Below are 70,450 nucleotides of genomic sequence, written 5' to 3'. Positions count from 1 at the left end.
TACACATAAGATACTCATAAACTACACATAACACATAAGATACTCATAAACTACACATAAGATACTCATAAACTACACATAACACATAAGATACTCATAAGATACTCATAACACATAAGATACTCATAAACTACACATAACACATAAGATACTCATAAACTATACACAACACATAAGATACTCATAAACTACACACAACACATAAGATACTCATAAACTACACATAACACATAAGATACTCATAAACTACACATAAGATACTCATAAACTACACATAACACATAAGATACTCATAAGATACTCATAACACATAAGATACTCATAAACTACACATAACACATAAGATACTCATAAACTATACACAACACATAAGATACTCATAAACTACACACAACACATAAGATACTCATAAACTACACATAACACATAAGATACACTTAACACAAGATACTAGTAAACTACACATAACACATAAGATACTCATAAACTATACACAACACATAAGATACTCCTAAACTACACACAACACATAAGATACTCATAAACTACACATAAGATACTCATAAACTACACACAACACATAAGATACTCATAAACTACACATAACACATAAGATACTCATAAACTACACTTAACACATAAGATACTTATAAGCTGCACATTACACATAAGATACTCATAAACTACACTTAACACATAAGATACTCATAAACTACACATAACACACAAGATACTCATAAACTACACTTAACACATAAGATACTCATAAACTACACATAACAGATAAGATACTCATAAACTACACATAACACACAAGATACTCATAAACAACACATAACACATAAGATACTCATAAAATACACACAACACATAAGATACTCATAAACTACACATAACTCATAAGATACTCATAAACTACACACAACACATAAGATACTCATAAACTACACATAACACATAAGATACTCATAATCTACACATAACACATAAGATACACTTAACACAAGATACTAGTAAACTACACATTACACATAAGATACTCATAAACTACACACAACACATAAGATACTCATAAACTACACATTACACATAAGATACTCATAAACTACACACAACACATAAGATACTCATAAACTACACACAACACATAAGATCCTCATAAACTACACATAACACATAAGATACTCATAAACTACACATTACACATAAGATACTCATAAACTACACATAACACAAGATACTCATAAACTACACATAACACATAAGATACTCATAAACTACACATAACACATAAGATACTCATAAACTACACATAACACATAAGATACACTTAACACAAGATACTAGTAAACTACACATTACACATAAGATCCTCATAAACTACACATAACACATAAGATACTCATAAACTACACATAACACATAAGATACACTTAACACAAGATACTAGTAAACTACACATTACACATAAGATACTCATAAACTACACATAACACATAAGATACACTTAACACAAGATACTAGTAAACTACACATTACACATAAGATACTCATAAACTACACACAACACTTAAGATACTCATAAACTAAACACAACACATAAGATACTCATAAACTACACATTACACATAAGATACTCATAAACTACACATTACACATAAGATACTCATAAACTACACACAACACATAAGATACTCATAAACTACACACAACACATAAGATACTCATAAACTACACATAACACAAGATACTCATAAACTACACACAACACATAAGATACTCATAAACTACACATAACACAAGATACTCATAAACTACACATTACACATAAGATACTCATAAACTACACTTAACACATAAGATACTCATAAACTACACACAACACATAAGATACTCATAAACTACACATTACACATAAGATACTCATAAACTACACATTACACATAAGATACTCATAAACTACACACAACACATAAGATACTCATAAACTACACATAACACATAAGATCCTCATAAACTACACATAACACAAGATACTCATAAACTACACATAACACATAAGATACTAGTAAACTACACATTACACATAAGATACTCATAAACTACACATAACACATAAGATACTCATAAACTACACATAACACATAAGATACTCATAAACTACACACAACACAAGATACTAGTAAACTACACATAACACATAAGATACTCATAAACTACACATAACACATAAGATACTCATAAACTACACATAACACAAGATACTCATAAACTACACATAACACATAAGATACTAGTAAACTACACATTACACATAAGATACTCATAAACTACACATAACACATAAGATACTCATAAACTACACATAACACATAAGATACTCATAAACTACACACAACACAAGATACTAGTAAACTACACATAACACATAAGATACACTTAACACAAGATATTCATACACTTTTTGAGTCTAAACAGATGCATACCTTGATAACATAATTTCAGTAGTACACCCAAATGACAATAGTCATATCATACTGTACATGTGTTGTATTTGCTAAAATGTACTTTTATGTTTCTTCATCTAACAGCAATGTCAAATGTAAATCAAGTCAATCACTGAGACAACACCAGTAACAAATAGCAGGTATAATATGTATGTGTACATGCATATGGGATACTGATAATTCACCATTGTTAAAAATTCATTGGTGCAAAGAAAATCAGCGTGATTTTTTTTGTGCGCGTGTGTACTTGCGTGTGTGTGTGCGTGCGTGCGTGTGTGTGTCCACTACATAAAAGAGAGATTTAGTAATACTAGGTACAGAGGTACAGGGTGTGATAATATACAGTGTTACTTTAAATCAGTTGATCCTTAAGTTTGTTTTTAGTATTTACTTTATATATTTAGTGTTTAATATTTTTTATCAGTTAACAGTTAAATCCAGTTTAAACATTTTCATTTGAATTTGATAAGGTACTTCGATAAGTAGTATTTATTAAAATACAGTTTATGTCAGAGCAAAAAATAAACAAAACATAAATAAAAAAATAAAACAAAAAATAAAAGACTTATATTAATAATACATTTATATAAATGTTTTATTAAAATGTATTATTAAAAATATTAAGAACATGATTACAATATTAATAAAAGTAATTTCTGCACCATTATGGAGGGCCAAAATACTCAAAATTAAATCATTAAATGAATTATTAAATCACTAAATAAGTTAGTAAATGTCCCTTGTATTTCATTTCAGCATTAGTTTGTGTCCATTTTCATTTTGCCTTTATCTTTGGGCTGATTCTTCATTTAAGCACAAGCTTTGTGTCCTTTCATTTTCAGGGTTACAGAAAGAGGACGTCTTATTTTAAAAGATGACGCTCACTGTCGGAGTGACCTCCCAATAACTGTAATCCTGAAAATGATATGAAAAGACACAAAGCTCGTGCTTCAATGAAAAATCGACCCAAAGATACTAGTGTGTTTTTATTGCAAAGGACATTTATTGGGATATATATATTTAGTGATTTAATTATTAATGTAATTAATTTATACAGTTTTTTAGGATCTCAGTATGTATTTAATGATTTATTTTTAATATTTCATACCTTGAGAAGGCTGATAGCTGAAACATTGGTAAATAAATGAACCTGTATTTTGAGTTGTGCAGGTACTGTGTATATATATATTATTTTTTTTTCCTTATTTAAATATTTAAACATTTATTTTATTTTGAGTAATTTAAAGGGGCATTTTTCTACAATTAGCTGATTTATTTTGGATCTGCAAGTGTTGTGGTTGTAGAGGTGCATCCCACAGAGGACATCCTACATTAGTTTTAAAAGGTTCAACAGGACGCTTGACAAACAAGGATCTTGTCAAGCTACATTTGGTTGTCGATGGGTTTGAAAAAACATGAGGTTGTTTATTTTTGGGTGAACTATCCCTTTAGGAATTCTCCTCATCTAGTGCATAACAAGGATCCAAAGACTGAAGTCTGAAATCAACACATTATCTCACTCTCAAACTTATCTTTCAGCAGATCTCGAATCAGTTGAACTTGGGCGATTGATGGCAACAGCATCAGGTCCACTGATCTCAGATCAGTTTGTTTAAAGACGCTGCAGGTTTAGCCAAGCTGGCCTATTTGGTTAGGATCCATTTGATGGGTGTCTTACAGGGTCACAGAGGGTAAGTGGGATGGAGATTATTCTAGATAAGTAAAGACGATAAAAAATGATGATACTAATTATAGGCCTGAAAGGTTATGTGGATAGATGTGATTGATAACTGTTATTTGTCAGGTGATTTTCCGCTTCCATTGATGCACTCAAATGGGTCGTGTTCAGTCTGTAATCGGTCATTGAACACACTGAACTGAGATGTTATAGTGCTAATTGAGCATTATATCTTGGTAACATTTCACTTTAAGCATGTATATTTGAATGTATTTGAGGTTAATTGGAAGTGACACCCAATTAAAATCTTAAAGTGATAATTCGATTTTTCTTTGATTTCTTCTTACATCATTTGTACACAAGTACACCAAATATATATATATATACAGTATATATCCAAATTTTTGGGTGTGTTGGAAATGACGTTACAACTGTGGGACAATGTTTTTAAAGTTGAAAGAAACAATTTTTACACAACAAATATTGAAATGCTTTGTTTATTTCACACTTTATTTAGAGTATCATAGTTTCAAACATTTATGTGGCAGGGCGGAGGGCGGGGCCGGGTCGTGATTCTGCACACCCGGCCCCTAATCAGGCTATTCAATCCTCAGAGAGGGATAAAGGCCAATTTGAGACTGCAGTGGGACAGAGAGAGAGATTTACGGCCAGCTGTCCAACACATGTGTGTTTGTCTTTTTGTTTAAGTTTCGTATTAAAATATTATTTATTTTCTTAGGCCGGTTCTTGCCACCTCCTTTCCTTTAATCCCTTTACACTGGTGCCGAAACAAGGGAAGGAGGAGGGATGCGCCGTAGTAGAGTCCACGCCACTACCATCCACCCCAAAGGAGCAGCCGCGGCCATCCGCCAGAGGACGGAGGAGCCCGTGGCCTGGGAATGGAGGAATGGCCGCCGACCGCGAGGGGAAGGGTTACTGCTGCCAGGGGTGGGGGAGACCCCTACCATCCACCAAAAACGCGACGGGGTGTTCAGAGGACTGCCTCCTATCCATTCGGGGATGTGCAGCTGTCGTCCATTAGAGAGTGGACGAGTGGCCGAGGACTCAACTATGGCGCATTCCTCCTCCTTCCCGGGTTTCTGCACCAGTGTAAAGGGATTAATGGAAAGGAGGAGGCGAGAGCCGGCTTGAGAATATAAATAGGATTTTAATTCGAAACTTAAACAAAAAGACAAACACACAAATGTGTCGGACAGCTGTCCGTAAATCTCTCTCTCTGTCGCACTGCACTGATTAGCCTGATTAGGGGCCGGGTGTGTGGAATCACGACGGATTTCGGATTGGCAGAATGACTGATGAGCTAGCAAGTGAGATTTACAGCAACGACAACAACTGAACTACTGCCAAAGGAGGATAGGAAATAATCCAGACACTGTGTTCATGAAGACATCGATTTCAAGTTCGTTTTATAACACACTGCTATAAATCATGCAGCTGAATATTAAAGAATAATAAGTGATTTCTTTGATTTGAACCATTTAAAGTGCCGTGCTTAAATGGCACCGATTATGCCCCTTTTCACAAGATGTAATTTAAATCTTTGGTGTCCCCACAATGTCCGTGAAGTTTCAGCTCAAAATACCCCACAGATCTTTTATTACCATGTTGAAAATTCAAATGTTTTGGTGGGATTAAAAACGAGCTCTGTGTGTGTGTGTGTGTATGTGTGTGTGTGTGCGTGTCTTAAAATGCAAATGAGCTGATGCTCCCCGCCTCGTATCCGGAATAGGGTTTTGACATCTCTGCTTCGGATAACTAGACATCATAAGCAATATGACTGACAGCGAAAATAGTGGTATAGTGTTGTTCAGCCCTACATGTTTGAACCGGAGTCAGACACTGATGAGGGAGAGACTCATGAACCAGGAAGTTTCTGAATGGTTATTTAATAAATGTATTTATTTTTTGTAGAGATTTTTCAGCAGTTTTGCAACGATGGATGAGCAACACACACACACAAATACTGTTACAACGTTCGCTATGCGCTATAATGAAACAACACACACAAACAAGCATGTCCGTTGGCAGTGTCCATCAACAGTCGTGGGCGGGGCCTGTACAAAGTGATGTCACTTTGTACAGAATCTGCGAACGGCTTGTTCTGAGACAGTGCTTCTGATTCATGGGGATTAAAAACAATATTACTAACTACACTCTTAACCAGCACAAAAAAGGTATTGAAGCTGTGCTTTACAATGCATGTAGGCTTTATGACCAAATCTGAACAAGTGCTTTGAAAAGTGTTCTGTTTTGATAATTTATTATATACATTTGAACTGTACATATTATTGTAATCGGTAAAAACATCAAACTGATCAAATAGCCACTGACCAGGAAAATAAAAATGGCACTCCATGTCAAAAACGTTGACGACCCCTGATCTATATCATACAAAATATTTGAAACGTTTAAATGATGGCAAAAATGTACCCTCTTATTTTTTTCTTATTGTCGAGTTATAAGCCTTTAATTTTGGGCATTCCACTGAAAGAGTTGTGAAACTCTTTCAGTGGAATTTTATAAAAGCATTATTTATTTATAAATTTTATAAAAGCATTCATTCTTCTGTTAAAACACGTGTGTTATGTGAGCTTTTCGGTTGATTAAATCATCGTTTTATAGTTGTTCAGGGGTTTTCGGTGGTCCATCGTCATGGCAACGAAGTTGTAAAATTGGATGTAACTTTGCATGGAAAAAAGTAAGCAATTTGCATATTGTTTACATCTTATGGCTATCCTTTTGAACCAGTGAGTATTGTTCATATTTTTCAATTCATTTATTCTGTACAGGCCAGGGTGTGAAATATTTTTTAAGAGTGATTCACATCCTGTGTGAGTCCCTCTTGCATGGAAACGTGTTTCATATCTCCTCATCCGAATTCCCATTAACGCAAGTCAGCCTCCCTGAAATAGAACTATCTAGAGATCTTCATATCCGTTTATCTGCCTTGCATCCTTCTCCCTCCATGGCAACACGGTACACAGACCGTTTTATTGAGACAACTGTCTCATCCAGGTTCCTCTGCCTCCCAGGATGCATAAGACAACATCTTGAGAGTAAGACAGACTTCCACTTGTGTTCCTGGAATTGAAGCGCCTCTCCACTGCCTAGAGTTTTTCACCGGCAATGCCTTCATATTTTATTAAGCAGCACAGAGCACTCGTCAATAAAAGACATCAACAGAAAGGTAAGTCATGCTAATGAGACTTCTAACTTACAGTATTTGCTTCTGTTTATGCATAATCATACAATCTACACTAGCAGTCGAACGTTTGGACCCTTATGATCGAATAGGTTCCTTTTGGTATTTAAAGCTTTTTGGTTTATACGCTTGTGCTTAAATGCTTGACATTTAGGTTTATAGACGTGTACAAATTGTACCCAAGTTCTTTTGTTTTTGTATTTTTTCTCTAAATGGATGAATTGGAGTGGATAACAGCTACGAAGAGTCCAGTACACATGGCAACTCCTTTAGTACTGTTTGAAATGTTGGCGACACTGTGCTAATCTGTGCATCAGATTGTGTGATGATCCAGTGTGGCTCAACAGGTTGAATGTTATAATCTCACCCTTGAACTTGAGTTAAACTGCAAAATACGGGAGTAGAGAACTCTGATGCGACTAACCAGAAGAGTTTTTTTGTTTGTTTAGTTTTTTTAGATCTTTCTAGTTTTTACTGTACAAACCATCAAGTCTTTTCCATGTTTATACATTGAATGCATGTTAAAAGATACAATGAGCATTTCCTAAAGCTTTCAGTAATCTCATAAGCTCACTCTAATGACTCGGTCAGGTGCATGAACTGTCTCAATACTCTTCCTTCGGTCAATCGTTGCCATGCAGAAATCATGATTGTCACCTGTACAAAGAAACTTTTGCTACATACTGTGAACGTTGCAGTTGACAGTGTAGGCAGGCTTTTTAAAATTGAATACAAGTATTACCACAGAAATTGTCTTTCGACTCGTCCCTCCTTTTCTTTAAGAAATGCAAAAATCTGTGTTCCAGTGAGACTCTTACAAAGGAAGTCAATGAGTAAATCCGTAAACATTAAAATACTCACTATTTCAAAAGTATAGCCACAAGATGTCAACAATATGCATGTTAACATGATTTAAGTGTGATAAAATTGCTTACTAACCTTATCTGTGTAAATTAATATTGAACTTTACACATTTTTGCATTATGATGTAATGTCAACAAAACCTAAAACCCTAAAAAGACATTAAACTATTTAACCCTTCAAAAATGGGCCCATTCACTTCCATTGAAAGCTCCTAATTGTAACCTCGATTTTTGCTTTTTTAAAGATATATATATATATATATATATATATATATATATATATATTAGGGCTGTCAATTGATTAAAATATTTAATCAAATTAATCACACGGTGTCCTGATTAAAAACACATTTAATCGCATATACAAATATTTGCTGAGAAAGCCCCTCAGATAGCAATAATTCAAGATATAATGATTAAATAATTACACATAGTTATCTTTAAATATTTAAAAAATTACATTTTATAAATATATATATATTTAAGCAATATCACATGAGCGAGTGGGCGATATGTCCCTACATCAGCACTGCTGTGATTAGAGTGCCGTGGGTAATTACAGCAGTGCTGATGTAGGGCTATATAGCACTCTTGCTTGTGTGATATTGCTTATATACAACAGTTCAATGAACAATTACATTTTAAAAAATTTGGAAAAACTGAGTACAGTCATAAAAACACATTTGTGCATGAAACTACTTTATTACGCTCCAGATCAGAATCTGCCGTTGCTGGTTCAAAACAAATGATGCGTCCAAACCTCCGTTAGCAATTCAAAAAGTTCACTTCAGGAATAGTATCACGGCTTGTGCTGTTTCTAACAAGTCATTGGATAAACAAGGATAGACGGATGGATGTGTGTGTCTATGTGTGTGTGTGTTTGAGAGAGAGAGAGAGAGAGAGCGAGAGAGATCACCTGTTGCCACACCCAATCAGAGATGCTGTCAGCTTTCTTAAGGTCAGTTTTCTCAGTGGAATATAGACATCCAAGCGGGGTATTCCTCTCTATTTCGGTTTAGCCGGTGCGCAAATGTCATTCACAGCGATGTCCTCCGCCATTTTAAACAGTGTGTATCCAATGTGGAAACTCACAGAGCGTAGTTCTATGTAAAGAATGACTAACGGATTCTTCACCAACTGGCTCATATTACACACAAAAATGATCTTTTGCCACCACCTGCTGGCTAACATAAGTCATTTAAAAAAATTTAATAAAGACAGTAACCCCTAACACATCTGCACTACAATTACACTTTAGTTTAGAACAGCACGAACACAAGCGGAGTGACACACACACAGTGAAACATCCGAGTGCTGATGCTGTCACACCTTCATTACTCATGGAACATCTCTCGTCCAATCAGATTCGAGGACCGGAACTAACTGTGGTGTATATGTACCTGTATATATACATAAAATATTCAGATAATTAAAATGCTTTACATTCTTGTAGCAGAAGAGTTAATCATTGATAAGACGATACAAAATGTGTCTTTAGAATACAATGTATTGTTTACTACCATATTATTGATCATAAGTCAATCATTGGCACACAGTTCACAGCAATCCATTACACAAGTGGAGATTAGTTAGTGAACGACACTAAAATAAACTGAAATTGCTTGCTAAGGAAAGCACAAGTGTTACTTTTGCATACTGAATACTTCCAAATTTCAAATTTTTTTATTTTTTCCGCTGAAAATCGTTCTGCGCTTACTGGAATTGGAACATATGGGCAAGTCTGAGGTGAAATTTCCACAGGGTGGCGCCAAAAGCGAGTTAGTTAATTATTAGTAAATAATGTTATACTGTCAACAGAAATGCATATTTTATACCCTAATTCCCTAATTCAAACCCCAACCCTAAACCTTGTTGTCAGTGGAGTAAAAATGTAATCTTGGAGGGAAAATGCATCCTTCGAACTGCACTCATCTTGCGTGATAATTTTCTGGCTTCCGTAGGATCAGAAATCGTGTCTCTGAGGCTGCTCACGCAACATGATATCAGTAACGCCACAGGAAAAGACAAACACATTTGAATTGAAAATCGAAAATGTCTTTTGGGAGATGGCACTCGTCAGTAACTGGTCAGAACTGGGACATGAGTGATACATCCAAATCATGTGGCTTTTCAAGGAGGGGTGTGCTATTACTTTTCTATGCCACCAAAAAAACAAATTTTGCCAAAACTGTAAAGAAAAAAGACTTATCCAATAGAGCCATATCCAGGGACCAGAATACCTTAGAGACTTTGGGGTGAGTACTTTTGACTTGGGCCAATAAGTAACCACCTAACAACACCCTAGCAACTGCATTGCAAGGCACTGAAAATCACTCACCTTACTGTAGCTACAACATAGCATCACCCTGGCAACCACCTACAACCTACTGTTGCTTAGTAGTGGCAAGTTTTTGCATTGGAAATCACCGCTTACATTTTCTTGAATTATAAAAAAAAACTTGCACTGTCATATTTTAAAGGCTGGGAAGCGCATTGACATGGATATAAAGGAAAAGTGCCTGGGGTTCAGTATAAGAAACCTTGAGGATGTGTCTTGCCACCCACCCCTCCTTCCTCCTTGACAGCATGTGTAATCTCCAACCTGTTGGTTATTTCTGCACCAGTCACCAAGCTTAATCTGTCCAGACTGCAGCAGGCTTTTGGCAGGAGAGTCAGAGCGGAGCCTTTGTTTTGCACTTGCCTCAAGGTAAGTCAAAGGACAGGACACTGGCCCGAGTAAAGACGATTGCTATCGCATTCACAAGAGAACAAGACTGCTGCTATAGAACAGGTTGCGCTTTACATTTACAGTGTTCATGTTACTGAGCTATTACAATGTAGCTGCATATTAATTACAATGTAATTAATGTGTATATATTTGTATTGATCATAACTGCTATTGAATTGAATTGTGTTTGCATGCATTGGCAACATGTAACATGGGCATTGTAATATTAAGTGTTATAGATTTTAAGAGAATAGGATGTTTTGTTTTCATTTAATTGCTTGAATGTGCGCAACAAATGATACAAATCACCTGTAAGTATTTGGCCATTTAAATATTCGTTTTAAAGCCTGTGGTCATTAACATGAGGGTGCATATGAAAGAAATTTCCATACCGGCGATATTGCAACTATTGCAGTGCTTTCACAGGAATGTGCATCAATGCATTTCGGACGCATGTCTTTATCCTTGAGATCTGCGCGCCGTACTCTCTCCTCGCATGTCATTCTCCGTCAATGCTGTCCTTGTTTGCGCTTCGATAGTTTCTGCAAGAGGCAAAAATCGTGCTGGAGTTGTTACAGACCGGAAGGTAAGTTAAAAAACTGGGTCTCTATAAAATAATCACCCCTGCGTATACATGCATCGGAATGCATATTGTTCAGAAAGATGATGAATGCATGCAATTAGGCAGCATCACCTGTGAGGGTTTAAGTTGCACGCGGGATTTGTGTTTGGATGTATAAACCCTTTCAATGACGCGATGCATTAGCGATAATCGTCGAGTTGCATGTTCGTTTTCTCTGGTCTCGTGAGGACTCGCAGGGTGAATATGAGTGGTTAGTTCAGACTCTTGTGCATTAAAGAGGCTGCAGAGGACTGACAAAGCAAGGCAAGTACAGAATGTTCCTCTTTTGTGAGCGAAGGGAAATTGCAAGTGGAATTCAAAATATGGGCATTGATTATTACGCAATGTTTGTTTTTGAAAAGGTGCTTTGCATTACATGTATTTGTATATAGCGATGGGCTTTCAAACGGGGGATCGCAAAACTGGATCGCGCAACCTTAGAGCCCAGTAATATGCTTTGTTTTTTATCATATGTTTAATATTTTTGAAATATTTATTTATTTAAAATAAAATAGAGAAAATATGTACAAATACACATTGCTAAAATTAATAAATATGATTAATAATATTTTATTGCATCAATTATAAATAGAATGATTATGAAAATATAATATTAATAAAATAAAAATAATGTGTTATTCTAATTCTTAATTAAAATATTAAATTTTATTCTGAATTAAAGAATGCATCTAAAGTAATATAAAATAATTCTTAATTTTTTTTATAAGATATTGTACGTTTTTTTTATTTTATACATTTAATTAATATTTGTAGAAATATTTTTGTTATTTAATTTAAAATAAAATAGTACAAATATTTCAAAATAAAAAATAATACAATTATAAGTAATAACATATTATGTCATTAATTATAAATAAAATATTTAACAAAATGTCATATGAATAAAAATAATAATGTTAATTTTATTATATTTCATTTTTATCAGAATGTTTATAAATTTCTAATATGCATCTAGTTTAAATTTAAAATAATTCTGTAATTTGTTTTTACAAAATGTTTTATTTTATATTTGTATAAATAAATAAAATGTAATAAAATGAATAAAGTACAAATATTTTAAAAATTATACAATTATAAGTAATAATATATTATGGCATTAATTATAAATGAAACAACAAACTGTAATATTAAATAAAATAATGTTACTTTTTAATAAGAATTACGATTAATTTTATTCTAATCAGAATTTGTATTTATTTCTAATCAAAGAATGCATCCTTAATTATTTTATGTTTTTAGTTGAATCTGAGAGGGCATAATTCATTATGATAATAAAGAGGATGACACAAAGTTCAGAGGAGGTCTGCCATTCTTTGGCATGAAGCCTGTGGTCCTTTCATTTCTATTATATTATATTATATATTATATATAAGTATATTAGTGGTTGCATTACTATTAGACATCAAAATACTCCAATACATTCTATTGCACTTTTTCTCACCCCATTGTATCCAGTCACTGACAAATTGGCAATACCTTTGGCTTTGCATTTATAAAATGCAAGTGACCTCATGAACTTTGGTGGTAAACTCAAAAGATCAAATGTTTTTAACCTGTCATGTAAGTGCAATGAGAGCAAGATTTACTGTATGAACTTAACAGAACCAAAAGTACTACTAATCCCAGACAGACCAACATTTTTATGTTGGTAAATGCAATTTTACAGCCTCGTCTAGCATTTGAAGAACCCCTTTTATGAAGAAACCTTGGAATAAACAGAAATAGACAGGGTGCATAATGGCCGATCACTACAGATTTTGTGCGCAGTTGATGGGTTTGATTCAAACATGTTACTTTTTTCAGTTTTCTGGGTCTATTTTGTTGAAGTTGATGACAAATACATTCAAGGCAGTTTAAATACAAACCTTAAAATGCTTTTGTCTGTTAAACCGAAGATCCCCTTTTTGAATACATTTGATCAAGCCAAAGTGTTATTTATAAAGTTATTTATTGATGTTGCTTTTGAAATTGTTGATTTTAATAGAAAACTTTTGAAACCCAAACTCCAAGTATTAAGATGCACATGCCTTGGCTGTCTGTAACAGTCTTAAAGCCATATAGGACAGCCAATGAAAAAAGCCACACAGGACAGCCCATGGGAAACACTCAAGTGTTTGTCAAGTGTGGGTCAGGGTAACTGATAATGGGGTTCAAAGGATGCAAAGGAGTTCTGAATTTTGATTGGATTTATACACTAAAGCAGGCCTCATGGCTCCAGGAATATTAGGGATTATTTTGGCTGGCAATAAAGGTATATTCGGCTATTTTAAAACAGATCTGCATCTGTTTTTTTTCTCCTCTAGAAATCCCTGTTGAAGCTCACGCCGAAATGGGCCGAAAGGAGGGTGAACATGACTGGAAAAAGAGCACGGATAACATCCAGGATGTGTTCGAATTCATGGAGGTGCTCGGATCGTAAGTACACGTCTTCTTCATAATTACAGCCCCCCCACACACACACACACACTCACTAACATGCACTACTGTCGTCACCAACAACTACACACATAACCCAGAGTGTTTGCCCAATTGTACCGGATTTAACAGATCATTTCAGAGGTTGGCATGCTAAGCAAGACTTTGGGATGTTCAGACATTTGGGAGTTTAGTGGTTCATTCAGAAAAAGCTCAGGAGCTTTCCAATAGCTTTAAAAGTCACCCATAAATTAAAATTCTGTCATCACTGACTCTGTTTACATGGACACCAGAAAGCAGGTTATTGCGAGAAAACAGCATTCTGGTTTACATGCTTCTGCCATATACATGACGTTTCAGCATGCCACTTTCTGCACAAACCCTGGAATGTGCTTGCTTAAGTGCATGTAAATGTGGTCATTTACTCAACCTCATGTTGTTCCAAACCCATATGATTTCCGTCAAACCATGGACTATAGGGGGAGTGTTTTAGAAAACCTTTTGTCATTATTTTTGCAATTTGTTTTGGTGATGCTTGATGCAGGAATTACACACTATAAAGAATCTCAAAAGATTAATCTTTCAAACATTTCAAATGTGTAGGCCCAAATGTGTGATTTTACACACCTGGTCCCTTATCAGGCTAATTAAGCCTCCGAGAGGGATAAAGGCCGACTGTGGATGGTGGTGCGAGAGAGAGAGATCGTTTACGGTCAGCTGACCGTCATGTGTGTGTTTGTGTCTTTTGTTTATATCTTCATTTAACTATTATTTATATCATCAAGCTGGTTCTCGCATCCTCCTTTCCCTTATATTCCCTTTACATACATTTTTTAAAACTATTGGCCTATTTATCGGTTATTGGTCTTTACCACCAACTTAGTTATCGGCATCTGCAAAATCCACTATCGGTCGACCTCTAGCATTGACCCATCTAAACTACTTAACCGGTCTCAGACTATAAACCAGATGCCAATCCTCTGGCCCTGTTGTCCTGGACGTGTTGTGATCTCATTGCCAACACAGAAAGCTGACCAGACTATGAGCTCATCAATACATTGTCTTTGCTGACTGTACTACCTTCATTAAGCAGAATAATCTTTTGTTATGACTGTTAGGAAACATAGATTGCACAGTTAAGCGGCCGTTTATACAGTGTTGCCATCGGCAGCGGGCAGTTTTCAGAAATATTTGATTCAAGTTCATATTATAATATTTGATTTGAATGCTGTAATTGACCAATCAGAATCAAATATTCCAGAAAGACGTGGAGTCATTTTATTTATTTAAATTATATTATTTTGTTCACTCTTAGGTTATGTATGCAGCTTCTTTAAACTCATGTTCATGAGAGACAACATGGAATATTTGTACTTTTATGCCTTCATTTGTCACGCCGCAGGACCACTTAAAATGAACTAATTAAGGCAAAAAACTTCTGTTACAATTTTTACAACTTTTTTCATAAATGTATTTAATAAAATAAATGTAATAAATTTCCTTAATTTTATATAAAATAAATGATATAAAGATATTTATATTTTCCAGTTATTATATTCAAAGTATTACAATTATAAAATTATATATATATATATATATATATATATATATATATATACTATGATATATATATATACTATATATATATAGTATAATAAATTAAAATAATTATATATATAATATATATATATAATATATAAATATATATATATATATATATATATATATATATATATATATATATATATATATATAATTATTTTAATTTCTTAACTTTATTATAAATATATTTATGAATTAAATATAAATAATAATAAATTGTTTTTAAAATAAATGCTTAAAATAAGTGGAAATGTCTTCCTATGTAACTAGAATGAAATACACGATAAATATATATATATATTTGTATTAACTTTATTATAAATATATTTAATTCATAATATATAAATTATAATGTTTATTCTTTACTTATGCATACAATTTTTGACCTCTCATTAATGACTAAATGGAATATTTGTACTCTTTAAGCATTAATTTGCCACTGCAGGACCATTTCAAATAAACAAATTAAGGTGAAAAGCTCAAAAGTAATAGTGACCAGTTACAGGATCTAAAATGATACATTTAAGCCATTTTAAAGTTGCAAAGCCCATGCCATTGACTTTGTTTATTGTTATGAGTGTGAGTCATGAGCATTCAGGTTACCCTCTATAGACATCCTGGCTGTAGGTGAATCAAGGGTAAAGCTCAGGTTAAGACTCTTTCAGATGCGGACACAGAGTGTGTTAATCACTTTGGCAGACAAGAACAGGGATCACACATTCAGGGAACAGCTAACAGGATGCAGGCAGCTTTTGCGGTAATCTACCGGGCATGGCCTGTAATGTGCCGTCTTTATACTGTTTATACTGTTGGTGGCACTTTTCATGAATAGCCTTTCTTTTTGAACAAATGGAGAGTAAAAGGAGGTGTTGAACCCTCAGAATATGTTGATTGTCAATCTCAGGAGGTCAAACTAAATATTACATGAGCTGTTCTATTTCAGTGAACGATGCACTTATTGAAACCTAAAATTTAGGACATGTCTAAATACATTTTTAAAACACTGATTTGTGTGATTTTTGTCAGGTTTTTTTGTTGCATTAAATAAACATTAAAAATAAATAGACAAAATGTATAATATTATATTTTAAAAATGCTGTATATAACATGAGTAACTGGTTAACAGGGTTGCAGCAATAATCGTTGTGTATAGGGGCTGGCTAGTTTAGCAACAAATGTTGGTTTGTAGTCATTGATAATCTTATATTTGCGATAAATTAAAGAAAATATTTATTTGATCATTACTTTGTTAACAGGGTTGAATGACTGAGCTTGACAAACACAATCAACACTACAATGTTTGTAAAAATGAAAAAACTTGAGAGTCAATTTATTTTATTGACTCGTATAATCCTGTGATAACAGGGATGCACACAATATATGGGACAAAGCTAAATATTAAATTTCTAGTATTTGAAAGAATTTTCTAGGGTGAATACAAGTTAAGCTCAATTGACCGCATTTGTGCAATGTGCAAAAAGAAAGTATCCTTTTCCCCCATACATTTAAAAAAAAGCAAAAACTTACAGTAAGTAAGCAAGGACGGATTATGATTCCTTTTCATTGTTGATGGGTTTTCAAATGGGGATTGCAAAACTGGATTGCGCAACCTTAGAGCCCAGGGCCCCCCGCCCAGTCAAGGGCCCCTGGGCACTGGCCCCGCTGGCCCGGTCGGTAATCCATCCCTGTAAGTAAGTTACAGTAATCCTAAGGCACTTAGAATGGCAGTGAAATGGGCTTGTCCATAAATATTTAACCTCCATGAGACCCGACCGTGACTGCTGTGTGCATTTTTTATTCCCTTTTTTCATTTGCAACTAGTAGCCCCTATAAACATACAAAAAAATGTGTTTAGACCAAACAGTTCTCCTAAAAATGTATGTCCACATATGTGGACAGTGGGACTGAGCTTTGACGTTTGAAGTAACACCAAGCTATAGAAAGTCTGATTTGTATTATTATTCAATCAAATTGTCTATTATGTTTCCAGGAGTGTTAGTTATTCATGTTCAGACATTACAAAAGAAATTAAAATCACAAATAATTCTGATTCAAATGGCCAGCATAATCCAATCACTGCCAACCATGCTCAAATAACATTTAGCATGAAAATGAAATCTAAGTACTAATTACGGTCGCCATTTCTCCCAAAGACAAACTCAGCTGAGATTGGCGCCATGTTGTTATGTCACATGGGTCGGAAGTTTAACCCTTTAATAACAGCCTAGAGTCTCCTGAACTGAGATCAGTCGGTTTAAATTAAATTAAATTACGCATAGCCTAAAGCAAAGCCAAAATATAATGTCCACACATGTGGAGGCGGGGTCTCAGGAGGCACACAGTGTTTCAAAGGTATCGCCACAAGATTATACGATTATACAAATTATACGAGTTTAACAAATGTAGGTGTAACTTGGTGCCGGTAAACCCTGTAAGCAATTTCCATCACATTAAAATCGTTTAACAGAGATTTTATCACACTGAAATCATGTTTACATGTACAATGTTTACATCTTGTGGCTGTACTTTAAAATGGCCCCATTTACTTCCATTGTAAGTGCATCACTGTAACCGCAACTTTTGCTCATTTCATTTTTAAATAAACGAGGGACAAGTCAAAAATAATTTTCTTTGGTATCAACGTTATGCTACAAATGCTGCCAATTGAGCTTAACTTGTATTGAACCAGGAACAGACATTTGATGTGTTTAAAACTAGCCACTTGTTATGCTAGGTTTTTGTTAGATAAAACTTTATCATAACACTGTTGTTGTTGTTGTTGTTGTTGTTGTTGTTGTTGTTGTTGTTGTTGTTGTTGTTGTTTGGTTTGAGAATATCACCACTGTGTTTTGAGACCAAGTTAACATGTTGCTCTCAAATGGAGGGTGCAAATTCAAAACCAAATCTGGGAGCTTTTCGATTTACAAGGTCGTAAATAATGCAAACTCTCAATCCATCCTGCCGTTATCTATTTAATGCATAAACGTGCATGTCTAGAGAAATGTTGCCCACTTCTGTCAAAACCTGCCCTTGCCTCTGGGTGTTACTGCCACCAGTGGGCCAGTGGGCCACTGCCACCAGTGCCCTTGCCTCTGACAAAAAACAAACAACCTAAATTAAACTCCCACAATCCCTCAGCAGCCTTCTGTTGGGGTTAACAGCCATTAAAATGAGGAACTGCATCTAAAATGGGTTTATACTGATAGGACCGGAACTGTTTTGCCTGTCAATTCCATTGCCTTTGTGACCTTCGGTTTGAGCTGTTTTTAGAGGAATTATTTATTAATGATGTATGTTGAGAAGTGAATACTCTCTAAAGCATTCATCTGTGAGTCACTTGTGACCGTGGGTGAAGGTAAACCTACATCTTTCAGCTTTTGCATTCAACACGGAATAAAACAGGCCCGTGGGAATGTGTGTTAGTCGCTGGCAGTGTCAGGGAGACGGTTGTTTTGTGATGGCCTGTTTGTGTGTGGGAGGGCCAGTCTGACTGTCAGAAACGATGTGAGATATGGCACTTCTTTTGTAACAAGCTTGTGATTTCAACTAGAAGAACGACATATTTAACATATTTAACATTCAGTGTTATTACAAAAATAAATGCCTGTATAAAAAAACTGCAAAATAAATGCACTTAATAAATACATTTATTTCTATTATAAATGTAATTTATTTAATAATAAAAATAAATGTAGTCAATTTAATTTAATTATTTTATCAAATAAATTATATAAATATATTATTATTATGATGATTAAATTATTTAGAATATATATTAAAATATATTATATATTATTATATTATATATAATATATATATTCCAAAATATATTACATTTTTATAAAACATTCACTGCAAAAGAATTGTATTTAATTTATTAAATAACTCAAATAAATGTAATAAATTGCATTTACATATATTATTAAATAAATAATCTAAATACATTTATATATTAAAAGTATTGCTATTATTATAAGCAAATTATTTAATGATTATTAATTAAAGTCTAAGTGTCGGAAACAATATGACATATGGCACTTATTTTGTAACAAGCTTGTGATTTATTACAATTATTACAAAAATAATTGACTGTATAAAAAAAACTGCAAAATAAATGCACTTTAATAAATGCATGTAATTTGTTTAATAACAGAAATAAATGTAATACATTTCATCTAAATATTTCATTAAATTAATTATATAAATATATATTAAAATTATTATTATTAGTTTTAAATTAATACAATTATTTAATGATTAGTAATTCTATAACTTAATTCTTTAATTATATTATATTTATATAAATTATTTTACTATCATTAATTATATAATTATAATAATTACATTTTTGTAATAATATAAAATTATATAATTGCATAATTTATATAAAAAAATTATGTATGTATAAATTGCATAAATAATAATACATTTAGTTAGGTATATACTAAAAATAAATGGAAAAATCTGCCAGTATCATTTTATTCAAGATGCAGTCTTAGAGAAGTCTTAATATCAAATGCAGTTTTGCTTCTCAGGTCAATTTATCATGCTCTAAGGAAGGTTAGATTATTTTTTTTACCGGGAAACAAGACATAGACAATGATTAAAAATGTGATTTTTGCAGTGTGAAAATACAAATAGGAAATAATTCCTCTTATTAAACAATGCTAAGAGTATTATATGAATAATGTGCAGATTTGCAGCAGTTAAACCCGTGATATCATATATAATCCCAGAAAACCTGAGATGTTTTTAATAGTCTTATTCAACCAATCCCTGGCTAATTGAAACCTAGCCTCTTTTCGAGACCTTCTAGTGCCAAGTGACCTGATTGCAGGCCTGTATTTGTCGAGGCTGTTACACCTGAATACCTGAGATATATTTGTTTCCGTTGCATAAGGGATTTTACATGTAATCTCCATCCAAGCACAGCTATTCCAGGTTACAGTTGAGAAGAGCATGACGAAAATAAAATTAAGATCTTTACATGGTCTCCTAAGCCCTCCTCCCTTGAAACCCCAATGGTTCCTCATTCAGTGCAAGTCTATGGGATTTTTTCATCTGTAAAGTCAGAATCAAGTTGATTAAACATAATCAATAGTTGACATGTTTTGTTGGTGTTTCTTACTGCATAACGCTGCCTACACTGACACAAATTTGTAGATCATTGTTTCAATATTTTAGGGGCATGTTTACCCTCTAAAATCAGTTGCACTAATAGTAATTGCTTCCGATATTATCTGGCCCAAGCCCTGGCAGTCTTTGTGGTTTTTCCATGTGTATATTTCACATGCTGGCACCAGGACAAGCAATGAATGACAATCGCTGCATCCGGAGGACTTGGCAGGGTTTAAAATGTCACATCCTCACATTCATTAAAACCTGCTTTACTCTCAGGAGGAAACGCCACACGGTCATTACATAAACCCAATCATGCTCTCTCAGATCCGCTGATAAATGCCTACTCCCAGTAATTGCACATCTGACCTTATCACACTTTTATCTCTTTTCTTTCTTTCTTTCTCTCTCTCTCTCTCTCTCTCTAGGGGAGCATTCTCAGAGGTTTTCATGGTGAAGGAGAAGAAAACAGGGAAGCTTTCTGCCATGAAGTGTGTGAAGAAGAAAAACAAAAGGGACCTTAACTTGGAGAATGAGATTGCTGTGTTGAGGAGGTGAGACTGTGAATAAAACAGACACTAGGTGATGTGCGCACACACACACACACACACACACACACACACACACACACACACACACACACACACACACCCACGTATCAGTTGAAGTCAGAAGTTTACATACACTAAGTTAACTGTACCTTTAAGCAGCTTGGAAAATTCCAGAAAATGATGTCATGCCTTTAGACAATTAGCCAATTAGCTTCTGATAGGCTAATTGGAGTCAATTGGAGGTGTACCTGTGGATGTATTTAAGGCCTACCATCAAACTCAGTGCCTCTTTGCTTGACATCATGGGAAAATCAAAAGAAATCAGCCAAGAACTCTGAAAAAAATTGTGGACCTCCACAAGTCTGGTTCATCCTTGGGAGCAATTTCCAAATGCCCAAAGTTCATCTGTACAAATAATAGTACGCAAGTATAAACTCCATGGGACCACGCAGCCATCATACAGCTCAGGAAGGAGACACATTCTGTCTCTTAGAGACGAATGTAGATTGGTGTGAAAAGTGCAAATCAATTCCAGAACAACAGCAAAGGACCTTGTGAAGATGCTGGAGGAAACCGGTAGACAAGTATCTATATCCACAGTAAAACAAGTCCTATATTGACATAACCTGAAAGGCTGCTTAGCAAGGAAGAATCCACTGCTCCAATACCGCCATAAAAAGGCCAGACTACAGTTTGCAAGTGCACATGGGGACAAAGATTTTACTTTTTGGATAAATGTCCTCTGGTTTGATGAAAAAAAATTGACCTGTTTGCCATAATGACAATCGTTATGTTTGGAGGAAAAAGGGTGAGACTTGCAAGCTGAAGAACACCAAGAATGGGGGTGGCAGCATCAAGTTTAGGGGGTGCTTTGCAGCAAGATGGACTGGTGCACTTCACAAAATAAATGGCATCATGATGAAGGAACATTATGTGGATGAATTGAAGTAACATCTCAAGACATCAGCCAGGAAGTTAAAGCTTGGTAAATGTATTTGTCTAAGGTGTATGTACATTTTGACTTCAACTGTATATACATACATATGGTGATGTAGTCTTTTGCTTTACACTCTTACACTCACTTTAAAATCAGAATCACTGCCAGAAAGAGCTTTAGTCAACAAGTATGCTTACAAAAACAATACATTTGATTTTGGTAATATAATTTTCTAGTACTGACGGAAATACAACAATTAGACACAAATAATACAAAAAATTAAAATAATAAAAAAGAAAAACAATTATTAAATTAAATGATCTACAGAGAGGCACAGACAAGATAGTATATGTACAGAAGAGTTATATATACAGAAATGTGAAGAGGGCAATGGGTATGTTCAGATTATTAGTAAACATGAATATATAAAATTGAAGTTGAAATTGAAATCAAAATCACTACTCAACATTATTGTCATTATATTAACATATTTGATTGTCATTTAGGATCAAACATGACAACGTTGTTTGCTTGGAGGATTTCTATGAAAGTCGGACTCATTACTACCTAGTCATGGAACTGTAAGTAACCTCAGTAGTGTATCTTGTATTTTTGCTTACTATATCTGAAACTTTATTTAACTGTAAAACTGATGTTTTTATGGCATGGTAATGAATCGCTTGTATTCCTGCAGCGTTTCAGGTGGGGAACTGTTTGACCGGATCCTGGACCGGGGCATGTACTCGGAGTTGGATGCTAGTCTGGTTATCAGACAGGTGCTGGAAGCAGTCAGCTACCTGCACGAGAATGGCATCGTGCACCGCGATCTCAAGGTACACTGCCATTATACACACAAACGTATGCGTGTGTGTTTGCGTGTTGTTGTTTTGCTTTTTTATTGAACAAAAACTTGTATACAGCCTGAGTGCAAGATGATGAATCTCTCTGCAGCCAGAGAATCTGCTGTACTACAGCCCTGATGAAAACTCCAAGATCATGATTAGTGATTTCGGCCTGTCTAAGATGGAAGACAATGGCATCATGTCCACAGCCTGTGGGACTCCAGGATATGTCGGTAAGAACATCCTAACCCACTGTAAAGAATAGATTAAAAATAGATTACCTGTGAAGCTTGATGACATGTTATTGCTGTTATAAATACCAATTAAGATTAAAAAAGTACATAAAATAGTCACTAAGCCAGCTGGAAAGTTAGCATATGCATCAGATTTTTTAAGCTTGATCTCATGAAAATGACGTGACTGTGGCAAAATGTTTGGAAAATTATGTTGCACGCATTGTGGCAGTTCTGAGATGAAACGTCCACTAAGTGGCGCTAATAGCGAGTTAAACTTTCTCCCAAGCAGATGAGGTTTTTAAGGTTAATGCTCTATCGAGTTTCAATCCAAAAAAACCGACCTCCCTACCCTAAACCTAAACCGATAGTTTCATGAAAGCAAATGCGAGATGAAATACGACGCTTCTGTGAAACTTTCGTCTCTCGTGTCGAGAGCTTGTAAATGTAGTTGGTAATGTAATGCAAACATTCAAATTAGTAAAAGTGTTTTGATGTCATAAAATAGCATTGCGTGAGAAACAGTGCAAAATGTAAGTGTTTATGAGCTGATAATCTGCCATTTTAGTTTTTGATTTGTGTAAAAGTGAATAAAAGTAATTGTTTGTAGCGCCACTAGTGTTCACGTCACTGGAAAACCTGCCGCAATACGTACAACGAACCACGTAAAAATCCTTTTCAAAAAATGTGTTTTTCAAAGCCAGGATGAGATTTTTGATTAATTCTCTTTAAAAACAACACAGAGCAGAATTTATAACGTGTATGTGGCGCATTTCCAAGTTAGTTCCAAGGAAGTCGGGTCAAATTGATCTTGTCTGTATTTTCTCACAGCACCTGAGGTGTTGGCTCAGAAACCCTACAGCAAAGCCGTAGACTGCTGGTCTATTGGAGTTATCACCTACATCCTGTAAGTCCCTCCATAAAACTTGTTTTTTCCAAGGAAGTCATTTTGGTCCATATGCTGTCCACACTACTAAGGGATATGCATTGTAAACAGCACTTTTATTTACAGAAAGCGAAAGGCGGATGTCAGGTACTTTATTTGGAAACCAAACGATTAGAGATTTGAGTAAATATAGCCACTGGTTAATCAAAGACCATGTAGCTGTGCTGTTTAACGCCACTCGGAATTAGCACAATGCACCTTTTGCATAATGACATCAATTCATCAGTTAGAGCACGCGCCCTGATGGATTGTGAATGAAGAAAATAAATAAATATCTTAAACAGTGGTTGCTGGTCAAATAAACTGGTTTAAGCTGGTCTAGCTGGTGTTTAGCTGGTCAGGCTGGCCCCAAAAAAGCATTTCTGAAACCATCATAGACGACCAGCGGCTGTGGCTCAGGTGGTAAAGCGGGTCGGCCATTAATCACAGGGTTGGTGGTTTGAATCCCGGCCCACACGTCTCCACATGCCGAAGTGTCCTTGGGCAAGACACTGAACCCCAAGTTGCTCCCAATGGCAGGCTAGTGCCTTGCATGGCAGCTCTGCTGTCATTGGTGTATGAATGTGTGTGTGAATGGGTGAATGAGTCACAGTGTAAAGTGCTTTGAATACCGTTAAGGTTAAAAAGGCGCTATATAAGTGCAGACCATTTACCAGTGTAACCAATTTGATGTTTAACTGAATATGATTATTCTCCTCTATCTTCTCAGTCTCTGTGGATATCCTCCGTTCTATGAAGAGACCGAGACTCTTTTGTTCTCTAAAATCATGAAGGCCCAGTTCGAGTTTGACTCACCCTTCTGGGATGACATCTCTGAGTCTGGTTAGCATCTAATATCATACATTACCTTCTGCCTCAATCAGATTAATATAAACCTTTTACAAGATTCTGTAAAAACGGCATACTGCAGAATTAGTAATGGTAGTATGATAGTACTGTGTGCTATTTTGAACATACAGTAGTTAAACATTTTAAGACTTAGACTGCCATACAAATTTGTCAATTTTATGTTTGGAATAAGGAGGTTATGATTATGCAGAAAATGTATATAAACCTGTAGGCTTAAACATTTTTGTAACTTTGACCTTTCTAGCAACGGACTTCATTCGCAACATGATGCAGAAGGATCCAAAGATGCGTTATTCTACAGAACAGGCTCTTAGACACCCCTGGTGAGCGAGTTTTGTGTGTGTGTGTGTGTGTGTGTGTGTGTGTGTGTGTCTGTGTATGTGTGTGTGTGTGTGTGTGTGTATGTGTGTGTGTGTGTGTGTGTGTGAGCGTGTATTTATCACTTTGTGGGTACCAAATGTCCCCATAAGGATAGTAAAACCCGAAATGTTTGACCTTGTGGGGACATTTTGTCGGTCCCCATGAGGAAAACAGCTTATAAATCATACTAAATGATGTTTTTTGAAAATGTAAAAATGCAGAAAGTTTTCTGTGAGGGTTAGGTTTAGGGGTAGGGTTAGGTTTAGGGGATAGAATATAAAGTTTGTACAGTATAAAAACCATTATATCTATGGAAAGTCCCCATAAAACATGGAAACACAACGTGTGTGTGTGTGTGTGTGTGTGTGTGTGTGTGTGTGTGTGTGTGTGTGTGTGTGTGTGTGTGTGTGTGTGTGTGCGCTTCAGAATAAAGTGCAGAAGTCTGGTTCTGGAAGCAAATATATCCCATTCATTTTTTCCATAGGGGAACTGACCTTAATGGTAACTTATACATCCATAAAATGATTCTGTTGAAGCCATCGGTTGCGTTATTAAAACGTTCTTTTATTTGTATTATTTACTTTAATAGCAGAATTTGTGGTGAATAACTACACTACCCATGATCCTGATGGAGAAAATCCACCAATCAGAGAGTCGCGGGTAACAAAGCGCACCAAAAGAGCTCTGCAGCGACCGCCCACTTCCATGACATACTGCGAATGATGCAATCGAACTGGTCTCCCTACACTCTCGAACTACACTCACCTAAAGGATTATTAGGATCACCTGTTCAATTTCTCATAAATGCAATTATCTAATCAACCAATCACATGGCAGTTGCTTCAATGCATTTAGGGGTGTGGTCCTGGTCAAGACAATCTCCTGAACTCCAAACTGAATGTCAGAATGGGAAAGAAAGGTGATTTAAGCAATTTTGAGCGTGGCATGGTTGTTGGTGCCAGACGGGCCGGTCTGAGTATTTCACAATCTGCTCAGTTACTGGGATTTTCACGCACAACCATTTCTAGGGTTTACAAAGAATGGTGTGAAAAGGAAAAACATCCAGTATGCGGCAGTCCTGTGGGCAAAAATGCCTTGTTGATGCTAGAGGTCAGAGGAGAATGGGCCGACTGATTCAAGCTGATAGAAGAGCAACTTTGCCTGAAATAACCACTCGTTACAACCGAGGTATGCAGCAAAGCATTTGTGAAGCCACAACATGCACAACCTTGAGGCGGATGGGCTACAACAGCAGAAGACCCCACCGGGTACCACTCATCTCCACTACAAATAGGAAAAAGAGGCTACAATTTGCAAGAGCTCACCAAAATTGGACAGTTGAAGACTGGAAAAATGTTGCCTGGTCTGATGAGTCTCGATTTCTGTTGAGACATTCAGATGGTAGAGTCAGAATTTGGCATAAACAGAATGAGAACATGGATCCATCATGCCTTGTTACCACTGTGCAGGCTGGTGGTGGTGGTGTAATGGTGTGGGGGATGTTTTCTTGGCACACTTTAGGCCACTTAGTGCCAATTGGGCATCGTTTAAATGCCACGGCCTACCTGAGCATTGTTTCTGACCATGTCCATCCCTTTATGGCCACCATGTACCCATCCTCTGATGGCTACTTCTAGCAGGATAATGCACCATGTCACAAAGCTCGAATCATTTCAAATTGGTTTCTTGAACATGACAATGAGTTCACTGTACTAAAATGGCCCCCACAGTCACCAGATCTCAACCCAATAGAGCATCTTTGGGATGTGGTGGAACGGGAGCTTCGTGCCCTGGATGTGCATCCCACAAATCTCCATCAACTGCAAGATGCTATCCTATCAATATGGGCCAACATTTCTAAAGAATGCTTTCAGCACCTTGTTGAATCAATGCCACGTAGAATTAAGGCAGTTCTGAAGGCGAAAGGGGGTCAAACACAGTATTAGTATGGTGTTCCTAATAATCCTTTAGGTGAGTGAATATTTGGCTTTAAACTTCAAATATATTGTTCCTAAACTCATTATGAACCATTTTAAATCATCGTTTTATATATTTTCCATCGGCTTCCATCAGTGGCTATGCTTCAGGGAATTGTAGTTTCATAAAAAGAAGTTCAGTACACAGACTTGTACATTTTTTTTTACCTGATTTTCCAATACTTTTGTTACTTCAAATCAAAGCTTGCAATGTTGTGATTCACCTCAAAGCTGGTTGGTTTGGTTCATGGCTCAGAACTTTTTTATGAAATCCCTACGGAAAAACATGAATGGCAAAATACTTCTGTAACCAAGACAGCTGAAAAAGTGTGTGGGCACTGTTGCGCTCGTTTGTTAGATTAAACTATTTTAGTGAGAATAGGAAGGTCACTTAATTGTATATGTTTATGAATCGTGCCTAAAACTTTTAGTCTTAGATCTCCTGTCTTAGATTAGTGTGTCTGGCCAAAACAGGAAATCCCACTGTTTTCCATTGGCTCTGATTTTTAATCCAGCTTTGTCTTGCAGGATAATCGGAAGGACGGCCCGAAATCAAGACATCTACCATTCCGTCAGCGTACAGATCCAGAAGAACTTTGCCAAGTCCAAGTGGAAGGTAAGGTCATGTTTCGTAACAGGGGGTGAAATCTCTGAGAGAGTTTGTCTCCTGTGGTTTAATCTCAGTTCTTCAGCTGATCTGTGGCCTGATTACACAATTCAATTTTAACCAGGAGTTGTTGATTTTGCCCTCTGTCTTGCCTACAATTGCTCCGTCTGTTTGTATATCTGGAACAGTCCAGTTTTGGTTAGATTTAGACACTGGCTTGTGACATTTAAAGGAGCACAAGTCATTTTCTACATTAAATTTTTCAATTTTTCAGTCCTTCACTAGTGACTACCTTGACCATGCAAGAGCTTTGAAGTCACCGGCAAATATAAGCAGAAAAAATAGGCCTTTTTCATGCAATTAAGGGTCCTCCAAAAAATCTGGCACTACTAAAGTTTCACCCAAAAATGAAAATCCTCTCATCATTTACTCACCCGCATGCAATCCCAGATCTGTTTGACTTTCTTCTTCTGCAGAACAGTGATTATTTTTAAAAGAGTATCTCAACTCTGTAGGTCCAGACAATGCAAGTCAGCAGGGTCCAAAACTATGAAGCTCCAAAAAGCACATAAAGGCAGCATAAAAGTAATCCATATGACTCCGGTGGTCAAATCCATATATTCAGATGCGATATGATAGGTGTGGGCAGAGCTGGACAGGGAAGAGAAATGAGCCCGGGATTTTACATGGCAACTGGCCCAACTGTTGAGCGGGGGGGGGGCTGTCCTATTCTGCATATCGTGGCGCCGTTTTGTGGTCTGTTCCGCATAATGCAGCGGCTCATTTTTGCTTATCACGGCACATTCAGCCCATTTCGTGGCCGACCCACCGGTCTGCCGATGGCCATTCCGCCCCTGAACAGGCATCAGGGTGACGGCCCACCAGAAAAATGCCCAGTATGCCACAATACCAGTCCAGCCCTGGGTGTGGGTGAGAAACAGATCAATATTTAAGTCCTTTTTTACTTAAAACCTCCACTTTCACCACATCTCCTTTTAATGATATAACACGACACACAATAAGTTAATTGCTGTTGGCTAAAAGTAATGTAATCTGGAATGTAATCCTTAAATGTTGTCTATGTGCACCTTCAAAATACACTGATTAATTGAACTAAAGCACTTGTTGCGGCTAATGTATACAATTTTAAATCAAAGTGAGAATTAATGCAAAAATGTTCAAGTAGCAAAACCTCAAACTAAATAATCAAAAAGAAATAATTTGCCCATTGCTTCCTTTTTCTGATCTGCACTACACTGACTATACCAATTATCTCCTATTAATTCCAGCAAGCCTTCAATGCTACAGCGGCCATTCATCACATGAAGAAGTTGCAGCTGGCCCACTCTGAGGCCTGTTTCCAACAAAACCAAATTTCTCCAACTGTACCTGAGATCAAAGTCATCACAACATCCACACCTGAATCTGTCCACAAGAAGCTGGTCGCCAAGACTCCGGAACCGAACGGCAACAGGACCAGTAATCAGATGAACGTGCCGGCTAGTTGCACTGAGTCCAAGAGCCAGTATCACCCAGTTCGGGTCAGCCACAGTGAGACCACACATGTTGGAACCCTCACCATTGCGGAGAAGAACAAGCATGTGTATCACTCTGAACCAGCAGATCTCAATGGGTATGTACTGGTGTGGACACAATATTTAAGATTAAGGGCCATATTAAGATTTCCCTCACTCTTTTGATATAAAACAGATTGATGTAATGTGAAGACATGCCTCTAAAATCCTAAAATACTAAACTGATCATCATTATGTTGATGTTACATGTTTACATTAACATATAACTGCCCACATTTCACATGCCAAGAGTTTAGCATGTCATAATAGAGGTCATGTAATTATTACATTCTTTAAGGCACAGTTGCATAACCCCTGTTAAATTTTAAGGGTCAGAGAGAGGGGGAAAATGGCGATGTAAAGCTAGATTATGATGGAAAATAATCAAATGCTTTAAAAGCGCAGAATATGGCCTCTTTATGTATATATGTTTTAAAAGTCATGATTTAAGGATTTCAAGGAAGCCATTTGCCTCTGTAACCCTCTTAAAAATTCTGTACTTTCTTATTCTCCAGGTACGCAAAAAGAGACAGTCGTAATGGGCAGAAATTGCAAACTGGAGTTTGTTCTGTGATGTGATTTGCCGCAGTGAAATTGATCAAGTGAATTTTGACAGGCGAGTGATAAATTGAGTGAATCTCATGATTTTTTGCATTGTGACATTATTGCATTAATACTTAAATATAATTAATAATAAATTAAAAATAAATAAATTATAATAATACATGTCTTTATTCACTATAAATGAGAATTAAGCATGTTTCTCCCATATTACTGTAATGCCAAAAAAAAAAAAGTACCATGATTTATTTACAAATGTACGTTTCAAATGTACTCGACACTATAAATAATGTAACATTATTGAAAATGCCATTTTTTAATGCATTGTTAGTTTGCCGTAGATGTAATTTGTTACGAAAATATTGTCGCAATGGTTCAAAAATAGGCTTTATTTATTTATGTAAAATATACAATGACAAAATCTATGATTTTGGGGCGAAATGTGACCTGAACATTTCTTTGAGACTCATCCTATGAAGCCTGGTCTCATAGAGTCATGTTATTATAACAAAAGTTCACACAAATCACGAATAAATAGCAGATTAGCAGTTCATAAACGCGTATGGATGGAGCAGTCAGTGGAGTTTAATGCCCCTATAGTGTAAAATGTTGCCCCACACAGACCGTGTAATCTGCGTATAGGGAGTGGTGGCCCTGATTTTAATGTTTGTATTACTTGACCACATTTACAAGCTTGTTTGTGTGTAAATACTCGCATGGTAGCTCAACTGAAAGAGCTTTGTTCTTGCAATTCAAAGGACCGGAGTACGAGTCATGAATAGCACGTGAGTTGATTAAAACCACAAAATTATGTGATTGCTTCAGCAATTGTGTTTTTCATCTCACATTTGCTTTTTGTGACATATCGGTTAGGTTTAGGCAGTGCTGGGCAGATTACTTCTGAATTGTAATCGGGTTATGATTACAAATTACATGACAAAACTTGCAATCAGTAACATAATATCGCAGATTACATTTTTGGGGTAATTTAATCCGATTACTTTTGAATTACTTTTGGATTACTTCCAAACCTAACTCTTTTATTTGATGTCACTTGCATTTCCTATGGAAGTTTCTAGAAGAATGGATAGGTTCCTGGGGCGCGTTACACAAACGTGGTCACGTAATTTCGACATTTTACGAATGCCATCCTTGTGTGGTAAGAGATCAGACCACTATTATTTAGGAATCAACATCACAAAAACATCCTCACAGTTAAAGTGCATTTTGACGCCGAGTACAAAAGCAATTAACGAAACTAAAACTATTTTTACGCCACTAATGCAATTGGATTACATTGTGAGTATGAAATGACGTGTTTTGGGGCATTTTAATGCGTTTGATTGACAAAACCCTTCCAAACACAGCAACAGTGTTTGTTATATTACACACAGAGTGATAATTCAAATAATACTTAAAATGTGTTAGAAAGTTAAGAAAACATGCAAAAATATCTTCAAATGCTTCTTTAATTTTGACAACCCTCCCCCTTTTCCTCTCCTCCGAAAACACTCGAAGAGTTACTGAACGTATTCCGTAGTTAGGATGAGTGAAAAATGTCAAAGATTTTTTAAAAAGAGAAAAAAATTCCATATAATAAACAATTTATGGCCGATGCCTAATTAACATGTAATCATGTAATCCACAAGAAAGTAACTGTAGTCCGATTACAAGTATTTTAAAATTGTATTTAATCCAATTATACGTACTTGATTTTCGTAATCTGATTATGTAATCCAGATTACATGTAATCAGTTAGTTCCCCACACTGGGTTTAGGTTTAAGGTTTAGGGTAGAGAGGTCTTTTTTTTAATTATTATTATTATTCAAAACTCAATAGAGCATTAACCTTATACTCATCAGTTTGGGAGAAATTTTAACACACGTCACACAGTGAACATTTCACCTCGGTACTGCCGAAATACTTGCCGGAACAAGGTGTGTCGCCACAATCACATCATTTTCATGAGATCAGGCTGGTACTATTATATATGCAATGGAAATGCTACAGGCACACCATGCTATGCTAATGCTAAATGCCGTTTCTCTTGCTCTCTCAGGTCTTAACCAGCTGCTGGCTGCTTTCTATGGGCAGCTCTGCGACCCAGGCAAGTGTGTTGGCAAGACAGCTGGCCACTGGCCCACAACCTTGCTGAAATACTGATGTTTAGAGGAGTGCCTCCATATTTACAAATGCACACAAAGCACAAATGCAGTGTGTTACACACTTGGTGCAAGGTTTATCACAAATGAATAGATATGAATATCCCTGTAATAGCAGAAATGACATATTGCAGCAGGTGCTGATCTTCAAAGTTTGTATTGTCCCAAGAGAAAACAGTTTCATACTATTTTAATCGATTCATCTCTCTGTATTACAAACATTTGAAACAGATGTCTGTGTTATTGGATGCTTTTGTATAAAGCATTGGAAGTATAATTCAATGCTTTTGTACATGCATTCTGTGACATATGTCTACAATAGCTTGTAGTTTCATGCAATAATGTGTACTGCAGCAATTCATATGCAAATTAACAAGATATCTGGTGATTAAGTCTCTTTGCTTCTCTGTAGGCTGTAAATATAAATAGATGATTTGATTTTATTGCTGGATAAGACACAATCGGAAAGAGATTCCAGATTTGACTAGAGTAAATGTTTATTTAATGCAATTATTATTGTTCTGTGTATGTTTATCTGTGAAATTTGTTTTGTAATAAAATGAATGAAAACTATTTAATGCTGCCTTCCCTCCACCATAATCATAATATCACCCTTGTGCTGTGCACCATAATGCAGTAATATACTTGGCATATATGAACTTTACTGTTATAAATATCTGTAACTAATTGTCTTGCAAGAGATTATGGTTAAGTGTCCTCTGAACTACAGCAAAGGTTGACGTTTAGGTAGGTTCCTATTGTCAGTGCTTAGTGCAATATTTTTACCAATAAACAAACATATACATCAAGTTTTAGTTATTTTACAGGCCTGATTTTTGTGTTTTCTCTTTGTTTGCATTCTTAGTTTGGAATATTGCTCCACAAAGAATGTGCACTATATTCCACTGTATAGACTTTTGAAACCATAATAACTTTGTAAGGAACAGACAAGAATTAAGTTATTATTCACTGAAAATCTTGCCTTGAAAATTTGGTTTGAGAGTCGAGATCCTTTCATTGGATGCAGCTTTGACATTCTGCTGTAAATAACTACCTTTGTAATCCACAAAGAAAGAAAGTCATATGTGTTCGGAACATTACGAGGGTGAATAAATGATGACGATTTAAATTTTGGGTGAACTATCCTTTTTTTTATTTTATTTTTTTTATATTGACCCCAGATCAGGGCATAGGTATAATTTGCTACCGGGATTAACTAATTGTGATAATTGGAACTTTTTTTAGATTGCCCCAGTAAACAAATTATGACTGGCCTAAATCCACCTGTCTGACCTGCACTGGTTATTAACATGTAAGCACTGTGCGGGACACTCACGTGAGTGCAGATTAGCACGAGACTGTCAAGTCATCATCGCTGTCATCCATACTGCTTAGTGTGCTCTACCGTGTCAAGGACGCCAGCTGATGTTATGGTTTGTTTAATGTAATCTATTTATTCTATTCTACAGTATTTATTCTTGATAATGTCACAGAATGAAAAATAAAGGTAATTCTGACTTTGTAATTTGCAAATTTGAGATACACAATATATATATATATATATATATATATATATATATATATATATATATATATATATATATATATATATAACGCATTTCAATTTCATAACAAATTTTCATCATATTTAATTTTTAAAATTTGAAGGCAATTTGTTATGAAATCGAAATGCATGTATTTATCATACAGAAATATAAGAATAACAAAACAAAAAAAACGTATAAAAACATATAAAGCAATTACTAGATTTAAAGTTGTAATTGCAGGACACACATTTGCAATTGCTAGAAATAGTTCCAATTGTGAGTTAGTTTATATCCAGACTGATCTCACAGTGAAATCTGAAACAGCAGATTCAATTTTCATTACTTTCAATCGGTCTGTGCTTACTGAAATACAATGCACTGCCCCTAGTGGTCAAAGTGGTAACTTGTTGGGCGTATGGGCACCTGTGAGCTCCAAGTAGGTTTAGCTGCATGCTGGAGATCTTTAACTTCAAAAAGGTGATGTCACTTCCATACACAGTAAGGGTTAGTGAAAGGGTTAAGTTAAAGGCTCCATATATCTTTTCTGGTGGTTGTGAGCTCCCTCCACTTTTTGGAGCTCTCCCTGCAGGTGAAATGTCCACAGAGGGGCGCCAAATGCGAGTTGTGAAGAGAGTTGTTTTGAGCTGTACAGGCTGTAATACAGTGCAGGAATGCAACTTAATATTGCAATTGCGAGAAATAACCTTACAGTTGTGAGATATACATGTTAAAATTACCTTTTTCTGGCTTCCGTTATTTACCGATGATGTGGTCAATGATTCAGGTACATAAAAAACTTCATAAATAACATCAATATTTTAAATATATTATATTTTAAAGCCTACAGTGCTGCTTAACTAGCATGTATTTTATTCACGGGGCATCATATCATTTCTATAAGGAAGACTCGCAGACTTGAGTGAGATTTAAGATGACATTTATTTGATGAATATAAAACAGATATATAATGTCTCTCTTTGGCATTGGCCCCGTCTGGCAGTCCGAAGAAGTTGTACTCGGAACCGCCATATCCTGCCAGAGATTGGAGGCAGGGGCGAGTATCCTACCCCCGAGCAGGATGGGGCTCAACTGGTGGTGGTGGGGTGGTGGAGGTTGCCGTGTTAGCACACTGAAACAGCAATGTGATAGATTGTGAGCAGACTTATAAAGCAATGGCTTACATGTGATTGGCTGGGAATTACCCAACTAATGGTGTGATGATGTACAGCTGCTAGTCTTCCCGCTAGAACTACGCTGTGGTTACATGTACATGTCAACAGCAATTTAAACATTTCATTCAACAGCATTTTGGGGCACAGTGACATACAGCATATAAATGCACCTATTTATAAGTACATCCTTCAAAATTGTGCTTAAATAAGTTAAAGCAATGGTAAATAAATGCTAATAATCTATCAGTTATCTAGCTGTCATCAAGGGTTTAGATCCCAAATCTACGTGCTTGGCTGTCATTATTCTGCGTTTTGTTTTTGTTCAATGTTGTGCTTCTTCCGGCACCATACACAGTGTGAACAGTCACGTCTGTTGTACCAATTCAAGCTGTGTGTGGTGAACAGCGTTTCTCAACCCTGTCTGTGCATGCAGGACAGAGAGCATGGCACACATTACAGCAAACCCGGTCAAAAGTATTTAATGCGGTCGTGTCCTCAGAGTCACTGCAGCACGTCTACAGATTCAAACCACAGTATTGCCCAATGTTAATTTCCCCTGACCTCATACGCAAACAGCCTCTCAAGAGACACATTAATGATTTAAATACTTCATTTAAAGGACTAAAGTTTCAGTATCACAGAAAGTAAAAGGTCACTTGCAAATTCTGTCATAATACAGCAGAATTCTGTAAAGTATATAGATTGATCGGCCTACAGTATAAAGCAGAAGATTAATTGACCCGTAGATTTTGCAAAGCAGATACTGTACAGTAGTCACAACAAAGTTTTGGAATAACCTTTTATACACAAAGTGTGATGCAAAATATGCATAATAGAATAGAAATCAATGTTATAATTACCTTGATCATTGTTATGTATGAAAAATAGCTAAACAATGGCACACTATACTAGTACAATATCATATTGGATATTGTATTTTAAAGCCTAATAATTCTATATTTAATTGATTTCTTCTTTAATATTCAATGAAGCATAGTTTATCAGTTCTCCAAATCAGACATAAGAGCATGAACAGGGCAGTGGAGTACTGGTAATGTACGTGATGTGGCGTCTTTTATCATAGTCTAATTTCCCGTCTTAAGAGCGTTTCATCTGGAAAGAATCACAATCTAATTAACATCTGCTAAACATCTCAAAGACATCTGATGAATGTCTTATTGACATCAGAGAGGAAACGTCTTATAGCAAAAAAACCTAAAATATACGGTACGTATTTTAGATGTAAACATGCATATCAAAAAAGACATCTGGTTGATGTATGTGTGCTATCAGTGGTACTGTGGTAATTAATTAATGTATTTTTCTTTTTTGTTGTTGTTGTTGGTCTTCTTTTTTTTCATAGTACCAAGTGAATGTCATGTTTTTGTTTAGTTTGTTTTGCATATAAGATGGTTTGTATGATAAATGGTAAGATGGTTTTTGAACATGTGGTAATTTTTCTTGTTGTTGTACATTGTACGATGGCAATACCATGTTTCTTTGGACATGTACCGTGGTAATTGGTAATATCATATTTTTTTAACGAAGTACTATGGTAGTTTAATTTTATGTTGTTGTTGTTGTAAACTGTACCATTGTAGTACCACATGTTTGGGGTTTGGGTGTGCTTGCTAGTTTTGATTATATTGGGGAATCTAAGCCCCAGATATACTTCAAAATACCTTACCTTGTAAATACCAATGTGTAGACATATAAGTATGGTTACCCCTACCATCTGATACCATCTCTGTACCACAGTACTTTTTGTACGGTTTTAATATAGTGCTTTGGTGGTGGAGTCTTGTAGAAAGCTGATTTTATATTCACTTGGGTATTTTTTACATACTGTATATCAAGTTTCATGTCATCTGCCTTCATGTAGATAATGAAGCTTTAACCATCCAAAAGTAAAGTGTTTTACCAGTCGACTATCCATACCACACTTCATCACACCATGAAACTTTGAAGCTGTGTAGATTTAGTTTTAACTTATTACAAGTGACATCTACCAAATCTGGGTCATCGAGTCCTTTTTGTTGAAAATAAAAACCTTATTGTATCTGTTCATACACGCTCCTCACGTGCAGTGATGGTAAACAAGTGTTTTATCCTGTGATTATTCAAAATGATTCAAGTTTCCTCAGCTGTATTGTCTCTGTGATCTTGGCAGACTGCAGTTTAAACATCTCGCCAGCAGCCCTGCAATCATCCACCCCTCACATGAAACAACTTGGACAAAAGTTGCATCTTCTCTCCAGCCTTATGAATATTAATATTTAGTGGGTGTTCACAGATGCCCACTGTCCTTAAATAGGCAGAGCGTCTGTACCTCAAAGCCCACTGAAAACTCAGAAGATAACAAATAACAAGGAGTTATCATCCAAGAGGGTTCTTCTACAGTACGTTGCACAAGTGAGTACAACATATTTTTCAATGAGATTAATTCATATTCATCTCTCTGTCTACAGTGTATCTAATTTGATGCTGCTTTAATGTTGTACAAGCTTACGCTTTTACATTAGGCTTTAAAAATATGCTTTGTGTTTCTGAAGTGGCAACGAAATACTCAAGAACAGATTGATGATATTGCATGCTCTATTACGCTGTGATACTTCATACTAGCAGTATTTACTATTGTAACTCTGTAGTAACTAATTATGTTGGCTTGACAAACCCAACATACTGCTATTCTACAAAATCCCAAAACCAAGACCAAATGTATCCATTGTAACGACTCCTAGAGCTTTCAAGCTAAATTCTCGTAATTACTGTTTTCGCAAATTGGATGACAAAACCCTGAGGACTCCCAAAGACTAACATTGACGGAATGTTCAAACAGCTTTTATTAATTTGAGTTAATAAAGAGAACTAGCAGAGGAAATTGGTTGCCAGTAGCAACGGTTGAATTTGACCATCCAATACCACGATTGACCAATCAGAATCAAGTCTCCCATGCGTTATATATATCACTCATCTTTTGTCTGATCATACTAAACTATATTCAGTGTTGAAAAACATATATATATATATAAACAAGGATAGATGCATGATTGGGGAGGGGACACAATTCTTCGCCGATGAATCTCGTAATTCCAATAATTCCGACATGATATGAACGCACAATAGTGCTTATTATCTCACTCTCCTTTACAGACGTAAACACAAATCAGCAAACCAGAATGGATACTTTGCAAGAAATCATCCCATTCGCAAAGGAAATGCTGAGTGCCGGTCCCTCCCAGGGCTGCCTGAAGGTTTACCTAGTGGGTGGCACTTTCGCCATCCTGGGAATGGTAAGCGGAGCGGTGCAGGTTGCCTCCTCCCTCTTCCCCTATCAAGAGGAGCCTGACTTTGACATCCTAAAGGCCCAGGAGATGATAATGGTGAAACAGCAGACCCATGAACCCCAAACCACCATCCCAGAAGATGACGAAATGGATGCTGTAATGGAGGCCAAGGCAAAGGGACTGCCCATGACCAGACAGAGGCGTATGAGCTTCAGGTTACATGCCTCATAAGCCCCCTGCCCTGCTGCTGCCTTGCGCCAATATCTAGAAAGTTGAGCCTTAAAGATGTTCTGCTTTTTGCACTAAGTCGTGGAACATGACAAAAGGGAACCGTACAGACTTTGAAACTGATCTGAAAGCTGCAGAGCAGCAGAAAGAAGGAATTTACTTGATAGTTTGACTGTTACGTACGTCTGTTTAGATGGTGTAATGAATTTCTATAATATGACAACTATTTATGAATGATGTATAAAAAGTCATGTGAAGAATGTGCTATCTCTGACTGCCATGAAATAAATCCAAATTTGCTCAAAATGTGATTGTGTCAGATGTATAATGCAAGAGTGTCGTTGATGTCACATCAAGCATTGTTCAAAATGTCCATTCATGCATTTGTTGCCATGATTATCACATTAACATGACATGATTTCTAAGAGAATAACACTGATATGACCATCCAATCTTCTTCATTCTCCCTTAACAATCTAGATTGTTCTATTCAGCATTTGTTGGGTATTAGAGCATTTAAAATAAAATGGATAGTTCACCCAATAATGAAAATTCTGCATTTACTTACCGTAAAGTTGTACTGAACCTGTATGACTTTCTATCCTCCATGGAACATGGAAGCATCCATGCATCCAAGTGTGCATTAAACTATTTTAATCAGGTTTACCATTTTCTTTTTATCACGGAGGGTGGTTGCATTCAAACCGGTTAATGCACACCTTGCCGTGGATTACCTGCTTATACCATAGTCACTCACCAGCATTAATAAGTTGAAGCTGTCATTGATTTCGAATGCAAGAATAACAATAAAAGTTTCATATACAGGTCGTCAGATCTGGAGTTCTGTCCATTCTAAATCAGACACAGAGATAAAATAGTGCAATAATATTACATTTATTTGAATGAATTAATGAATTAATTAACTAAATACAAATATGCATGAAAAATATGTTTTTTGGAGATTGCACACTCTGTAAAAACTCTGTGAATTTAAATGCACAATCCAGAAATAACAATAGCCCCATGATGTACAAGGGTTGGCACTCCTAAGAACATGTAAACTTTGTAATTATAACGTTATTGAGGAAAATCAGTCTGCATTCAGAGCGTCAGTCAGCGATGCCTAGTCGAGTGGCGCCCCCTAGCGGGTGTGCTAAATAGCACAGCAATATTCGATTATGTTTATCATTTTACAATTCCTATCATCTTGCCGGACAGTGAAAGACGCCTTTGAAAGTTTCCGGGTACCTTCTCTCCCCCTCTGTGTAAAACATATCTGAATGTCAAACCATACTTTCCTTACAAGCCTTGTAAGTGTGTGAGAGGAAAGTGCAGGTATAGTCCTAATTACTTCCAGGTAGGACTACACCTGCGCTGATGAACACTGGTGTCTTTTTCATTTTTTCCCTGTAGCGCTTCACAGTTGATTTAAAGATGGCATTGCATGACTTGATGTTGTGTTTTGTGCTGTGAAAGTTAATCCCAGCTCTTAGACTCAACAAACACATACAAAAAACACACAATTTTAGCTGCATCATTTATTCAATTGGCCTGCAGTGCTCTATAATACAGCAAACATAAAATTGGAAAAAAGCATTTCTTTGCTCCATAGGCTAAACATGAATAGAAATGGCGCCATCTGGTGGAAAATATAAACATATAATTTTTTGAGGCCTGAGCTCCGGAATGAAAGCATAATATCATAGCATTCATGCTTAAATGGCACTGGGGTCAAATATTGCCATTTTAATGGGTTTCAATGGGTACATTTTTTTTGTCCTGAAGGTCCTATTTTGTGTACACAGTGGATTCTAGATGTATTATAGGAACTGAGGTTGAAATATCAAAAGTCCCCCCAAAATATACACCTTTGGCAAAATGTATGCCGTAGGCATTAACACAGCTAAAATGATCGAAAAAACTAAAATGAAAAAGACAAAAATGTCCCGAAGATCACACAATGGTTAACCCATTAGCTCATTGGTAGATGCAGTACCTGAACTGGATGAATAATAATAATAATAATAATAATAATAATAATAATAATAATAATAATAATAATGATAATCATAACAAACAGATTAGTGAGACATCTACATTTGCAGTGCAAGAGGACTCTAGGGGTAGGATTGAAAAACACTGGTACAAATATTGATTTTCATAGCAACTCACAACATTTGTGTTTTATAATATTTGTTTTTATTCGAAACACATGCCTTTATTTTGAAAGCACAACCGGAAGCGGAAGTAATCGTTCACTCTTCAGGATGTAAACAAACAGTGGACACTTCATACAAATTTGTGTTCAGATTCTCCATGCAGTGTTTGATGTTTTTCCTCGGTCAGCTGAATATGTGAGTATAGATGTATGAGATTCATTTACTGTCGTGTCTCTTGAATAAAAGTCCTCATTCTGTCGCAGAAACTCAAACATGACAGTATTTATGTGTGACGCGTCACACACACGACGCAGCTTTTCTATACTTCATCTGTCTGCTGCAATCGCTGAATTTTGTTCCTGTATTTGGACATTAATGACTTGTAGTGACTCGGTTAGACATAAAACAAGCAATTTTGCATCTGAAAAGACGATTAAGTGGCTTCATGGCTGTATTTGGCTTTTGTGTGTTAAATAAATCAAACACACAGCTGGTATTCTGAATATCAGCATTAAACAGATCTGTGCTAGATGGCATTGTATAAGATATGCCCATATGTGTAATCTATATATTATTAGTGGCAAACTATTTAAAAATTTTACATTTATAACCATAGTTTCTTTCACTGTAACTACAGGGTCATGCCATTTCAAATCAACCAAATTTCAAAAATGTCCCTGAAAAATAAAGAGAAATGATGATGCAAGCCAAAATATGAAATGCCATGCATCAGTATTTACTGAGTAATCCTGTATTTTGTAAAGGAGGGTCAAAATTACAATTTTCGCCTATGAATAGGAGCAAAACTACAGTTTAAAAAATAATCTTAGAACGGTGACAGTGTCGTTATTTTATTTTTACACAGAGATAGGTAGGTAGGTATATTACTAAAATCGGTTGACTTCAGCACCCCTTGGATTTTGTAATTTTTTATCCCCAATTTGGAATGCCCAATTTCCACTACTTAGTAGGTCCTCGTGGTGGCACGGTTACTCACCTCAATCTGGGTGGTGGAGGACAAATCTCAGTTGCCTCTGCTTCTGAGACCGTCAATCCGCGCATCTTATCACATGGCTTGTTGTTCATGACACCGCGGAGACTCGCAGCATGTGGAGGCTTCACGCTATTCTCCGCGATCCACCCACAACTTACCACGTGCCCCATTGAGAGCGAGAACCATGAGGAGGTTATCCCATGTGACTCTACCCTCCCTAGCAACTGGGCCAATTTGGTTGCTTAGGAGACCTGGTTGGAGTCACTCAGCACACCCTGGATTCAAACTCGTGACTCCACTTAAAATCTTATGTCTATGGATTTTTTAAATAATTAGTTCAATGAACATAGATATTTGAGTTATGAGCCCAAAACTTGATATTTCAAGTAATGTTTAGGCCTAATTAAGACAACTTGATTTTTCCAGAAAATACAACTTTAGGGTTTACAGTGAATAGCAAGTCACACTGCATTGTAGCATATAGGGAAACTATGGTAATTATTTCTAAGGACTGATTGACAGTTGACTACAGGGGATTTTTGTGGATATTACTGTATGCTTGCATCATGGACTGACCATGAACAAGATAACTGACCTTGTGATTATATGATGTTGTCTTTTTGTAGGTTACAATTCTGTGTATGTGATGGATAGATTTATGACCTTATCAGTGTAATACAACAGCGCCACCATGTCAAGGAAACAGTCGGGGAAGCCCATAAAAGGAAACCGGAAGTTTGAATTAGAGAGGAAGAGAGATGAGAGGGCCGCTCGAAAAGCTTTGGCCAAAGACAAGAAGAACAGACCTCCGGGAGATGAGAGGGAGGAGTTTGTCAGCTTCTCCAATCAGCTTCAAGCTCTGGGTCTCAAACTCCGAGAGGTGCCTGGAGACGGGTATGTGTGGACATAGATGTGTTCTGATGATCATTTACAGTCAGTGTTATATGAGTTTTTCATGTGTTCTCCTGCAGTAACTGTTTGTTCCGAGCTCTTGGCGATCAGCTAGAAGGCCATTCACGAGGTCACCTGCATCTCCGACAGGAGACGGTACTGTATATGACGACACATAAGCAGGACTTTGAGCCATTCGTTGAAGATGATGTGCCATTCGCTCAACATTGTAAGAGTCTCTAGTGTGTGTGTATGTGCTGTCATAAACACACTTGGCTTTTGTAAGTTTTTTTTTTTCAAAGTCATGCAATAGTTTAGCTATTTTTTGCCGCAAAGCACGCTAACATAGGCATCCGTTGACCAATGAGAATTTCAGACAGGCAGGTCCAGTTAACTCTTTCCAAACCTTCTAAATGGAACTTACACATTTCTGTCCATCAAACAGATGAGCTTTATGTCATTACAGTAATTTGTATTGTTTTCTTTTATCTTTTTCAGTGTCAAACCTCTCCCAGCTGGGCACATTTGCCGGCAATGATGCCATAGTGGCCTTTGCTCGCAGCCAACAAGTGAAAGTGGTAATACATCAGCTGAACGCTCCATTATGGGAGGTGATGGATCAATTATTTATTTATTTATTTTATAGCTGTATTTCTAAAGCTTGTTTTTATTAAAGTGATAGTTCACCCAAATGAAAATTCTCTCATCATATACTTCCCACTCATGCCGTCTCAAACTCGTATGACTTTCTTTCTTCTGCGGAACCCAAACAAAGATATTTTGAAGGATGCATGAGGTGTTTTTGTACATCCAATGCAAGTCAATGTGGTCCAAAACTTTCAAGCTCCAAAAAGGACCTATAGGTGGCATAAAAGTAATCCATAAGACTCATGTGGTTTAATCCATGTCTTTTGAAGTGATAAGATCAACAATGAACAGGCCACAATTTAAGTTTCACTTTAAATTCACTTTAAATCTTGACATCCGGCCCGACTGCAACAATGCAGTCTTCAAAACAGTGATTCTTAGCCGTTGCTAGGTACTCAATTCCCGTATAATTCTACATCAATGAGACGTTGCATTTTCATTTTCTAGTGTTTATCATCAACCTTTTGACAGCTGCGGTACATTTTATAAGTATCCCAAAATAGTGAACCCGCTATCCTATCATTCTGTGGATGTCAAGATTTATAGTGAATAAAGACTTATATTTTGCTCTGTTTCATACTCAAACATTGCACAGCTTCAGAAGACATTGATTAACCCCTTACACTCTGCACAGCATGTTACCGGTCACAAAAATATATATTATGGTATTATTCAGCAACCACTTGCTTTATCTGTACAAAGGTTTACTTACACTAAGTCAACTGTGCCTTTAAGCAGCTTGGAAAATTCAAGAAAATGATGTCAAGCCTTGAGGCAATTAGCCAATTAGCTTCTGATAGGCTAATTGGAGTCAATTGGAGGTGTACCTGTGGATGTATTTTAAGGCCTCCCTTCAAACTCAGTGCCTCTTTGCTTGACATCATGGGAAAATAAAAATAAAACATCCAAGGCCTCCACAAGTCTGGTTCATTCTTGGGAGCAATTTTCAAATGCCTAAATGTACCAGGTTCATCTGTACAAACAATAGTACGCAAGTATAAACTCCATGGGACCACGCAGCATCATACCGCTCAGGAAGGAGACGCGTTCTGTCTCCTAGAGTTGAATGTAGTTTGGTGAGAAAAGTGCAAATCAATCCCAGAACAACAGCAAAGGAACTTGTGAAGATGTTGGAGGAAACAGGTAGACAAGTATCTATATCCACAGTAAAACAAGTCCTATATCGACATAACCTGAAAGGCTGCACAGCAAGGAAGAAGCCACTGCTCCAAAACTGCCATAAAAAGCCAGACTACAGTTTGCAAGTGCACATGGGGACAATAACAATTTTCACATTCTTAGAATAAAGTAGTGAACCTAACTGACCTAAGACAGGGAATGTTTTCTACGATTAAATGTCTGGAATTATGAAAAACATTGTTTAAATGTAATTGGCTAATGTGTATGTAAACTGTAGCTGATCTGACCAATCCTCAAATACTGCTTTTAAATTTGCTGACAAAAAAGGTCAAAAGATCCCCCATAAGTTCTTACTTTTGGGTAGGCCATTTAAGCATTAAATCCTTAAAAAGGCCTTCATGGTGTAAGGGTTATGCTGCCTTTTAGGTATGCTCTTTTTTTTGGCACTTGAAAGTTTTGAACCCCATTGACTTGTATGGACAAAAGTCACTTAATGTATCCTTCAAAATATCTTTGTGGTACGCAGAAGAAAGATAGTCGAGTTTGGGATGGCATGTGGGGGAGTAAATGAGGAGAGAGTTATCATTTATGGTGATCTATTCCTTTAATTGTTTTTTATCCTTTTTTATTTACAGATAAATGGTACAGAGAAGCCATCATGCCGTGAGCTTCACATCGCCTATCGCTATGGAGACCACTATGACAGCGTCCGAAAAATCGGAGATAACTCTGAGAGCCCGGCGCATCTACGAACAGAGGTTTTTGTATATTGCATATATTTAAGCATATTAGAAATTCATAATAAACGAGCATTTTGGTTTCAGTGTGGACGGAGAGATTACCTAAATGTTTTTGTTGCATTTAGTTAGGATGAAGTGCATCATATTAAATGCATCGATAGACACGTTTCATTGATAACTGAATGAAAATGTTCATGTATTTATTTAATTTTTCCAGATGCTCATGCATTAAATAGTGTTCATTTAAAGAGGTCTTACACTTCTGTAGCACTTTTTGTTTTGCCTTAAGTTCGCTTATATTGCAAGTCAAGGTTTCTTGCACACAATAAAAGAAAACAGATTTTCCCACCCTCTTTGTAATTTACTGTTAAACTTTTTCGCTACATGTCTACATACAAATGGCTTTTGCATTGATTGGCATTTTCCCATCTTTTCTTGTGGTAGAATCTGAATAATTCCAGACAGTTTGGAGATGGTAAGAAAGAAGAGCCAAGAGGCGCCACCCCATCTCGATCTGCCTCTGAGGATGAAGAGCTGATTTTGAGTTTGCTCTGTGCTGACAGTCAGTCCATCTTTAAATCACTTTCTTTTAATTTGTCTCTTTTTTTATTCACCCATAAATGAAAGTTCTCTCATCATTTACTCACCCTCATGCCATCCCAGATGTGTCTGACTTTCATTCTTCTGCTGAAAACAATTTAAGGTTTTTAGAAGAACAGTTCTTTAGGTCCATACATTAAAAGTGAATGGTTGCCTGTATTTTGTAACTTCAAAAAGGACATAAAGGCAACAAAAAATTAATCCATACGACTCCAGTGGTTTAATCAATATCTTCAGAAGCGATATGATAAACATATCACATGTGGGTGAGAAACCGATCAGTATTTAAGTCCTTGTTTTACTATAAATTCTCCTCCCTGCCCAGTAGGTGGCGATATGCATGAAGAATGCAAACATTTTGCAAATTTTGAACGTGAAAGTGGAGATTTATAGTAAAAAAAGGACTTAAATATTTATCTGTTTCTCACCCACACTTATCATATTGCTTCAGAAGACATGGATTAAACCACTAGAGTCATATGGATTAATTTTATGCTGCTTTTATGTCCTTTTTGGAGCTTCAAAGTTCTGGCCACCATTCAACTACTTTGAGTGGAACTACAGAGCTGAGATATTCTTCTAAAATTCTTTGTGTCGCAGAAGAAAGGAAGTCATACACATCTGCTGTGACATGAGTGTGAGTAAATTATTAGAGAATTGTATTATTGGGTGAACTATCCCTTTAACTCTCACTGATTTGTGTTGTTTTCACAGGTCAATCAACTGCCACATCACAGAAGTGCCAAAGTGACTGGCTGGAGTCTGAACTGAATAACCAATCAACACAGAGAGACTCTGATTCAGGGACACACCCTCTTTGTCAGGGCATGCAAGCTGAATGTAGTGACAGTGTATCACCAGCAGATGGCAGCAGCTCACACAAACCCAAGGTAACTGAGACTACTACATTGATTTGAATGACACAAATGTATCTGTGCAAATATCAAATGGAAAGAATGGCGATTATAATGGTTTCAGTAATAATGGTGGTAAAGAAATTTAAGGTTAAAGATAAAGAAAATCTCCCAAAGTTTTTGAAAATTACAATAATAATGGTTTCCTTTGCTTTTCAGCTCTCTAACAAACAAAGAAAAGAGCAACAACGCTTGGAAAAGAAGAAACGTCAGGAGGAGCGACACAGACAGAAGGTTTTGCAGGAAAGAGGGTCACATGACCAGAATCAGAATGTACCAGAACCCGTGACTCTTGTGCTGGCACTCAACACCCTGAGCATCTAGATCAAACGTGGGAATAGTTGACTTTCTGTACCGCTACAGTGTAACAAATGAGCAACTTGCTTATAGTTTAAATGTACAGGGAATTGTGTGGAATGATTTGAGCGTTTGTGTCTTTAGCGTGAAGGTGACATGTCAAGATTTGTCGAGCTGTACGCTCTACTTGAGGTTGCATTTTTGTAAGGAACATAGTCAAACATGAACCCAAACTATTTTCTGTTAATCAATCTGAGCTCAGCCAAAGATCATTTGGAAAAAGAGCCAAAAATATTGAGATTAATTAAGATTCATGTTTAAACTGTCAGGGGTTTTGAGTAAGTCATATAGAAAACTTTGGTTCTGCTCCTATTTTCGTGAAAACAAGCTTTTGGTTTGAGTTAATCTTTTTTTTTTTTTTTTTTTTTAATTAAGCATCCTCCATATCCTGCGGTGAAATTCTACAAATAAATGGGAGAAACTTTTCAATTGGGATTTAAATTGTTGTCTGCTATTAATTAGTTTGTTTACTAAAAGGATGAATCTCTTGAAAACGGCATGTGTCCAGGTCATATTACACACCATTAGAAATCATATTTATCAATTTTAGCCCATTTTTTTATTTGCATTAATTAAGCACAATTCCCCACCTCCAATTCTCAATAATGTAATGCAAAATAATTCTTGAATTCTTATTTATGTGTGAGGGGGAAAAAAGGGCTATATATTATTCAAATTTGTATAATTTTTTTAAACAAACTTCATAATTTTAATATTTATATTTTAAATATAATAATTTATATTTATCATGGTTGCATTAACGTTCTTTAATTTATTCTTATTAAAATTAAATAAATAATGATTATATGAAAATAGCTTTATTGTAATACAGTCATGAGAATCACCATGTGAATGTGCTTAATTGTCTTGAAAATACTGTAACATTTCAAAAGTTGGCTTTTCGTTATGCAGAGAATATTAGCACGTCCAGGTCATATTTCACATCTTAAGAAATCATATTTTACTGAAAGAAAATCCCTTCTGGACCTTTAGAGTATTTGCATTGTGACATTTTTCCCCACGTCCAATTTTCATTAATTTGCAAAAACATTCTTGTGAGAAAAAAACAAACATATTTTTTTACATATTTTAAGCTAAATATACATATAAAATGTTAATAATTATATTTTAAATATAATATTTTATATTTATCATGGTAGTATTTACTTTATTTACTATATTGTATTTAAATAAAAGGTAATTATTATACAAAAATAGCTCAATAACAGTAATGAGAATCGCATGTGAATGTGCTTCATTGTCATGAAAATAATGTCACATGACAAAATAAGCTTTTCGTTATGCTATATAGGATTATAGGAAACAAAAGAGAGAGAAAAAACAAATGATCCGGACATGTTTGTGTGAGATTCATCCAAAATCAGAACCATTAAAAATATCATGAAAGCATCATTTGTATAAAATAAATACATATAAATATGTAAATAAAATGATCTGGTATAATTGCTTTTACAGAGGTTAAGAAACAAAGCGATGACACAGACTGAAATGATTTATTTGAAAACATTTTGAAAGCAGTGATATGTAAGACGTGCAGTGAAGCTGGGAATGAACAAGCACCATTTCATAACGCAACAAGCTCAACCTGCCATAATGATGCAAAACTTAAAGATGGAAAACATCTACAATTGTATGAATAGCTTAACAAAAATATTGCATTCCTTTATGATCTGGGAATATGCATGAAAAGCTTTCTCCTTTGGTTTGTTTAGGATGTTGTGATGTAGAAAATGATTAACACCATTAAAACACTTGTACAGAGATAATCTATCCTTGACCTTTATCTGGCCTGCCTGCATATTTCTGCCTGCTAATGAAACTGAAAAGACAACCACAGAGAAAATGCTGTAAAAGATCATTCCAATCTATGCATGAACAGAGGGATGTTAGGAATTCTTAAACAGAGTAAATGTTCTTCGAACAAACTAATAATGACCCATGACCACAAAACATCTGCAGCCAACATCTGCAATACTTCAATCACCATCATTAAGGTCCGTGCAAGATATTCAGGGTTTCAGCACTGACCAAATGTGCAGTTATGGTGAAGAGTGTAACTTAAACAGGGTTAAATGCTATATATTGACATATACAGTGCATCCGGAAAGTATCCACAGCGCTTCACTTTTTCCACATTTTGTTATGTTACAGCCTTATTCCAAAATTGATTAAATTCATTATTTTCCTCAATTCTACAAACAATACCCCATAATGACAACATGAAAGAAGTTTGTTTGAAATCTTTGCAAATGTATTAAAAATACAAAACGAAAACAATAAATGTACATAAGTATTCACAGCCTTTGCTCAATACTTTGTTGAAGCACCTTTTGCACCAATTACAGCCTCAAGACTTTTTGTGTATGATGCTACAAGCTTGGCACACCTATTTTTGGGCAGTTTCTCCCATTCTTCTTTGCAGGACCTCTCAAGCCATTTTCAGATCTCTCCAGAGATGTTCAATGGGGTTCAAGTCTGGGCTCTGGCTGGGCCACTCAAGAACATTCACAGAGTTGTCCCGTAGCCACTCCTTTGTTATCTTGGCTGTGTGTTTAGGGTCGTTGTCCTGTTGGAAGATGAACCTTGGCCCAGTCTGAGGTCCAGAGCACTCTGGAGCAGAGGTTCATCAAGGATGTCTCTGTACATTGCTGCATTCATCTTTCCCTCGAACCTGACTAGTCTCCCAGTTCCTGCTGCTGAAAAACATCTCCACAGCATGATGCTGCCACCACCATGCTTTACTGTAGGGATGGTATTGACCAGGTGATGAGCGGTGCCTGGTGTCCTCCAGACATGACGCTTGCCATTCAGGCCAAAGAGTTCAATCTTTGTTTCATCAGACCAGAGAATTTTGTTTCTCATGGTCTGAGAGTCCTTCAGGTGCCTTTTGGCAAACTCCAGGTGGGTTGTCATGTGCCTTTTACTGAGGAGTGGCTTCTTTCTGGCCACTTTACCATACAGGCCTGATTGGTAGAGTGCTGCAGAGATGGTTGTTCTTCTGGAAGGTTCTCCTCTCTCCACAGAGAAATGCTGTAGCTCTGTCAGTGTGACCATCGGGTTCTTGGTCACCTCCCTGACTAAGGTCCTTCTCCCCCGATCGCTCAGTTTGGCCGGGCGGCAGCTCTAGGAAGAGTCCTGGTGGTTCCAAACGTCTTCCATTTACGAATGATGGAGGCCACTGTGCTCATTGGGATCTTCAATGCTGCAGAATTGTTTCTGTACCCTTCCCCAGATCTGTGCCATCGATACAATCCTGTCTCGGAGGTCTACAGACAATTCCTTGGACTTCATGGCTTAGTTGGTGCTCTGACATGCACTGTTAACTGTGAGACCTTATATAGACAGGTGTGTGCCTTTCCAAATCATGTCCAATCAACTGAATTTACCACAGGTGGACTCCAATCAAGTTGTAGAAACATCTCAAGGATGATCAGTGGAAACAGGATGCACCTGAGCTTAATTATGAGTGTCATGGCAAAGGGTGTGAATACTTTTGTACATGTGTTTTGTTTTTTTGCAAAAGATTTCAAACAAACTTCTTTCACATTGTCATTATGGGGTATTCTTTGTAGAATTGAGGAAAATATTTTAATCCATTTTGGAATAAGGCTGTAACATAAAGAAATGTGAAAAAAGTGAAGCGCTGTGAATACTTTACGGATGCGCTGTATAAATATATATATAATGCTTTATATAACAAGTGACAAAAGATATTTAGATTTCCATAAAAGTGTCTTTTTGCTCCCTTTTCAAAAACTGGATTAATCTAAAAAACAAATACAGTAACCAACTATGTCTCTGATAAATATCACTCAAACAAAAAGCATATGTAAGATATTTACAAAATGATGCTTAAGTGCTGTAATTCTTTATAACTTTTAGCAAATATCTATCGCATAAACATTCTAGTGGCACGTAAAAAACAGTAAATGATCTATGTAAGTTTAGATGTAGGCTAAGCACCAGTGATATGCTGTTCAATACCATAGAAAATAATTTTGCCCTTTCGTTTGTTAAAACAAACAAAACTTGTTATTATTGTAATGCACTTACAATGAAAGTCTATGGGGCAAGACATTTCATCGGGATACATGTTACTTAACATACACCGTTTCGAAGGTGTAGCCACAAGACAAAAACATGAGACTAGGGTGATTCAATTGCTAATCAATCTTATCGAATCCAATATAATTCCCATTATTATTATTTAATGTTGTTTATCCGCTTAGAAATGTAGTCTCATTGCTATAATTACGATTTAGACAACTTAACAGCTCAAATAACACGCACTGTAGGGCAGAAAATTGAATACAAGCTATTTAACAATAAAAAAAAAAAAGAAAAATTGTATTCTGCAAGCTGCACTTGCCCCATAGACTTGTATTGTAAGTGTATTACTGCAAGTGCAATTTTTGTGTTTGTCAACTTATGGATGAGTCAATTATTTTCTGAGGTAATCGACACACATTCTGTGGATAGAGCTGAAGCACAGAGCATGCTGATCATTTTAATAATTCTTCCAATAGTCAGTTTTGAGTTCAGACTCGTTTAGTTACATACTGTATGTGTATCATTGTGTATCAGTTCTCAGTGCATGTTGTGTTGATGTGTATTAAGATCACCATCTATGGGTGTTCAGACAGTTACAGTGTCCTGGACTCCCTTTTCTTCCCATCTCTCCATTTGTGGAAAGTTTTACGTGTTGTTTGTCCCTCCATGTTTCGTGTTTAGAAGAGCACCGCTCAACGGTTTCAGCTCAAAACAGCTGTGTGGAAAAACAAACAAAAGGTGATGATGTCATTTTTACACTATAATTACACTGCATAAGCACATGCACTACTGCATTATCCATTTTAATATATTTTAAGCACAAACATGCCTCCTTTCTATGTAAATTAAGCTAATATAATCCCCTTGATTCACAGACAGGCGTCTCACCTGAGCTGAACTAAGCAGTGCAGCAGAGACCCTCCCCTCGGGCGGTCCGGTATACCGGAGAGACGCAGACTCGGGCGCTATGGGGCACGTGAGTGAGAGTGGTGGACAGGAGGTTGGGTGGTAAGTACAGGGTGGAGCGCTGACTGTGACCTCGCTCCCAGGTGACCCAGTAACCACGAAGACCGTCAGCGCTCCCCTTCCACCGGAGCTGCACTGACTCATTGCCCACTGCGGTCAACTGAAGATCAGATAGAGCGGGCAACACTGAGAGAGAGAGAGAGAGAGAGAGAGAGAGAGAGAGAGAGATTAAGCTTTCCTCATCTTGTTGGGAATTCAGTAGGAGTCAAAGGAATGCGGGAATGATATTGGCAGGAAAAATGAAGGGTGTGGTCGGAGTTGGAGTGCTATTCCACATGTTTTATTGATAATGTCGCGATCTAATATTACATTTTTTAAAACGCATAGTTCTGGTCTTTATTCATGCCATGCTAAAAGACACAATATAGAAACAACTATGATGCTAAAGCACCTCTTTACCTATAGAGACCAACTATTAACCTTAGTTTAGTGTCAGAGATTATAGGCTCTGTTGGAAGAATGGTATTTTATGGAAAAGTACAGTGCTGTGCAAAAGTCTTAAGCACTTAAGATGTTTCTCAAAAGCATTTGAATTAAGATGGTTATTTATATCTTCAGCTTTAGTGTGTCAATAGGAAATATAAATGTTAGACTCCCAAACATGAATTTTACAAATAGAAAAGAATAGAATTGAAGAACAGGACAACCCTGCAACAGATGACATGACCCTCACAGAGCCCCCCACTGAACATCGGGTCAGTCTGGGATTGCATGAAGAGACAGAAGCAACTGAGACAGCCGAAATAGTCAGAAGAACTGTGGCCAATTCTCCAAGAAGCTTGGAACATCCCATCTGCCAACAACCAAGAACAACTGTGTCAGGTGTATCTAGGAAAATTGGTGCTGTTTTAAATGTAAAGGTGGTCACAGCAAATATTGATTTAGCTTTTTAATGTTTACTGGACTTTGTATGACATTAAGAGATAAATGAAAACTATTTATGGCGTTATTTATGAAGACATCCTCACTATGCAACATTCACAAGTGCCTAACACTTTTGCACAGTACTTTATGTCCTACATTTTTTATACCACAAAAAATAATTTTCTTACTCAGTATTTTTTATCTTCTTTTCTAGTTGTGCAAGGTGTGCACTTGGTAATTTTAATCCAATACACTTTTTGTCAAATTCTGCAAATATCTCCTCACTGTCTGCTGCTCTCCGTTCTGTGGGTGGGCTGAAAATAAATCTAGTATCTGTGCACAGCCCTGGCTCTGTAAATGGGACAAAAACAAAATGGATCAGACCGATCCACACATCACTACTCCAGCCAATCTGCAAAAGGGGGTGGTTCTTGTGCATGCACAGGATGGGGGGTGGGGGCAGAGCGAAAGGAGAAGAGCAACGGCAAATCTGACTGATGGAAACTTTCTAAACTCCAAGGAGGAAAAATGGCTGATTTTGGGGGTGTGGTGACTCCAGTGGATAAATCCCTATCTTCTGAAGCGATGCAATCACTTTGGGTGAGAAACAGATCAATATTTCAGTCCTTTATTACTTTCAATCTCCACTTTCACTTTCAGAATATGAAAGGGGTGATTTATAGCAAAACAATAACTGTTTCTCACCATCATATCACTTCTGTAGATATATATTTACACATTGGAGTCAAGTGGATTACTTTTAAGCTGCTTTTATACTATATATTATAAGTTCTGGTCACCATTAACTTGCATTGTTTACCCACCAGTCTCATAAAACCCAGTGGGAAACACAGTTCACCCACCAAAAATCTTTGTGCATGCCTCCCCCAAAGAAAATGTTGTACATTTTAAAGTTAAATGCATCAATCTGGTGCACTTTGAGAGCAAAATTGAGGCTAGACCTATGAAGAACTTTGTGCCCTTGTAAACCATTTTGTGCTCTAGTAGTAATTTACTCATAAACTCATGGTTGTATAGATATGAATGGTGATGACACACCCACAAAGCATAAACAATCCAGAGTTTAACGCAGTTCACAAATGGTCCAAACACAAAATCGACCTGAGCATACATTTGAGCCAGGGCTCGACATCAAGCATTGGCATGTGCTTGTCCTCCAGACAAATAAATTGGTCATCCACTTATATTATACACATATACTGTATTACTTATATATATATATATATATATATATATATATATATATATATGTCTTAATTTCTATTACAAACACCCTTATAACAAGATATGTTTTATTGAGAAGCCAGATTACATAAGATATTAAGTCTTGTTTTCAGAGTCATTTCACTAAATATAATGAGGTTTATGCTTAAAGGAGCAATATGTAACACTGACACAAGCGTTTAAAATGGGTACTGCAGTCCAAATTTCAAATATTGGAGAGAGTTGTCTCCCCCGCCCCCTCCTCCCCAGACTCCAAGCTCATGCGGGTTGCAAGGTTGAGGACACGCAACAGGAACGAGCAAACTGACAATGGCAAGCGACGAGCCTTACACTGTAAGTTGATCGGCTGATGTATACGTTTGCAATGTTTTCATCGTTTGCAAATTAAAAACCAACACATGTGGATTTTTTATAAGTCTGTCAATGTTAGCTAGATGTATTGCTGGCTTCCATGGCTGCAGCGCCCTGTGTTTACCCGGTAACTTGTTTCAAATCTGGCAACCGGGGGGGTTGTAATACTATTGGGAAATGGGCAGTGGGTGGAATCACACAGACCAAAAGACAAACAGAGAAGCCAGTATCTCAACTTAGCATGTTTCCTAAATCTCTGATAACATATTATGATAATTTTATGCTTTTGTACAGTAAATATATTACAGATTACACCTTGAAAAAAAACCCAATATTGGTAATGGGGTATGAAAAATAAACTTGTTTTCCCTTTGAAGGAAGTTTATTTTTCTTGCCCCATTGGCATTTTTTTTCTTCTTATTTGAGTATTAACCCTACAAACCTTTGATAGATTTTTCTAAAACAAGACATTTTCAGGGAAAAATGTATTTTCTTACTCAGTATTTTTATCTTCTTTTCTAGTTGTGCAAGGTGTGCACTCGGTAATTTTAATCCAATACACTTTTTGTCAAATTCTGCAAATATCTCCTCACTGTCTGCTAGCTCTCCGTTCTGTGGGTGGGCTGAAAATAAATCTAGTATCTGTGCACAGCCCTGGCTCTGTAAATGGGACAAAAACAAAATGGATCAGACCGATCCACACATCACTACTCCAGCCAATCTGCAACAGGGGGTGGTTCTTGTGCATGCACAGGATGGGGGGTGGGGGCAGAGCGAAAGGAGAAGAGCGACGGCAAATCTGACTGATGGAAACTTTCTAAACTCCAAGGAGGAAAAATGGCTGATTTTGGGGGTGTGGTGACTCCAGTGGATAAATCCCTATCTTCTGAAGCGATGCAATCACTTTGGGTGAGAAACAGATCAATATTTCAGTCCTTTATTACTTTCAATCTCCACTTTCACTTTCAGAATATGAAAGGGGTGATTTATAGCAAAACAATAACTGTTTCTCACCATCATATCACTTCTGTAGATATATATTTACACACTGGAGTCAAGTGGATTACTTTTAAGCTGCTTTTATATTATTTTTGGAGCTTCCAAGTTCTGGTCACCATTAACTTGCATTGTTTACCCACCAGTCTCATAAAACCCAGTGGGAAACACAGTTCACCCACCAAAAATCTTTGTGCATGCCTCCCCCAAAGAAAATGTTGTACATTTTAAAGTTAAATGCATCAATCTGGTGCACTTTGAGAGCAAAATTGAGGCTAGACCTATGAAGAACTTTGTGCCCTTGTAAACCATTTTGTGCTCTAGTAGTAATTTACTCATAAACTCATGGTTGTATAGATATGAATGGTGATGACACACCCACAAAGCATAAACAAGCCAGAGTTTAACGCAGTTCACAAATGGTCCAAACACAAAATCGACCTGAGCATACATTTGAGCCAGGGCTCGACATCAAGCATTGGCATGTGCTTGTCCTCCAGACAAATAAATTGGTCATCCACTTATATTATACACATATACTGTATTACTTATATATATATATATATATATATATATATATATATATATATATATATATATATATGTCTTAATTTCTATTAAAAACACCCTTATAACAAGATATGTTTTATTGAGAAGCCAGACTACATAAGATATTAAGTCTTGTTTTCAGAGTCATTTCACTAAATATAATGAGGTTTATGCTTAAAGGAGCAATATGTAACACTGACACAAGCGTTTAAAATGGGTACTGCAGTCCAAATTTCAAATATTGGAGAGAGTTGTCTCCCCCGCCCCCTCCTCCCCAGACTCCAAGCTCATGCGGGTTGCCAGGTTGAGGACACGCAACAGGAACGAGCAAACTGACAATGGCAAGCGACGAGCCTTACGCTGTAAGTTGATCAGCTGATGTATACGTTTGCAATGTTTTCATCGTTTGCAAATTAAAAACCAACACATGTGGAGTCTGTCAATGTTAGCTAGATGTATTGCTGGCTTCCATGGCTGCAGCGCCCTGTGTTTACCCGGTAACTTGTTTCAAATCTGGCAACCGGGGGGGTTGTAATACTATTGGGAAATGGGCAGTGGGTGGAATCACACAGACCAAAAGACAAACAGAGAAGCCAGTATCTCAACTTAGTTGTCTTAACATGTTTCCTAAATCTCTGATAACATATTATGATAATTTTATGCTTTTGTACAGTAAATATATTACATATTACACCTTGAAAAAAAACCCAATATTGGTAATGGGGTATGAAAAATAAACTTGTTTTCCCTTTGAAGGAAGTTTATTTTTCTTGCCCCATTGGCATTTTTTTTCTTCTTATTTGAGTATTAACCCTACAAACCTTTGATAGATTTTTCTAAAACAAGACATTTTCAGGGAAAAAAGTATTTTTTTAGCCTGTATTTTTGTCTTGTTTTCCAGTAAACAAGATGCGTTCACAAAATAAGCAAAATAATTTTTAGTAAAATCTTCATACCCCATTGGCCAATAATGTTTCTTGTTTTCAGAGTAAACCTCACTCAATTTTGTTCAATTTATCTTAAACCAAGAAAACAAGAATTGTCCAATGGGGCAAGACAAAAATAACTTTAATTAGGCAATTCACAATGTATTCTCTAAAAACCAAGTTTTAATTTCTAATATGAGTTTGCTTCTCAAGTAAATGAATCTTGTTTTAAGGAGGATGTCTATACTGGAAAACAAGACAAAATACTAATAAATACAATTATTTTAGCAGTGTAATATATCGTCATATTGCTTCCTGTTTTAAAGATGTTTAGATATTTGTGATGTAAAGCGAGACAAAAAATACCGAGAAAGGTTTTTGCAGTGTACATAGTAACTGTTGTATAAACCAATAAGGACTAAGAAATAAAGGCACAGCCAAAATAAAAACCAAACAATTGAAAACCAATTCTCATGGTTGCGGCTTAAGACAAAATCTCAGATTAGCATGAAAGATTGTTGTTGCTTTATTGCGTCGCATCTGGTTTGGGCTTGGTGTTTACCTCAGGATGATCCAGGTGTACTGTAAATAAGTGTGATGTAAGTTGCTGTGGATAAAACCATCAGTTAAATGTCAAATTAATTACATACTAGCTTTGAATGTTTCTGTATGCATGCATGTGCGAAACTCTTCGCCAACTCAAGGGTTTTCTGAGTGGTTGTTAGCACTACTATGTAGTTGCCAGGGTGTCCCAAGTCTCTGTGATATTCTGGTCCCTTGGTATGGCTCGAGTCCCTCCTTTAATGCAAGTCTATGAGATTTTCTGCCTGTTTGATCATCCAATTGCTTAGAAAATAATAGCACACCTTTCTCAATAAGCCCTACGATTTAAGGAATCAATCATGTCCGAGTTTACAATAAAATGGCACATAAATGCATCACGCATCTGTTCATTCTTACCCTCCTGTGTACAGGCTTTCACAGACATGGCTCTCTCTTTGCCGGAGAAGTGTTTTGCGCTCACAGTGACCAGGTACTGAGTGTCAGGATAGAGGTTGGTCAGGACAGTGGAGTTCTGTCGGTTACTGACTTTGATGACCCGAAGCTGTCCTGTATGAAGTGCTGAATACTCAATCTGGTAATCCTGAATGAGGTGAGGCTGCAGCGGACCCCAGCTCACCCGCACACTGTTAGTGGTCGAATCTGACACGGTGACTGTCGAAAGGGTCTGGACTTCAGGCTGGGGTGGATTGACTTTGGATGAAAAGAAGAGAGAGAAGAATGTTTGAGCACGCATGTAATTTGAGCATATGGCCTAAATTAAATTCTAAAGGTCTATTTTTGTCCCTTAGAAATTCTTTATAGTTTTTTCAAACTATATTAATAGATATTATATTAATTATAAATACTTTATATCCAATATTACAACATCATTGCAATATGACAGACAGTGCAACACCTGTTAACCCTGGAAGTGATTTTATCACACTAAAATAATGTTAACATGTATAATGTTTACGTCTTGTGGCTATACTTTTGAAAAAGTGTGTTTTTTTGTTTTATGTTTATGGACTGACCCCATTCACTTCCATTGTAAGTGCCTCTGTAACAACGAGTTTCTTCTTTTTCAACTCGCCCCTAAATAAACATTATGCTTCATATGGTGTCGATTGAATACCTTCCCATGTTCATACAATCCATGATATATAAAGGTTATGCTAGTTCTTTTTGCACCGCTTATTATCATATGGGACATGCTCCATCATATTGAGTCACTTTTTACCCAGAAACACATTTTGAGTTTCCATGCAATAAAGTAAAAAAGAAAGTCTCAGCTTTCTAATGATATCATTATTATGTTTATACACGATACCGATAATCGTATAAAATAATTTAAATGTAATGTATTTTATTTTTTTATTTGGTGCATAAAACTCTGGTTTCTGGGTCAAAGTGACTCAAAATGATGGAGCAGGTAACATATGCCTAAATAATGAATTTAACAATGAATAACATATGTCCATTGTTCTAACGCTTATGCAAATTTTGATTAAAAAGAAACATAAGGAAATAAAAGCTTGTCTATATTCTTTATACACAGAGTAAATTCTAGAGACAGTTGTGTGTGAAAATCCCAGCAGTAACAGAAATACTCAAACCAGCCCATCCAGCACCAACAACCATCCATGTGATTATCTAATCAGCCAATCGTGTGGCTACAGTGCAGTGTATAAAATCATCCAGATACGGGTCAGGAGCTTCAGTTAATCTTCACATCAACCATCAGAATGGAAAAAAAAATATCTCAGTGATTTCTGTGGCTCGTTTGAGTGTTTCTGTAATTGCTAATCTCCTGGGATTTTTACACACACAACAGTCTCTAGAATATACTCAGAATGGGGCCAAAAACAAAAAAACATCCGGTGAGGGGCAGTTCTATACTGAGATGCGGGTTGACGCTGTTTTGGTGGCATGAGGGGGACCTACACAATATTAGGCAGGTGGTTTTAATGTTGTGGCTGATCAGTGTATATTTTTAGATTCAAATTGACAATGTGTTTTATTGTTGGATTATATAAATAAAGGCCTTTTCCATAAATCAAAGAGAAATCAGAATGACATCATCATCTTTGGACATGAACACTGCAAAGTCAAATACTGTAAGCGCCTGCTCCTTTTTTTTATCTCTTTATTTTACATTTTGTTATTTGTGACAGTAGAGGGCAAGCTTACTATGTTGACCCTGTTGATTAATTGATTATAAAAAATATCAGCATTAAATTAATCTAGTAGTGTAATAACCTTGCGTTAGTGGTTAGGATAGGAATGGCTATATGAACTGTAAAACCATCCACCCTGTTATAAGAGGCACACATTTTGAAGCCCCAAAACCCCTAAAGGTATAAAGAGTTGCCTTTTGGAAATACCCCATTTTCCCCTTAAAGGAACAGTTCACCCAAAAATGAAAATCCTCTCATCATGAGAGTGTCTGACTTTAATTCTTCTGCAGAACACAAATTAAGATTTTAAGAAGAATATCTCAGCTGCCTTTATGTGATTTTTGGAGCTTTAAAGTTTTGGTCACTTCACTTGTATTGTATGGACCAACACTGCTGAAATATTCTTCTTAAAATCTTCATTTGTGTTCTGCAGAAGAATTAAAGTCAGACACATCTAGGATGGCATGAGAGTAAATGATGGGAGATATTTTTTTTTTTTGGGAGAACTATCCTTTTAATTACTCATCTGCGTTTTAAGCTCCTCCCACCTGGTTCTGTGGTAAAGGTGGCAGAAAGAGAGTTCAGGAAGTCCAGGTTAGCCTTCGGGGTAAGTGTGACTTGGTACGTGGTGTCTGGACGAAGGCCAATCAGGTGAGCCGAGCTGGCATCTCCAGGTCGGGTGATTCTCTTAAAAGGTTCCAAGCCTGTCCCGGGGCTGGTTCCTGAACCCCCTGGCCCTTCGTTCCCCCCTGTTCGGACAGGCCCAAACTGGATATCATAGTAGCCGGTGCCAGCCAACACTGGCCTCCATTCCAGCATGGCAGTAGTAGTAGTGACCGACTTCACCTGTAGCCTCTCGGCACGAATAATCTCTGGGTTTGATCAGAGAGAGAGAAGGTGTGGTTAGTATTGAGTACAAATTCAAGAGGACCCCAAGACTCGCCACCATTATGCTGGGGCGTTTTGGGTGGTTGCCAGGACATTGTTATGTCTCTATGATATTCTGGTCTTTAGATATGGCTCACGTGCCTTCATTAATATAAATCTATTATTTATTTCGCCCTGTTCAATCATACTCTAGGGCAAGGGTTCTCAACGGGGGCGGTATTTCCCACCCCAGGGGGCGTGCAAAGGATGCCAGGGGGCGCTTAGAGCAAATTAGTAGAGAGGGGGGTGTTAGGATACAAAAGTCAGTCATGATAATCAAAGGTAAGGGAATGATGTAGGGGGGCATTCATCAAAAACATGTTGAGAACCCCTGCTCTAGGTGAAAAGGCTACAACGTCACCTGGTCTGAATTTTTGTGTGTGATATATGCCTTAGTTTATGTAAGTGTCTGTAAGTGCACATATATGTACCTCCTTATATATGCAAGAAGGAATGCCCACTATAAATAGCTACGTCTAGCGCTCCGGGGGGATTTAACCAGGGGTCGAATAGGCCAAAATAATTTCTGTATTAATAGCCCCCATCTCTCATTACAGTGTCTCTCTGTTCCTGTCCCTACTTCCTTCAGACCCCTATTTTCTTGGAGCTGTCTCAAGCTATTTGTGACAGAGTGGACTAACATGGAGACTTCCTTCGTGACACTCCCACATAAGATCACTCGCCCTGTTTAGGAAACTCTCTCATCAGATAATGATTATTGTTATTTTGGATGATTAATGAACTCATGGATTACAGGAGTTTAAAAGGTAATTTTATATGGTAAGCTACAAGTTACGAAGACATGTTGGTGGGGCTCATTTGGATGGTTGGGAATTTTGTGTTCACATCTTGTTCAGTTCCTTTTCATTTTAAAGGAATTGTTCATGCCAAAATCATTTACTCACCCTCGTAACGTTCCAAACCTACATGATGTTATTTCATCTGTGAAACAAAAAAGGAGATATTTGGCAGAAGAGTTTAGCATTTCCTCACAATGATTTTAGCATTTCCTCGCAATAAGTTTAGCATTTCCTCGCAATTAGTTTAGCATTTCCTTGCAATTAGTTTAGCATTTCCTTGCAATTAGTTTAGCATTTCCTCGCAATAAGATTAGCATTTCCTCGCAATAAGATTAGCATTTCCTCACAATTAGTTTAGCATTTCCTCACAATGATTTTAGCATTTCCTCGCAATAAGTTTAGCATTTCCTTGCAATTAGTTTAGCATTTCCTCGCAATAAGTTTAGCATTTCCTCGCAATAAGATTAGCATTTCCTCGCAATAAGATTAGCATTTCCTCGCAATAAGATTAGCATTTCCTCGCAATAAGATTAGCATTTCCTCGCAATAAGTTTAGCATTTCCTCACAATTAGTTTAGCATTTCCTCACAATTAGTTTAGCATTTCCACACAATTAGTTTAGCATTTCCTCGCAATTAGTTTAGCATTTCCACACAATTAGTTTAGCATTTCCTCGCAATAAGTTTAGCATTTCCTCACAATTAGTTTAGCATTTCCTCACAATTAGTTTAGCATTTCCACACAATTAGTTTAGCATTTCCTCGCAATAAGTTTAGCATTTCCTCACAATTAGTTTAGCATTTCCTGGCAATTAGTTTAGCATTTCCACACAATTAGTTTAGCATTTCCTCGCAATAAGTTTAGTATTTCCTCGCAATAAGTTTAGCATTTCCTCGCAATAAGTTTAGCATTTCCACACAATTAGTTTAGCATTTCCTCGCAATAAGTTTAGCATTTCCTCGCAATAAGTTTAGCATTTCCTCGCAATAAGATTAGCATTTCCTCACAATTAGTTTAGCATTTCCTCGCAATAAGTTTAGCATTTCCACACAATTAGTTTAGCATTTCCTCACAATTAGTTTAGCATTTCCACACAATTAGTTTAGCATTTCCTCGCAATAAGTTTAGCATTTCCTCACAATTAGTTTAGCATTTCCACACAATTAGTTTAGCATTTCCTCACAATTAGTTTAGCATTTCCACACAATTAGTTTAGCATTTCCTCGCAATTAGTTTAGCATTTCCACACAATTAGTTTAGCATTTCCTCACAATTAGTTTAGCATTTCCTCACAATTAGTTTAGCATTTCCTCGCAATAAGTTTAGCATTTCCTCACAATTAGTTTAGCATTTCCTCGCAATAAGTTTAGCATTTCCTCACAATTAGTTTAGCATTTTCTCACAATTAGTTTAGCATTTCCTCGCAATTAGTTTAGCATTTCCTCACAATAAGTTTAGCATTTCCTCGCAATAAGTTTAGCATTTCCTCGCAATAAGTTTAGCATTTCCTCACAATTAGTTTAGCATTTCCTCACAATTAGTTTAGCATTTCCTACAATAAGTTTAGCATTTCTGCAATAAGTTTAGCATTTCCTGCAATAAGTTTAGCATTTCCTCACAATTAGTTTAGCATTTTCTCACAATTAGTTTAGCATTTCCTACAATAAGATTAGCATTTCCTCACAATAAGTTTAGCATTTCCTACAATAAGTTTAGCATTTCCTCACAATTAGTTTAGCATTTCCTCACAATTAGTTTAGCATTTCTGCAATAAGTTTAGCATTTCCTCGCAATAAGTTTAGCATTTCCTCGCAATAAGTTTAGCATTTCCTCGCAATGAGTTTAGCATTTCCTCGCAATAAGTTTAGCATTTCCTCGCAATAAGTTTAGCATTTCCTCACAATTAGTTTAGCATTTCCTCACAATTAGTTTAGCATTTCCTCACAATTAGTTTAGCATTTCCTCGCAATAAGTTTAGCATTTCCTCGCAATAAGTTTAGCATTTCCTCGCAATAAGTTTAGCATTTCCTCACAATTAGTTTAGCATTTCCTCACAATTAGTTTAGCATTTCCTCGCAATAAGTTTAGCATTTCCTCACAATTAGTTTAGCATTTCCTCGCAATAAGCTTAGCATTTCCTCACAATGAGTTTAGCATTTCCTAGCAATAAGTTTATTTTGGGTCCCCTCGCCATGGCTTTATCCATCCCTTATGAAAATTAATGGCGATTTTACATTTTCTTTATAGAGATTACTAAAAACTCAAAGAGCCTAATTACGTGTTTTATTTATATGTTATTTTACTTTTTGCCTTGCCAGAAGATGTATGCATGATGTATTTTCTTGAGGAAAATTAGAACAATAATCATAATAACAATAACAGTAATATAATAATAAAAAGAAAATTGGTGCACATCATCAGACTGAAATGTGGCTTTATTTTTTTTACTTTGACTATGTTTGTCAAGTTCAAAATAAAGAGAAAAGTTTTCAATTATAAAGTATTTAATTCACTGACTGGATTATTTAAAATTACATATTGTGACATAGTTTAATATATAATACAATTGTATTGATTTTTCAGATTATTTTAACTATATTGTGATATATATCGTTATCATGATACAAAGTTATTCGTATCATCATATCGCCCAACCCTAGCAGTAACCATGACTGTATTAACCATGTTTTTTGGCAGAAAATATAATTTTAAAAACTATGGTGCATGTACAACAATTAATTATGGTGTTATTATAATAAAACATTAGTAAACCATGTATTTTGGCAAAATTATTATGAATTTTGTATAAAAAAATATTATCATCGTTATACTACAAATAAATCAGTTACAATGTGGTTACTTTAGTAACACCATGGTCAATTTTGTGATTACTATGGTTTTACTACAAATATCATAGTTAAACTATGCTTACTGTAGAACCATGGTACATTTTCTTAAGGAATAGATAAAGCTATTGCAAGGGAACCCAAAAAGAAATATTTGTAAGGATCGCAAACTATTGTGAGGGAAACACAACATTTCATAGTCCCCTTAGGGGTTCAGGCCTGTATACTTTAATTTTATGGAAAAAAATGTGTTCCATGGAACAGAGAAAGTCTTTTTTGGAATGACGTAACTAGGGTGTGTAAATGATGACAACGTTTTCATTTTTGGCAGAACTATTCCATTAATTGGCTTTTGGAAAGCTGAGTGAAACACACCAATAATCGCGTTCCTCAAGTCTTCGGTGATGATGCTTATGTCGTCAATGTCCACAAAGAACAGGTGTTCCTCAGCAGGTGGGCTCACGACATCTCTCAGCACCTGGTAGTTCCCGTGACCGGTGGAAACCACCAGTACAGCCACACCCTCGTCTCGCAGTCTCGCCATTGGCTCCTGCACCGCACCGGGATCTACTCCATCCGTGAGCCAAACTAAAACTCTGGGCAGATCTGGTCTTGCCCCTCCAGGTACACCTTGTTTTAAAACCTGATCCCGGGCCATTAGTAAAGCGTCCACCGTGTTGGTATCACCCTTTAGCTGTCTAGTCCTCTTCAGAGCCTCCTGCAGTCCTTGTTGGGAGTTGTAGGTGTCAAAACCAAACTCAAGGTGGGGCTCGGTCCCCACCTGCAGAAGCCCCACCTTTACCTGATCCAGCCCCAATGAGAAAGGCAGAACTAGTTCAGACAGGAAGTTTACCATGCGGAAGAACTCATAGGAGGCCACACTTCCTGAGGAATCCAAGAGGAAGAGGACGTCACCCTCGCAGCAGTTCAGAACTGGAAAAAAGCAAGTAGACATTTAAAGGTGTAAAATTTGATAATTTGATCATTTTTTACAATGGAAGTGAATTGGGTCAGTCCATAAACGCTAAAATACACACCCTTTCAAATGTATAGGCACAAGACATAAACATTATACATGTTAACTTCATTTTAGTGTGATAAAATAGCTTACCAAACTTATCTGTGTAAAGTTATATCCAATATCAGGATTATAGGTTTTACCAACGTTACATTTACATTTATGCATTTGGCAGATACTTTTATCCAAAGTGACTTACAGTGCACTTATTTCAGGGACAATCCCCCCAGAACAACCTGGAGTTAAGTGCCTTACTCAAGGACACAATGGTGGTGGCTGTGGGGTTCGAACCAGTGTCCTTCTGATTAACAGCCCTGTGCTTTAGCCACTACACCACCACCACTCCACATCATCATGTCAACAATGTTATAATATTGAATATACCTTTACACAAATAAGGTTAATAAGTGATGTTTATCACACAAAAATCATGTTAACACATATAATGTTCACATGTGTCTATAGTTTTGAAACCGTGTGTATTTTATTGTTTATGGACTGGCCCCATTCACTTCCATTGAAAGTGCCTTACTGTAACTGTGATTTTTGCTTCTATTTTTATTAAATAAACAACAGAAGAGTGAACATAATTTTTTGTGGTCCTAAAAAATTATGCCAGAAACGCTGTGGTTTGAGCAGAACTTGGAGAGGTGGTGGCCGTGTAGTGCGCTAAAGCACATAACTGGTAATCAGAAGGTTGCTGGTTCGATCCCCACAGCCACCACCATTGTGTCCTTGAGCAAGACACTTAACTCCAGGTTGCTCCGGGGGGGATTGCCCCTATAATAAGTGCTCTGTAAGTCGCTTTGGATAAAAGCATCTGCCAAAATAAATAAATCTTGTATTGAACTTGGACTATCTCTTAATGCTGGGATAGAAGGAAGCATTTTAACATGGAAAAAACTGTCACACTTTATATTTAAGGGGAAATTAGCTCTGGTTTATCATTGAACTAAAGAAGGGAGAGATGTTCTGAGTGTTTATTTAACACATACTGTAGCAGAGCTGAAACACGCCACATATTCCTCGTACGGAGGAGTCAGTGTGACTGTACACAAGCTACTGGAGATTTGCAGGAGTCCATCGGTCATGAAAAGAGTAATATAAGCAATCTGGTGTTTATTTTTTGGGAGAAAATGCGAGTGGTGCTTGCCAGTGCAAAAAGGCCATTATGCTAGGGTGTTATGGGTGGTTGCCAAGGTGTTTTTATGTGGCTGTTATGGCTTTATGAATCAATTGAGCACATTGCTATGCAGTTGCTAGGGTGTTCTTGGTGGTTGCTTACAAGACCAACTCAAAAGGGCCCATACACAAGTATGTAAGGTATTCTGGTCTTTAGATTTGGCTCGAGTCCCACGTTCAATGCAAGTCTATGGGATTTTTTTCTGCTTGTTTTACGCACAAAACTTGGGACAGTATTAATTCAGTTGCAAAGATTCTGTTGTTTTTATGAAAGCTCACACAAGTTTGGATGCAGTCTTCCCATGCACTACCTCTTTATTGAGCACACATTTCTTTCATGTTTATTGTGAGATAATTTGAGAATTAAGGGCCAAACTGAGATGCGTGTGAAAATGAGTGAGGAAATTAGTCATTTGAGAAGGAGGAAAGCCGAAACAGTACATCCTAAAAATAGGTATAAGAAAACATTGGAAATGGTCAGGATAAGGAACAAGTGAGACCTTTATAGTATTTACAGAGATGGAACTTTTGATTTGGCCATTTGAAGAATTTCCTGGCAGAACAGCCCTTTAACCTGGAGCTGCATGATAAACATAAACAGATGGGGGAAGGAACAGGGCAGCTACTGGATGTTACAACCGGGAGGCGAGCGGGTGGGTGGGGGGCATGGAGAAAAGGGGAGGTGAGAATTGGCTGTTCCATGTGAAGGAAAAGGAGGAATGTAAATGCTACTCCAGTAACCGCTGCACACTTAAGAGTGCATAAAGAGAGAAAGTGGGTGAGAGGGCTCGATAGAATGCTGCCAGTATTTGCCATCTACAGTACAGACAATATAAAATCACTCACCCATGTGCAGTAAGGAGCATTGCTTCAGCCATATAATTTATAACTAAATTATAAAAGAATCTTGGAAATCCAAAGTATTTCTTTGTCAACCACCTTCATTTTTGTGACAAAATAAATAGCCTTTCTTTTAGGCACTGGCTAACAAGTTTACAACAATGAATTACAGTAGGATGAAATATTAAGCTCCCAAAGCAGTGTTCAAGCTCTATTTACCACAGTTTTGTTCTGAGAAAAGAGGCCATCTGGTCAGCTGAACCTGTTTAATAAGCAACCTCTGCCAGATCATTTGGAACGGGTGCGATGGCACTTTGCAGAGACACACCAAGCCAGAATGCTCAAGGCTATTGCAGACTTATTTTCCCTGAGTCCAAAGCATGTGTGGTGCACACCAGTTATCCAATATATGATATAAACTCACTGTGAACTTTATTAGGAACACTATGGTCATATAAAGCGCCCAACATGGCCTTCTGCTGTTGTAACCCATTCGCCTCAAGGTTTGACGTATTGTGCATTCTGAGATGGTATTCTGCACACTACAATAGTCAGAGTCGTTTAAGACTATTCTGGCGCCCTAGGCAAGATCCTTATTGCTGCCCCCTATTGCTGTGGGGGGCGGCCTCCTCTTTAGCGACCGCCTAGTTCGCCTATGCCTACAAACGGCCCTGACAATTGTACAGAGTGGTTATCAGAGTTAACGTAGCCTTTCTGTTAGCTCGAACCAGTCTGGCCATTCTCTGTTGACCTCTCTCGCCAACAAGGCGTTTCTGTCCGCAGAACTGCCGCTCACTGTATGTTTTTTGGTTTTTGGCACCATTCTGTGTAAATTCTACAGACTCAAACCTGTCCATCTGGCACCAACAATCATGCCAAGGTCCATTCTGATGGTTGATGTGAACATTAACTCATTTTATGCATTGCACTGCTGCCCCACGATTGCCTGATTAGATAATGTAGGTGTACGGGTGTTCCTAATAAAGTGCTCAGTGAGTGTATATAATATATGTGCTGCTACGCAGACCACAGTTCAAATTGGAGAAAATTAATTATTTCAACTGAAAAATGTTTTGCATTACTACGACTTCACCTTTTCTTGTGCTCATACCACTTGAACTAGGACCATATGCTTTGAAGAAAAAAAGTGAAATGATTTAACACACGTTCATTTGTTTGCCTTTAAGCTCACATGCATTTAAAGTGTCTCTTGTGTTGCTACAACAATGTTTATCAGAAAGTATGCCCAGATTTTCCCATAATGTCACTGAGCATTTAGTTTACAGTTGAAATGGCTTTGGGAGATACAGCATGCTCCAAAATGATTAAACGGAATAGAATAGAATGTACAATGTAAAACATCACAATGGAAAAATATTGACTCAAGGAATCAAAGGGAAAAATGTACATTAAATCTAAACAATGGTTAATGATTTACATTTAAGGAATGATTACTCCCTCAAACTCACAGTCTAGACTTGAATATGACTTCTCATTTATATATCTATCTATCTATTTATATATATATATATATATATATATATATATATATATATATATATATATATATATATATAAAATGCATGACTTACCTGTCCTGGATTACATACAGAGTCCTGCATTCATATACGAACGACATGACTCACCTGAATCAGATACTGAGTCCTGAATGAAAACATGACCGATATGACTCATTTATACTGTATTTCCGAATCCTAATTTAAAACATGGTCGATACAACTCACCTGAACCAGGTACTGATTCCTCAATTAAAAATGACTGGTATAACAAACTTGAATCAAGTACCGAATCCTGAAGTAGAACATGATCGATATGTTGACATGAACTGAAATGATCGATATGACTCACCTGAATCATTAAGTACATAATTTAAAAAAATATCAATATGATTTATCCGAATCAAGTACGGGGTCCTAAATTAAACATTCCGATATGTTCAACCGATCGATATGACTCAAGCGACTCACCTGAATCAGGTACCGAGTCTTGAGCGTCCCCTGACCACAAGAACACGCTGAAGAGAACACACGCGAGCACTTTTCGGACCTCCATGATGGACTTTAAATCAAAAGTACAGTCAGTTCACTTCTCTACATCGCCCAGCACAACTTCGAATCACTTTATCTTTCCTAAACGTCGCACATTCCACTTTTCACTGCAGCCAGAGTCACCCAAAACCTTTTATATAACTTATGTAATAAAATCGCAGCTGCAGCACCTGCTCGGTTATTCTACATTATTTAAGCGCGAACGGAATAAACGCGAAACCCCTTCCTCTTCCATAAAGAGTTCAGTCCAATCAAAGATAGTACCCGATTGAAACGCACTCTCTCGGCTAATGAAATGCACCAGGTTTCCTTCCGCGCTCCACCTCTCTCTCTCTCTCTCTCTCTCTCTCTCTCTCTCTCTCTCTGATGACCCTTATGATGCAGTTATTTTCTTGTTAGGGAAATGGATTAAAAATAATGTATGAAAATATAAATAAAAAGTATGAAAAATACTAATAAAAATAAAAAGGAGTGATTTGTAAATAATATTCACCCTTTGCTATATTGAAAGCACTTCAACTATTATTATATTATGTTTTACCTTGTGAATTTCATTATTGTTTTTTATTTCATTTATTTATTTACTGTAATTTCAAATCAGATGATTGCAACATACTCCAAAAAAGTTGAGACATGGACAATTTAACACTAATAACAATTTGACAAGTTGAAATAAAAAGACAATGTGAAATAGGAGCTGTGAAAAAGGTGAGGCAATCGTGTCATAGTATATAAGGAGCCTCCAAAAACAGCCGAGTACTTCAAGAGCGAGGATCGTTCGAGATTTGTCAATTTGCCAACAGATGCTTCAGCAAATAATCTAGCCCTTTGAAAACAATGTTCCCCACAGACATTTCACTCTCTAAAGTGCACATTATAGTTAAAAGATTCAAGGAATCTGGTCAAATCTCTGTGCATAAAGGGCAAGACGAAAACCACTTCTGAATGTGCGGGATCTCTGATCATT

General features: G+C 36.6%; 4 protein-coding genes across 7 annotated transcripts; 3 read left to right on the top strand and 1 right to left on the bottom strand.

Annotated features, from left to right (window-relative positions):
- The first annotated feature begins 10,851 nt into the window (after positions 1-10,851).
- LOC127618853 (calcium/calmodulin-dependent protein kinase type 1D-like) lies at positions 10,852-33,199 on the top strand. Of its 4 annotated transcripts, XM_052091505.1 has the most exons (14): positions 11,093-11,310; positions 11,426-11,585; positions 13,946-14,057; positions 21,206-21,331; positions 22,772-22,846; positions 22,960-23,098; positions 23,217-23,340; positions 24,172-24,247; positions 24,996-25,108; positions 25,380-25,458; positions 28,000-28,087; positions 29,368-29,711; positions 30,168-30,268; positions 32,274-33,199. In XM_052091505.1, the coding sequence occupies exons 2-13, from the start codon at positions 11,438-11,440 to the stop codon at positions 30,229-30,231; spliced, it is 1,488 nt and encodes a 495-aa protein (XP_051947465.1). In that variant the 5' UTR covers positions 11,093-11,310; positions 11,426-11,437; the 3' UTR covers positions 30,232-30,268; positions 32,274-33,199. The 4 variants fall into 4 exon arrangements, with proteins under 4 accessions (XP_051947467.1, XP_051947468.1, XP_051947465.1 ...); XM_052091507.1 differs by lacking the exons at positions 11,093-11,310; positions 11,426-11,585 and adding an exon at positions 10,852-10,978; XM_052091508.1 differs by lacking the exons at positions 11,093-11,310; positions 11,426-11,585 and adding an exon at positions 11,000-11,062.
- A 5,034-nt stretch (positions 33,200-38,233) lies between these two features.
- On the top strand, positions 38,234-38,949 carry LOC127618858 (G0/G1 switch protein 2-like). Its single transcript, XM_052091517.1, has one exon. It carries the CDS (start codon positions 38,275-38,277, stop codon positions 38,611-38,613), a length of 339 nt encoding a protein of 112 aa, XP_051947477.1. The 5' UTR covers positions 38,234-38,274; the 3' UTR covers positions 38,614-38,949.
- Positions 38,950-40,846: 1,897 nt separating this feature from the next.
- Positions 40,847-47,255, top strand: LOC127618854 (OTU domain-containing protein 3-like). The gene is made up of 8 exons (XM_052091510.1): positions 40,847-40,964; positions 42,390-42,657; positions 42,735-42,883; positions 43,153-43,265; positions 45,078-45,200; positions 45,627-45,744; positions 46,497-46,672; positions 46,856-47,255. The coding sequence occupies exons 2-8, from the start codon at positions 42,455-42,457 to the stop codon at positions 47,018-47,020; spliced, it is 1,047 nt and encodes a 348-aa protein (XP_051947470.1). The 5' UTR covers positions 40,847-40,964; positions 42,390-42,454; the 3' UTR covers positions 47,021-47,255.
- A 145-nt stretch (positions 47,256-47,400) lies between these two features.
- LOC127618852 (von Willebrand factor A domain-containing protein 1-like) lies at positions 47,401-69,794 on the bottom strand. Its single transcript, XM_052091504.1, has 6 exons — positions 69,403-69,794; positions 64,750-65,307; positions 60,350-60,673; positions 58,042-58,335; positions 52,013-52,276; positions 47,401-51,839 (listed from the first exon to the last, which is right to left on the bottom strand). Exons 1-5 carry the CDS (start codon positions 69,485-69,487, stop codon positions 52,023-52,025), a joined length of 1,515 nt encoding a protein of 504 aa, XP_051947464.1. The 5' UTR covers positions 69,488-69,794; the 3' UTR covers positions 47,401-51,839; positions 52,013-52,022.
- Positions 69,795-70,450: the final 656 nt, after the last annotated feature.

The sequence above is a fragment of the Xyrauchen texanus genome, chromosome 25, assembly GCF_025860055.1.
Source record: "Xyrauchen texanus isolate HMW12.3.18 chromosome 25, RBS_HiC_50CHRs, whole genome shotgun sequence".
Taxonomy (NCBI): domain Eukaryota; kingdom Metazoa; phylum Chordata; class Actinopteri; order Cypriniformes; family Catostomidae; genus Xyrauchen; species Xyrauchen texanus.
The sequence above is the reverse complement of the archived record's forward strand: the minus strand, read 5'-3'. Positions and strand labels throughout refer to the sequence as shown.

Bases quoted from the DNA above. Each gene is read 5' to 3' on its own strand.
- LOC127618858 (XM_052091517.1), top strand. From the start codon at position 38,275: ATGGATACTTTGCAAGAAATCATCCCATTCGCAAAGGAAATGCTGAGT.
- LOC127618852 (XM_052091504.1), bottom strand. From the start codon at position 69,487: ATGGAGGTCCGAAAAGTGCTCGCGTGTGTTCTCTTCAGCGTGTTCTTG. The intron at 60,674-64,749 runs GTGTGTTTCACT...GATCAAACCCAG, and splicing joins CTTGAGGAACGCGATTATTG to AGATTATTCGTGCCGAGAGG. The intron at 58,336-60,349 runs GTGGGAGGAGCT...TTTCATCCAAAG, and splicing joins CACCTTTACCACAGAACCAG to TCAATCCACCCCAGCCTGAA.
- LOC127618854 (XM_052091510.1), top strand. From the start codon at position 42,455: ATGTCAAGGAAACAGTCGGGGAAGCCCATAAAAGGAAACCGGAAGTTT. The intron at 43,266-45,077 runs GTGATGGATCAA...TTTTATTTACAG, and splicing joins TGAACGCTCCATTATGGGAG to ATAAATGGTACAGAGAAGCC. The intron at 45,201-45,626 runs GTTTTTGTATAT...TTCTTGTGGTAG, and splicing joins CGGCGCATCTACGAACAGAG to AATCTGAATAATTCCAGACA.
- LOC127618853 (XM_052091505.1), top strand. From the start codon at position 11,438: ATGCATTTCGGACGCATGTCTTTATCCTTGAGATCTGCGCGCCGTACT. The intron at 23,341-24,171 runs GTAAGAACATCC...ATTTTCTCACAG, and splicing joins TGGGACTCCAGGATATGTCG to CACCTGAGGTGTTGGCTCAG. The intron at 25,109-25,379 runs GTTAGCATCTAA...TGACCTTTCTAG, and splicing joins GGATGACATCTCTGAGTCTG to CAACGGACTTCATTCGCAAC.